The sequence below is a fragment of the Nothobranchius furzeri genome, chromosome 9 (genome assembly GCF_043380555.1).
Source record: "Nothobranchius furzeri strain GRZ-AD chromosome 9, NfurGRZ-RIMD1, whole genome shotgun sequence".
Classification (NCBI taxonomy): Eukaryota; Metazoa; Chordata; class Actinopteri; order Cyprinodontiformes; family Nothobranchiidae; genus Nothobranchius; species Nothobranchius furzeri.
The window spans coordinates 73084931-73145878 of record NC_091749.1 but is presented as its reverse complement, the minus strand read 5'-3'; the positions used below and the strand labels follow the sequence as shown (position 1 = coordinate 73145878).

General features: G+C 44.2%; 2 protein-coding genes across 2 annotated transcripts; both read right to left on the bottom strand.

Annotated features, from left to right (window-relative positions):
• Nucleotides 1–1517: 1517 nt before the first annotated feature.
• On the bottom strand, nucleotides 1518–19105 carry lpcat2 (lysophosphatidylcholine acyltransferase 2). The gene is given in 15 exon segments (XM_015952843.3): nucleotides 1518–2508; nucleotides 2664–2755; nucleotides 2757–2803; nucleotides 5155–5253; nucleotides 6180–6333; nucleotides 6411–6536; nucleotides 11366–11448; nucleotides 11670–11724; nucleotides 11804–11838; nucleotides 12037–12095; nucleotides 14274–14334; nucleotides 14459–14571; nucleotides 15121–15338; nucleotides 18484–18626; nucleotides 18852–19105. Coding segments are annotated over 15 exon segments (1575 nt in total). The 5' UTR covers nucleotides 18963–19105; the 3' UTR covers nucleotides 1518–2329.
• Nucleotides 19106–22727: 3622 nt separating this feature from the next.
• mmp2 (matrix metallopeptidase 2) lies at nucleotides 22728–40370 on the bottom strand. The gene is made up of 13 exons (XM_054731915.2): nucleotides 40040–40370; nucleotides 39672–39898; nucleotides 38745–38893; nucleotides 38129–38257; nucleotides 36702–36875; nucleotides 35472–35645; nucleotides 34019–34192; nucleotides 33702–33857; nucleotides 33482–33608; nucleotides 27019–27155; nucleotides 24936–25095; nucleotides 24528–24637; nucleotides 22728–23136 (listed from the first exon to the last, which is right to left on the bottom strand). Exons 1-13 carry the CDS (start codon nucleotides 40190–40192, stop codon nucleotides 23033–23035), a joined length of 1974 nt encoding a protein of 657 aa, XP_054587890.1. The 5' UTR covers nucleotides 40193–40370; the 3' UTR covers nucleotides 22728–23032.
• Nucleotides 40371–60948: the final 20578 nt, after the last annotated feature.

Here is a 60948-nt window from a genome sequence, read left to right as displayed (position 1 = left end):
TGTAAAACAAATCTGAAGCCCGTGAGGACATTGTACGTGGTTAGCACTGTTGCCTCGCAGCACGAAGGTTGCAGGTTCGAAACTCGGCTGCGGCCTTTCTGCGTGGAGTTGCGTGTTCTCCCCATGCATGCGTGGGTTTCCTCCGGGTACTCCGGTTTCCCCCACAGATCACAACATGCCCTATAGGTTATAAATTGTAAGTCACTTTGGAGAAAAGCGTCTGCCAAATAAAAATGTCCTGCGTGAGACACTCCCGGGTCTGCCATTTTGGTCGGGGTGGCTCTAAACACTGCTGCTGGTAGCATGAGATGGAGTCTACAACCCACACAAGAGGCTCAGGTGGTGCATCTCACCCAGGATGGCGCATCAATGCAAGGTGTGGCAAGGTTTGCTGTGCCTATCAGCGTAGTGTCCAGAGCATGGAGGTGCTACCAGGAGATGTGGAGGATGCAGGAGGGCAACAGCAGCAGCAGGACTGCTACTTTTGCCTTTGTGCCAGGAGAAACAGGAACAGCACTGCCAGGGCCCAGCTAAAGGACCTCCAGCGGGCCACAAAGATGAACGTGTTTTCTCAAACAGACAGAAAACAGACACCACGAGGGCGGTATGAGGGCCCGACATCCACAGGTAGGGGTTGTGCTCACAGCCCAACACCATGCGGGACGTTTGGCCTTTGCCAGAGAACACCAAGATTAGTAAATTCACCTCTGGTGCCCTGTGATCTTCACAGATAAAAGCAGGTTCACACAGAGCACATGTGACAAACGTGACAGTCTGGAGATGCTGTGGAGAACGTTCTGCTGCCTGCAACATCCACCGGCATGACTGGTTTAGCAGTGGGTCAGAAATGGTGCGGGGTGGAATTTCTTTGGGGGGCTGCAGTGCCCTCCGTGCGCTTGCCAGAGGTAGCCTGACTGCCATTTGGTACCGAGATGAGCTCCTCAGACCCCATGTGCTGGTGTGGTTGGCACTGGGTTCCTCCTAATGCAAGACAGTGCTAGACCTCATGTGGCTGGGGTGTGTCAGTAGATCCTGCAGGATGAAGGTACTGATGCTAGGAACTGGCCTGCCCGTCCCTCTACCTGAATCCAGGTGAGCACATCTGGGACGTCATGTCTTGCTCCACCCACCAACGCCACGGGCCACCACAGACTGTCCAAGAGTCGGCAGATCCTCAAGAAGATGCTAAATGAAGAAAGACACGTTCCTGCTTGTCCTGACTGATAATGGTTCAGTAACTGTCTGTCAGGAATGAGAAAAAAACAAAACAAAACGGTTAAGTTTTTAAACGCTGATTTGTGTCAAAAATGACCAGAAATAAAATATTGTAAGTAGCAACAACTCAGCAGCTATGACAAATGCACTCTTCTTCCTTGCTGAATATGAAAAAGTTTACATACTATTAACTGATTCAACTCATTTCAGTCAACTCAAAATATAAAACAGCTTCAGCTAAATGCTGCCACCTGGTGGACCTCAGAGACCCAGCTGCATCCACACACGGACACAGGGAAGCATACTTGTAAACGTGTTTTATTTAAAATGAGCAAACGTTGCAGTACCCACACACCAAAAAGAGGAAAGCCTGCATAATAGTAATCCAGTCTGCTAAATAAATAACGCTGCTTGTTAATCTCCACACATACCCGCTGGAATATGCTGCTGTAAAGAAGCACTGCTTGGCTTTTTGCTCACAAATTGCCCTATTTTTAATGGCTGCTTTGCTTCAGTAAACCTAAAGCTGCACAGACATGCTGCTGTCTCAGCAACAACAACAGTCTTCTGTAGAAATGCAAATAAGTACACATGCAAAGCAAACTTCTGGCTAATTATACAAGGTTTGTGTCCCTGCTGAGCGCAGGGGAGACGTGTAAAGCAAAGAAAGCATCCGTGCTCTCTGTAAACAGCTTTAATACAGGATCTATCTGTGGCTGGAGAGTCTTTCCTAAAGCACCAATTAAACCGCAACATCAGAGCACGAGGACTCTCCGCTTGTGAAGATGTGTTGGTTTGGCAGTTTTTCCTTGTTTGAATATAAAAACTAAAAGTGTTCATCTCAGAGAAAAGAAAGAGTGGTGAATGTTATTCATGAACGTGTTCAAACAAACTACTTACACATCACCGCGTCCCATTAAACATTTGCTTATTTTCGTGAGACAAAAATAAAACATTCAACTTACAAATTTGAAATCTAGAAGGCACTAATAGTCATAAAAAGCGCTCTGAACCAGACGGAAACCGTGACATTTACGACACATACTGCAGCAGCAACGTCACACGTAGCTGCCTTCCTCTTCCTCATATTACTGCAGCCCAACCACCGTTGTGTTCAGTCGTCTTTCTTGTCCGAAACGCTTTCGTCTTCATCTTCGGCCGATTCTGCCTGGGCGTCGAACTCCAGATCCCCGGGAATGGACTCCCTGGTGGCTTGATATCGCTGTAGCTCCAGGTAGGTGGTGAAGAGCTTGGCATACTGCGGGTGGGTGCTGGCAAAAGCTTGAAATTCATCTGAGAAATCACAAGACAAAAGAAAACATCAAGATCCGGCAACTTTCGATAGTTCTGTAACCCAAAATGTTCCATTTCAAAACACCAGACTGGTGGGAGGACAGCAGGAGGGCTGAGTGACCAACAGCCTCTGACAAGAGTCCGGATCCACTTACTGAAGGTGATGAAACCGGAGGAGTCCGCGTCGATCAGCATGAAGAGCTTCGACATGTTTGGATCATGCACACCCAGAGCGGAGCGCAGCAGCAGTAAACTCGTCGTGGGAGATTTTCCCATCATCATCCGTGTCAAAGAGCTGAACAACAGCCACAGAACAGGGAAAGTCTTTAAACGGGACTCTGTTACCTGATATAAACACAAGATCTGTCTGCTCACAAGTCACATCTGGCCTTCCGGGTAGCAGACAGCTCTGATCTTAACGAGACGCCCTTTTGTTCACTTGACATTATCCACGTGTCCCTACGCTGCCTCTGTTCTTCCTACAGTGAAACTCGTACTGACTGCTGAGCATTACCAGGAAATGAGCTTTTAGCATTTTTAAATCATCCATTTAAAACTTGCTGTTTAAGACAGGGGTGCCCAATCGTCGTCCTGGAGGGCCGGTATCCAGCAGGCTTTGTGGTTTTTCTGCTTCAACACACTTGATTAACTGGTTGAATCACCTGTGCAGCAGCTCATCAGGCTCTGCAGAAGCCTGTTGATCACCTGCTCATTGAAATCAGGTGTGTTGAAGCCGAATTACAATTAAAACATGCTGGATACCGGCCCTCGAGGACCAGGATTGGGCACCCCTGGAAAGGATTTAGCATGAATACTAAACTTATCCTTCATGCCAGTTTTTTTATATTTGTGTCAAATGCTGAGGAATATGGACGTTGCTAAGATGGAAACAGGATAATTAAACCACCAGGAGAAATTTAATAAACAAAACTGCTTCCGGGCAGCAAATCAAAATGATCCACGGGTCACAGAACCACAGTATGTTTATGTATTTAGCAGACGCTTTTGTCCAAAGTGACTTACAAGTGATAATCGGCATGTTGCCCTTGAGGCTAACAACAACAACAAAAACAACAACTTGACATCAATCATGGAGAGGAGGGAACAAGGAGTGGACAGTAGAGAGGGGGGACGGGTGCAGGGAGGGTGCTAGTTAAGAAGATGCTCTTTGAAGAGCAGGGTCTTCAGGAGTTTCTTGAAAATTGAAAAGGAAGCCGCTGTTCTGGTCGTGTTAGGAAGGTCATTCCACATTTGTGGAACGATGCATGAGAAGAGTCTGGATTGTCCTGAGCGTGGTGTAGGCACTGCTAGCCGACGATCCTGTGATGACCGGAGCGGCCGGGCCGAGACGTAAGCCTTTGCAAGAGGATTCAGGTAGATGGGAGCCGTACCATCTCGGACTTTGTATGCTAGTGTTAGCGATTTGAATTTGATGTGTGCTGCTAGCGGTAGCCAGTGGAGCTCAATGAACAGAGGGGTGACGTGTGCTCTTTTTGGCTGATTGAAGACCAGACGCACCGCTGCGTTCTGGACCATTTGAAGAGGTCTCACAGTACAGGCTGGAAGACCAGTTAGAAGGGCGTTGCAGTAGTCGAGGCGGGAGATGACAGTAGATTGCACCAGGAGCTGGGTGGCATGTTGTGTTAGGTATGGTCTGATCTTTCGTATGTTATACAGCGCAAAGCGGCATGAACGAGCAACAGAGGCAACATGATCTTTAAAGGTCAGGTGTTCATCAATCACAACACCCAGATTTCGAACCACCTTTGAAGGAGCCAGAGATAGGAAGCCATTTTGGATTGAGATATTGTGCTGTATGGATGGTTTTGCTGGGATGACAAGTAGTTCAGTTTTAGAGAGGTTGAGTTGGAGATGGTGGGATTTCATCCATTTTGATATGTCAGAGCGACAGTTTGATATTCGTGCAGAGACAGTGTGGTCGTCCGGTGGAAATGACAGATAGAGCTGGGTGTCGTCTGCATAGCAGTGGTAGGAGAAGCCATGTGATCGAATGATCTCACCCAGTGAGGTGGTGTATATGACAAAGAGAAGAGGTCCTTGTACAGAGCCCTGGGGGACTCCTGTGGCAAGATAGTGCATGGTAGAGGATTGTCCAAGCCAAGATACGCTGAATGATCATCCTGTGAAGTACTGTGTAAGTATGAAGTAATGCACAATTATCTTGGGGACAAAGACACAAAAAGAGTCTGAAACACTCGATGAACTCAGCTAAACCAGTCGAAAACTGCAAAGGGACTTGAGTCATACGAAATAAATCCGATAAAAAACTGAATCACAAGAGTCGAATTCACAAAAGAAAGGAGAAGTGAACCCAGAAGTCTTTGCCTGTTAGACCGTTTGTTTTTCCGCACATCTGCAGTGGTCTCTGGTATAAATGAACGTCTTTAGTCCATCTCTGTGGGAAAACATGTTTCATGTTCAGCCTGCATGAAAAACGCAGATCAATATAAAAATAAGTAAAAATGACTCTTAGAGCGCTTCAATCCTAGTCAAATCACTATGGAGCCTTTACTGTAGCTGAATAACCAGGATGGATGTAAATACATCACGCTGTTGCTTTCTCTTCGTTCTAATACAGAATAAGCTCCAGGCTCTACTGGAATTCACTGACCGCTCTAATCGTACCTGGAAGGCCATCTGTAAAATATCTTCTGTGTTCGCCGGCCGACACAATATGTTCACACCGATAACGTACTCCCGGAAGTCGATGGTGCCGTCTCCATCCTACAGGGAGAAAAGGACAGATGGGAGCGTTATGCTAGGGTAAAGGACGGCTATGAGCATGCATCCTTAGAATGAACTGTAAAAATATCTTCATTGAACTCAATCAATTTATTTTTTACTAAAATATTCTATTTACATTTCAATATTGGCAAGTTGCTTTAATCACAATCATCCACTCCAACCTGCCTGTGCTTATTAATCCTGTTCTGCCATTTGTGAATAAATAGAATTGTTGCAAATGGTTTAGTTAAGGGTTGATAATTTAAAGCCTGCATTGTTTTTATTCTAATGAAAAATATAGTTTCTAAAACTGAGGTTTTTATTGGCATAACACATTTATTGGTTTTATTTAGTAAATCTATAATAATATGTTGGTAATAAATCAAAACTGGCCCTTGCCTCATTTAAATCCTCCACCAGGGGGCAGTAGACACGTATGGGACTGATCATGGCAGGTTTCTGATGAAGCTACTAATCCTGATGCTCCATTTTTAAAGCCACAGACGTTTGATGTGACGATAGTCTACAGAGGTTAACTGCAGCTGTAGCTCAGCAGGTAGAGCGGGTTGTCCAGTAATCGGGAAGGTTGCAGGTTTGATCCTGGCTCTGGACAGAGAACTGGGCAAGGCGCGTAACCCACTTTGCCTGCTGGTGGCAGCCAGAGGGACCGGTGGTGCCGGTGTACAGCAGCTTCAGCTCTGCGGCTACGTCAAGGCTCATCCTCACCAGTGTGTGAATGTGTGTGTGAACGGATGAATGATACGCTGTAGTGTAAAGTGCTTTGGAGTCCTCTGACTCTGAGAGGTGTTACACATTTATCATCATTGTCATGGCTGTGGAGCAAATATTACCCTAACCCATTCCAGGCACAGAATATTTAGAAAAACACATTTAAGTGAGAGAGTCTGTTCTCGACCGTTCCTCACCCTGTCAAAAAGAGCAAAGAGCTCCTCGAGGACAGGGCTGATGGGTAATTTCAGGAAACTTGCAAACTCCTCGATGGTGATGCGTCCTCCTTTACAAGAGACGGCAATGGCAGCAAACCCCTCCAGCTCCTTCTTTATACTGTCCCACTTTAAACTGGGCGAAACCAGGTTTCAATCATTCAGTGTCCTTCAGGAATTTATCTGTGGCCTACTCTATCAAAACATTCTTACTTGAGTTTACGACTGATTTTGGTGAATTCGACCAGGCCGGCCTCCATGGGAAGAGTCAGCTCTCCAGCTGTGATCATCAGCCGGCAGTCTTCATATGTGTGATCGGTAACCGGAACCCCCAAAGCCCTAACGGTGGAGAGATTAGCCGTCAGGTCACATGGGTTAGAAACCGACTCACCGGGATGTAAAAGCAGGGACACCAGTTGGACAGAAAAGAAGAAGAAGAAGAAAATATCATTTCTATAGCGCCTCTCAAGATAAAAATCACGAGGCGCTTCACAAAAACAAAAAATGTAAAAATATTTAAAAAACATTAGAAAATTGTTAAAAATATATTTAAAATTTACCAAAAAATAGACAATTGTGATTAAAAATGTTAAGAAAGAGAGAGAGTGAATAGGAAAGAGGGAAATCAGTGAGGAAGGAGGAATAGGTGGGGAGAGCAGAATAAAGAGAGAGAGGTGAAGAAGGTCATCCAAAAGCCAGCTTGAACAAGTGAGTCTTCAGCTGCTTTTTAAAGGAGACCACCGAGTCCACTGATCTCAGGCTCAGGGGGAGAGAGGTCCAGAGTCTGGGGGCCACAGCAGCAGATGATCTGTCACCTTTGACCTTTAAGGTTGGTTTATGCTTGACGTGTGCACGAGGTCCGCACGGCTCCGCGCGACGAAATTGCGTCATTTTAGCAACCACGCCCCTCCACCGTGCCTCCGCACGGCCCAAACTTTCTGCACCGCACACCTAGGAAATTTTCTAACCACGCGGACGGTTGGACACAGAAAAACATGGCGGACTGGCAAGAACTAGTATGGCAGAGGTTCGTAAATACAGACATTTGTATGATTCAGCTCTCAGAGATCACCGTGATCAACATGTTGTTAATAATTCTTGGAGAGAAATAGCTCGCACTGTCGGAAAAGACGAGGACGCTGTTAAAAAATGCTGGAATGCCATGTTGTAAACAGTAATTTCTACTTCTACTATGGTGTAGTGCTGGATGCATGCCGTAGAGCTCCATGCTGCCCCCTACAGTTTGGGAGAATATTGGCTCACCACAGAGACGAGCCGCATGAACCATAAACGCTGCGAGTTGTGAAGCGCTTTCCATCCATGAGCCGCATCACCGCGCGGAAAGTTAACGCATCAAGCAAAAACCAAGCGTTAGCCTGGTGCTGCACAACCAGTAGGCTTTGATCACTGGACCTCAGGGACCTGCTGGGGGTGTAGGGACTAAGAAGATCACCAATGTAAGTGTCCATATAAGGCCCTATAGACCAGAACCATGGTTCTCCTCTTATCTTTCTGAGCGCTCCTTTTCTGTGGCCGTCTCCAAGTTTAGGTCCTCCACCACCTCCCTTAATAGTGTCCCACAAGGTTCTGTGTGGACCAGTCGAATGCGGCATATTGGACAGTTACCAAAGCGTGGGAACAGTTGTCATCTTGATGTCTCTACGTGTTTGCCAGCCCCTCCAAAGGTACCCCACACTTCCTGACTCACACAAACTAAACTGTGGAACGTTTGCAAAGGTGTTCTGATGTGTTGTAAAGCGTCTTGGGGAGTTGTAGTACTCAGTGGTTCCTAACCTTTTTTGACTGGTGGACCCCCTGAGCCGTTTACTCGTACCACGAATACCCCCTTAGTCTAACGTGTTGACGATTCCCCAAAAGTAGAATGTGCAACTGATTATTAAATGAAAATGATTTCATCAAATCTCCTAAACGCTGAACCACGTCTCACTTCCTGTCTGGCTTGGGGGAATTCATTAACTTTAACAATCCTCATGCAGGGTCCAGACTCCATGAGGAAGCTTGCATCTGGATCCCCACCACAGCTGGAGTAAATGCTCTGACTGGACTCGATCATTCCTGATCCGTGTGAAACTGGAGCGTATCCATTCTGCTTCAGGCCCTCTCTCAGTAGCAGCTGCAGCCCCGCTCTGGGTTTTCCTTCATGTGCTGTTTCTTAACCCTGGTCCTCAGCGCCCCTCTGTCCTGCTTTAGGTGTTTCGCTGCTGCCACACACCTGATCTAAATGAGCGAGTGATTAACAGGTTTCTGCAGCACTTGATGTCACCATGAGAAGGTAATGCAGATATGTAATCAGCTGGGCTGAAGCAGAGATGTGGAAAACATGCAGGACAGAGGCGCTTGGTTTATTATTCATTTGGGTGGGAATGGGCCATGTGGTCTAAAATCTATTTCACTATATATTCTTTATTTCAGTGTGTGTTTTATTTATGTCAGAATGACTGTTTGTTTACATTTACACATGAATTTCAGAACAAATACTTCTAAAACGTATTGAACATTTAACGTTCAAAAATTATTACAAATACTTTCTAGTAGGGCTGCTCGATTATGGCAAAGATAATAATCACGATTATGGTGACTGAAATTCAGATCTCGATTATTTAGGACGATTTTTCAATTTATGTTGATTTTATTTGTTTTTATTCAGTCAGAAAAACTGCTCAGGGCACAATCAGGACAAAAATAAATAAGAAACAAGATGATCACTAAAATAACTCCTGATTCCCAGTATAAAAAGACCAATATACTTATAGCTCATAGTCTATGACCCAAGGGCTGTAGACCTTGGTTTAACTCAAGTCTAACCAGTACAGACCCAAATACCAGTATCTTGCAAATACTGACAGCAAGAATTATACAGTGGCATTTATAACAAATAAATGCAAATAAATTGATGTTCACAAAATGTTGCATAACATTTATTGAGTCGTGTCAAGGTGCTGTAGGAGCGTGCACTAGCACCGTGTCCTCAGAGAGATTAGTTATTAGTTATCAGCGTGAGGAACTTATTTCTACCTTATTTATAAACTATTTATTTACAAGCCCATCAGTGAATGTAAAAATTGTCCCAACCACAGCTGCACCCCCCACCCCCCAACCCGGTCTCAACAATCGGGGCAAGCTGCACGTGTGTTTAGCACGCCGCACACGCACATTTATCCGTTTTTGGCGGCTCAGGAGCCCGCAGGTGCGGTGTGTGTGTCACTCACTCTGGTTACTCCAACAGGAAGCCGACTCCGAGAGCCGTTTCTGTAGCGACTGACACATCACTGCATCATTCCCAGGGAGGAGCGCTTCATTTGAAACTCGGGGCAGCGCAAGTGGGAGGAGCAAATAATCAGCTTGTTTTGTTTTTATAATCGTTCAAAATTCAGATCGTAATCGTGATTAAAATTCGATTAATTGAGCAGCCCTGCTTTCTAGTATAGTTTATGATATTATGATTTACTCTCCAAACCATGCAACACCAAATCCTCATATGAATGAAGATGATATTTAAGTAAAACACAAGCTAAGTGTGACGGAAACACAATATTCTAAATAGTTGTAAAAACAGGAATAACATTTCTTCCTGATTCATGTGTTAGGAGATCGTTTTGGGCCGCTGCTGTAAAAAGAGTGAGGCGCGAACCGGAAAAGCGTCTGCCGATCACAATTCAGCAACGGATTATGAAAGAACGGATAACGCTCGAGACACGCGGATTCTTCCTGATGTAAGAGGTGAGTCTCCGCTTTGTTTTGGTTGTTTTGGTGTCGACATCATCCTAACGCACATCGTTCTGTCACTCTTAGAATAACAGTAAAAACTGTGAGACACGCTGGCAGCGAATGAGTTAACAAACAATAAATAAACAGCTGCAGATGGAAATTTGTTCAAACTAAATCACGGGAGATGTCCAGCAGTTTGGAAGTGTGTGTGTTTATCATGTGTTTAAAAACAACAACAAACAGCATTTAAGGGATTCGTGTTAACGAGCTACTAACGCAGATATGGGTTTACTGTTTCCAGAGTTATTACCGAGGACGTTTCTGTCATGTCTGCGTCTCCCTCATGTGTCTCCTTGTGTGCTCCATCCCCCTCTAAGTATCCCCTCATGTGTCTCCTTGTGTTCCTCATGTGTCCCCTGGTCTGCAGCCCTCCAGATCATCCCTCCCAGGTCCTGTGTTCCTTCAGTCTCCCCCGGTCACCCCTCTGCCATTTTTTATAGGTTCAGCTTCTCATTTTATTAGTCTCTTCAGTGTTTTTGTAGTTTTCCTTCCCCTTAGAATATTTGTTATTTTTGCTGCTTTTCTTGTCTTTAGGTTTTTACTCTTCGGTCATGTTGGTTTCCTCCCTGATTAGTTAATTGCTTTCACCTGCTTTCTCTCCCCACACACCTGCAGCCTATCTGCCTCTCATCATGCCCCAGTGTATATAACCCTGTCTGCGTCTCTGTCTGGTGTTGGGTCATTGTCACCTTTGTCTTGTTCCCCTCTCTAGATTTGGATCTTCGTTTTTGGATTCTAGGTTTTGTTATTTGGGACTTTGTTTTTTTTGGCTCCCTGCCTTTTTGGACTTATTCTTAATAAAAGGATTTTACGTTATTGCTCCACTAAGTGCCACCTGCATCTTTGGGTCCTAACCTCCTCTTGGCTGCCCATCATGACAGTTTCTATGTTAAACATCAGCTCCTGAAACCTAAACCAGGTCCATGTGACCAACGTTTCCCCGCCTTTGGTACTGCTGAATCCACGTGCTCTGCACTGCGCAGCAGCATCTTTTTTACTCACCAGGGCGAGAGTTGTTATCATCTGGGTGATGAAATATACATTTTTCCATGTACCCCTGTAATGCACTCACAGACCCCTGGTTGGGAATCACTGCTCTAGACGGTTGTATATAACAGTTGCAGCCCGGTGAGATACCGGTTAGAAGTGGCTGATCCAGCTCGTGTGTTTCTCATCAAGTCGTGCCCGATTCTGTGTGGCTACAACTTTATGTTGTAATTGTTCAAATGTAAACTTTCATTTATCTATCAAACTTTGTTTTTTATGCATGGAGCACGCAGCTGGATGTGCAGCTCAAACCATGAAACCACGAAGCACCGGTTATCACCAGAGAGTGATTTTTATAAAACATGACAGAAGCGTGACCACAGGGCACCCACCGGGCCATCGTTTCGCGCACTCTGCAGGCAAACAGAGCCGCGCTTTTCTTCTCCTCCTCCGTCGGGACGTGTGGCGGCAGGAACTGGGAAAAAAGAGCAGAGAAAAACAGGAAGTAGGGTGAAAGGAAGGTCGAACAAAGAGCTAACTTTGTTTACCTCAACATGAAAACACATCTCTGCTACATGATAACAGCAGAGACCACAACCAGGACCATCTGCATAGATTTCCTGTAAACTAGCAGCATCGTGCAGCTTGGGAGTGTTTATGAATGCATGAACGAGGTGAATCCGGAATGGCCTTTACCTCGATCTCTACGGTGGTGTAGAGCTGGCACAGAGTCAAGAGCAGCAGCGTCTTCCTGCACACAGAACAAATAAAGCAGCGTTATTTAGCTTCTGTAGCGTTTACGGTTAGGAGAAACACTGGTCTGTACTCACGAACTGAACCCTTGCCAAGTCCAAGTAACCGTGTCCTAAAGAAAACACAATGACTAGAGGTAAAGAGATCCATAAACAATAAAACCAAAGCTTCATGAAAATATTGCTGAGATGGAGCAAATGGTCATAATCGGCTCGTGCATTTCATCTAAACTCTTATTTTCAGACAAACTGCAGTTCTAATAGTGACAGTGCAGTTATTAATGTTTATTATATTGATTAGATGGGCTCACCATTGTGTTGGGATATCTTATAACAACAGGCTGCACTGGAACTCCTGGAATAAAGGCACCTACAGGTGGGAACAGAAGGTATCAGTGAGGAGAAAATAGATCAAATAATCAACAATGAGCAGCTTCAGGACTTTTAAACACGCTAGAATCACTCGAGACGTTCACGAACAAATCAAATCTTTTGAACATCTTTTTGAGGTAAATGGCTCTCGAATAAACGGCTCCCTTCAAAGAGCCATGAGTCCCATCACTACCTGGAATCCCTGTTTTCCCACCTGACAACCAGCAGGAGACTCACATGTGAAAACACTAGGGAGGCTCAATATATCGACGTCAACATCGGTATCGGCCGGTGTTGGTCATTTTTAACATGTCGGTATTGGCTTGATAAATAAAACTGGGCCGATATTAACAACTGATATTTTCCATTTGTGTACCTGTTTCAGAGGGTGGGGTGGGTGATGATGTGTGTTTAGTCATGTGACAGTGATGGTAACCATCTCAAAGCGTAAGTGTGTGTGTGTGTAAGTGTGTGTGTGTGTGTGCGTGTGTGCGTGCGTGCATGTAGGTATATGTATATATATATATATATATATATATATATATATATATATATATATACATATATATATATATATATATATATACATTGTGATTACTCTCAGGAAGTCCACAGAATGTAGTTAAAAGTCTTCAGCTTGTCCAAAATGCTGCAGCTAGAGTTCTGATGAGAATTAAAAAGAGAGATCATATCTCTCCTGTCTTAGCTTCCCTACATTGGCTACCTGTTAAATTCAGAATAGATTTTAAGATCCTTCTTCTCACATATAAAGCTCTTAATAATCAAGCTCCATCATACATCAGTGATCTGATTGTTCCATATGTTCCTAACCGAGCACTTCGCTCTCAGACTGCAGGTCTACTGGTGGTTCCCAGAATATCTAAAATTAGGATGGGAGGCAGATCTTTTAGTTATCAGGCTCCTCTCCTGTGGAACCAGCTCCCAGCTTTAGTGCGTGAGGCAGACACCTTGTCTACTTTTAAGACTAGGCTTAAAACATTTTTATTTGATAGGGCTTATGGTTAAAATCTGATGTTAGCCCAGATCTGGACAAGTGGGGGAGTAGAGGGAGGTGGAGTGTACAGTCGGTAAAGACGGCTCTCCCTTGCCCTGCCTCCAACATGCCTCCATCTAAATAGGATAGATTATCCAGAGTTATCTCTGTAGTTATGCTGCTATAGGCTTAGACTGCTGGAGGATACACTGACCACTTTCCACACTCTACTGCTTTCTTCTACAGTCTGCTCTTTAACTGTATTATTTCCTGCTATTTCAGCTGTTAACTTTATTTTCTCTCTAAGTGTTTTTCTCCCCAGAAGAAGCTACAATGATGTTCTGCTGAGCTGCGGTGGCCTCATGGAGGGGGCCATCGTCTAGCACACTGCTGCTAACCACTTAAACATTCTCTCTCTCCTGATAATAACTTTTTACTTTCCTTGACGTTGGATGTGCTACTACTAGTTTATCAGTTTAATTATAGATCCACTAGGATAAATACAATAAAGTTTATCTCTCACCAAATAGAATATTTACTAAGACATCACAATGTAACCTGTGTGTGTGTGTGTGTGTGTGTGTGTGTGTGTGTGTGTGTGTGTGTGTGTGTGTGTGTGTGTGTGTGTGTGTGTGTGTGTGTGTGTGTGTGTGTGTGTGTGTGTGTGTGTGTGTGTGTGTGTGTGTGTGTGTGTGTGTGTGTGTGTGTGTGTGTGTGTGGAGGATGGCTGCTTATACTGAGCCAGGATTCTCTGGAGGTTTCTTCCTGTTAAAAGGGAGTTTTCCTCTCCACTGTCGCTGCATGCTTGCTTAGTATGAGGATTGCTGTAAAGACTCTGACACTAGTCAGTGACTTGATGCAACCTGCTGGGTTCCTTATATAGGAAACTTTTTACTGATTGGCTTAATGACCTGGCCTGTATTGGAATGTTTATGTGTGAAGGTCCTTGAGACGACTCTTGTCCTGATTTTGGCGCTTTATAAATAAACTTGAATTGAAATGAATATATATAGGTTATCCACCATATCAGCAAAATTATTATTGGTATCGTCCCAAAATTTCAAATTGGTGCATCCCTAGAAAACACTTGTTGGAGTTTATTAACAATAAATCACACAATAAAATACTATGCAAAGGGATATTTTGTTGTTCCACTATGAAATCAGCAATAAGACAGCATACCTTGTTTAAAAGTGATAAGACAAGAGCGATTTGTGCATGTTCCCTCTGGAAAAATCAGGACCTGCGGCACCAAGCATCACTGTTCAGTTTTCATGCATTTTGCTCCAGTTTTGTTTATTAGATTTGAAAACTGATAATCCTTGAGTCAGAGTTTGAAAGGTTTGTTGAGTTTTGAGTTGACAAACCTGCGGCCAGTGGCCTCTTGACTTGGCTCTACTGTCGATTTCCTGGATGGTGTTCCTCCTGGAGTCTGGGTCCTGTCTAGAAACCAGCACCGGCTGGAGGCAACGCAGAAACCCTGCAGCAATGCAACACATACACGGCATTAACACACACACACACACACACACACACAAACATACACACACACACACACACACACACGGGAGGAAAACTGTTACTGCAATCGTCCTGTTATCTTCCCTGGTTGCTTCACTAACTTGCAGGTTTTGTAAGCATAAGGAGGCGGAGCCTAATCCATTCCCTGTCTGACTCATGCAGCAGCAATATGAAACACGCTGCAGTTTTGTCAATAAAATGGGCAATTCACTGAGCTAATGGAGGAAGTTCAGTTCACAAAGACATCTGTAAATGTTAGTCGGATCAGCGTGTGTGTCTGATGTGTCAAAGTAACGACTTTCTACAGAACACCAAGGAGGTCTCACTGAAAATCACACGTCTTGTGTAATCGACCACAGTGTCTCAGAGGGTAAGAAATGTACCGTCACACACACACACACACACACACACACACACACACACACACACACACACACACACACACACACACACATACACACACACACACAGATCCTGCAGATATGAAATAGCCAAATAATTGTCTTACTGCCAAAGATGGGCGTGGCTAAGTTCTCGACACGCGAGACAGTGGAGGGAAGGCCAGCGACGACGCACACGATCCCATCAAAAAAGGTGGAGTGGGGGGCCACGGCCAGAATGGGGGCCTCGTTGCTGTTGGCCTTCTTACCCTTCACCACAACTCGGAAGCCCATGGAGAAAAAGTAGGCCCTCCCCAAGGCGGCCATCACCCACCGACACATGAACCTGCAGGTGGGAAGAAAAACAGGTTGTTCGTCGTGTCTTAGAAAATCTAGAAAGGTCTTGTTTTCCTTTCCTGTATTAAACTACGAACATCTCATGATGAGTTGTAATTGGTTCTGTTGGTGATGATCAAAACGAATCACTAGTCAGCACGATCGTCCTATCTGCTCAATGGCTTGTGTGAAACTCAGAGTTCTGACTTTCTTTGTCTTTGATTTACATGTGAAAATTTCACAGAATAATAAATTTCAAGTTAATTGAATAATACTGATAATCACAGTTGTTAGAAATGTGTTTCAGTCTGCATCAGCAGCTGAGAGCTGTACGAGAATCAGAAGTCAGTGTCTGTCCTCAGAAGCAGAATCAGAATTTCCTCCTTCTGACCTTTAATAGTAAAAGTGATTATGTAAAGGGACTTTACGGAGTTTTGAATTTTTATGCTCGCGATTGCCCCCTCAGGCCAAAGCGTTAATTAAATAATTAGGTTCTGTACCTTTCTCTTCAGCACAGCCGACAAAGGTTTATGATGGGTCAGTCCTCCTGCATGCTCAGATCATTCCCTTCCCTTGCTTGAAAAATTGTTCCAAGATGAAAGTTGAACCCACATCTTTTTTATCTGTGAATTCAATGCCGTTCGGCGAGTCTCAAATAAAAATTTGGGCATCTTACTGTAAAAAAATATACCATTAATGTAAAAAAGAAACTAAATAAACTATGTTCACATCCAGAATCAAACCCAGGTCAGGACATCTTACAAGGTGAGCTAAAGCAGCAGTGACGTCGTTTGTGTCTGTAACATTTATATCCTTGATGACAGCTGAAACAATGTCAAACCAAAGAACGGTTCGGAGTGAAAATGGCTGTTTTGTTGCTAATTAGCAGGAAATATCTAGAAGAAAGTTCTACAGAAAGTAGCTAAGGGTCCTCAGAAATGTAGCTAGCTTTGTCACTAGGCGTTAGGAACAGCGACAAAGTGGCACTGCCTCTCTCTCTGCTGCTAAAGCTACGGATAGCAAATGCTACGGGCGATGCCTGAGCGTGAACGCGCATGAAGCAGCCTGCTCGACCCGAGCATCTCTCTTTTTCTGTGATTTTACAGAAAAACAGGCAATCACAGTAAAAATGCCAGGGCTCATTCTACAGGACCAGGGCATTGCAGGAGAATGTATGAAGAAGACATTTATTATTTCTATACATGTTTTGGCTGTCATACTTCCTTATAGTCCCTTTAAGTAACAAAAGTCTGTTCTGTGCAACAAGATGTTACAACAACCAGTTGCTTCCCTTAAATCTAAACTAAAAAGGAGGACAACACGAAGCAGAGTAAGGCACTAAGACTAAATAATGAGTGGTTGTTTTCATTCGGGATTACAAGCCATAAATATTTAAAGCTGCATTATTCCTGCTCCACTGGGCAGGAGGCTTAACCCAGAGAACACTGCGTAACTTGGTTGTGACTGAGATGTGGTCTCTTTTATCATGCAGAAGGCACAGATTCAGATCCTGTACACACCTCACACCTGTGCAAAGCTTAGAGCAGCAGGGCGCTGGGCCAGTAACTACGAGCGGCTTCAGGTGCTTTCACAGGTGAGGGGTTGATGCGAGCTGTTCTGAGCAGAAGGCAGACATGATTGAAAAGTGATGTAAAGCTGGATGGGGGGTTCACCAAGAGCACATTTCACACTGTTGTGTTTTCTGAACTGGGGGAAGGCAGGAGACCCCTTGGACAAGTCACCGGCCCATCAGAGAGCCAAAACCAGTAGATACCTAAATCATTGTAAGCAAGCAGTGTTTTTGTGCTCAAGTAAGACCTTACCAACAGATGGCCATTAGGGTCAAAGTCCTGGGGCGTGCAACCTCCATGAAAACAAGAACATCCGATTCCCTTTAACGACTGGCAACGAATAAAGAAGTAAACGTGTAACAGAACGTTTATTAATGCTGAAAGTTTTGTAACCGTTTGTTACAAATCAGTAAATGCATTCTGTCCTCACGGGCTTCCGTAGAAGGAAACATGGCATCCAATATGGCGTCGCCCAGAGACTAAGACCCGCTCCATGCATTTTAGACCAGAGTTTTATGGTTATATGCTAATATATTTCAACAACCGGGTCTCTTTTAATTCATTTACAACACTCCAATGGATATTTCCAGAGCTTAATGGTTCAAAACTACAAATTGTCACTTTAACATAAAACGGGGAGATTCACATCTTCAGATCCTGTTCAACCCTCTGCTCCACCAAAACCCTTATCACCACTTCCTCTCTCAGAGCTGAGCTAAGGCTCGTGGGCCAGATCAAATCTAGCAAGGCATGACTCAGCAAAAGTGAATGAAGATGCATGGTTTTTGAGCCCCGTCGGGAACTATTACTTTGAGAATGTGCAGCCTCACTCTGCCTGTCTTTTTTCATTACATTTGCAAAAAAAAAACACTTCTGCCTTCAAGTCAGTTTCAGAAGCCAAACTCCATATTGTTGTTCTGGGAATCAGTGCATATTTTACTGGTGTACTGGACGAGCTCTGGAAAAGACAGCTTCCTCTTTTCTCATAGAGACACAGTGGTGTCTGCTGGCTGTTTTCCCCTGGAGCATGAATCTATGCAAACACACACACACACACACACACACACACACACACACACACACACACGCACAATAACCGTTTACTAAGACAAAACATTTTAAAAGTTTTTTTTTTAAATACTCCACTTGGGTCACCTATTATTTTGGACTATGTTCTACTGGGACTTGTACATGAGACAAGAGCTAATTTGTGACTTTATTATGACTTGTGTGATATTTGAGGATGCAGCCTTTTCCCAGTGAGACTGGAGTTTGTGCATTTGCACGAGTGTGTCACACACTTTATTCTGGTGAAAATATGCTTACCTAAAGTTATTTCCTTAAATCCCCTCACCTCTAAGAGGTTATCCTGCATGTCTCCTACAGAGGACACAAAGATGCACACCACTGCACTGTGCTAGTGGGGCAACTGGGACAAAATTCAGCTAATGTTAGCAGTAGATGTCAAGCAGGGCGACCAGGAAGCAGGACTTGGTGACGTTGATGACTCCAGATAAGATGTGATGGAGGTCACAGTCTGAGATGAAGGTTCTCCTAAGGTTCAAGTGAGATGGGGTTTGTTACCTCCTCCAGCCTGTCATTGGCTCCACGGCTCCTTTCAGAGGATGCATGAAGGTTATAATGAAAGACACTGGCCAGGTCACCATCAGCACCAACGACATGAGGATGGCTCGAACCGGGACCAGGAAGATCCCCAACAGGACACACTACACGGCGGTGGGGGGTGGGGGGCAGAAACAGAACAGGACTTATAAGAATCACAAATCCAGTTTTCTGAAAATCAGACAATGACGTGCATTGTTTGTGCTGTCAGGTGATCGTTAAACCCTCTGGAGATTGTGTGTGCGTGTGTGTGTGTGTGTGTGTGTGTGTGTGTGTGTGTGTGTGTGTGTGTGTGTGTGTGTGTGTGTGTGTGCGTGTGCAGTACTCACTTTAACGACAGCAGCTGTGGACAGTGTGGTGTCTTGGACGAACGGGTTGATGACCGCCGGCAGCAGCAGCGACTGCTGCCTCGGTAAGGCGAAGACTCGCCGCGGCGGCATGTCGGTCCGGTCCTCGGCTCGGCTCGGCGAAAGCGGGCGGTCCACCGCGCCTTGCGTTACGTTATCATCTCTTCACTTCCTCAAATGCTGCAGGGCTGTTCTCGGTCTTTACACGTGAACCTGCAGCTCTCAGAACCAACAGAGGGGCGCCGGACTCACGTGGAGCTCCACCTACCGAGGCCGAGTCCCTTCTCCCCGGATTAGACAGGTCTCCACAAACCCGCCGTCGTCCTATCGGCTCCTGCATCTCTTCTGGGTCATTTATTACAGCCACATGCTTTTTATTTTCTTTAAATTGAAAAGTAGAATTATTAAACCAACTGTAATTACAAAAAAAAGTAAAAATGTTCAGTTTAATCTGCGAACAAACTGATTAAAAAAAGATTAATGTTGGTCTGGGTTTAAAAGTTCCTACACATGCCCACTAGATGGCGCTGTTTCACAGCATATTTTTCACCTTTATTAGATTAGTTTATATTCCTGGATACTTTAAATGTAATTGTAATGTGATAGTGCGGTTTAAAATTGCCAGCCACTTCCAATTTTAAACCGCACTTAGACACTGATGGCTGAGGGTGTAAGTGGGGTGGTGCGGTGGCATCAGCTGGCATATGCTGGATGATGCCCGCACTGCCCACTCACCACAGCCATGGAATACACCTCATGATCACACAACACTATATTGGAGCAGGCGGAGGGAGACTAGGGGTCTTAGCCACCTCTGTTGTTGCTAGGCTTCCTGGGGCTGGAGGCTAGGAGGGAGATCTGGCCGTCTGGTTGGGGTCTGGGGTGGTGGGTTGCTGTGCTCAGCGTTGGGCGGGGGAGCCTGCTCATCAGCACCCCAGCAGAAAGGGTCAAACTCTGGTAACCGGTGATGGTTGTACCCAATGTGCAGCAGTACCGGGACCAGAGTGAATAGGGTGTGTATGGGGAGCATGAGTGGGTGTCCGGCGTGCATTTTTGTAAGTCTTGGGTTGTATGTGCATGTGTGAGCATGAAGGAGAGAGTGTGTGACTGTGTTTGTGTATGACTGTATATGTCAGGTGGGGCCTTTGGGTCCTCCCCTCTCCTGGAACTTCTCTTGATGATATAGATCTTTGTCCCCCCTCCCCCTGCCACACCTGGTGTGGGGGCTTGTGCCTTGGTCTGCCTGAGTGTTCGTGGCAACCGTGTCTGGGGGTTTAAAGATTTTGGCATCTGCCTGTTAGATCCCGGTGGCTGCCTGGTGGGGTCTGGGTCCCTGGGCTCTGCTGGGTCCCCGGCGGGGGTGGTCGCCCCTGGGTCCCGGGTCGCTGGGTCCCGGGCTCGGCCGACTAGGGGGTGGGAGGCTGCGGGCGGGCCTGTGGGCTTGCCGCTGATATCTCCAGGGAGTCTGCCGGCTGCTGGTTGTGGCCCCCCGGGGCGATCCTCTGTGCCTCTCGAGGGGGGCGGGGGCCTTCCTGGTTGCAGTCTCCTTGGGGTTCCTGCGTTCTGGGGCAGCGCCTGGATCTCTGGGACTTGGAGCTCCCCCCGTCTCCTGCGCATCTTTGGGGGGCGGATCTGTGGTCCCTCACTCTCTCTGTTGGACGCTCCTATAGAGAATCCTTACATAAACAAGCGCGTGTACACACACAGGTGCTCACATGGTGCTCTCAAAGGTATGGGCTTGGGCACGTTCAACACAGGTCTTAAGACTATGGGGGCACTTAATGCGTTGTGATTTATTATCGTGATTCTTCAGTTAAGCAATGTTGATTATATATATATTTTTTTTTTCTTTTCATCAAGTTGACGCAGTGATAGGTAGATCTTGTTGTATTGTTGTTGTGTCCCTTTTTTGTGTCCCTTTGTTTGTTTTTTTGTCTTTTTTCTGCAGGTCTAGAAGCAGACTCTTGTTCATTATTGTTTATTTTTGTGGAACCCCCCCCCCCCCCCCTCTCTCTCTCCCCACCTTTTCTTTTCCTTTCTCTTTCACCTCTGTCTCCGTGTCTGGTCGGAATTACAAAGCATTCAACAACAACAATAACAATAAAGTTTTAAGTATCAGGCGTGACATTAAAAGCAGACGCTTTGATGCTCCACCTGAGAATAAATCTGTAAGGCTTGTCACCAGCATTCAGACATCAATTCTGCTTGCTTCACAGCCAGACAGGACACGGTAAAAAAATAAATTAATTAATTAAAAAAAAGTATTATTGAATTGAATTGTGTACACCAATGAGCTCTAAACACAACTAGCTTATCGTTCAAGTTTTTATTTTTTGATTTTCATTCCATAATCTTAAAAACAGACAATAAATATCCTTGTGTATTTATCTTTCCCTTATGATGAAATGACCAAATCTTAGTTTATTTTCCCCTCCTGTCTTACTTAAATATTCTGCGTAATCAATAACACTGTTATCACTGTCCCTGCGTTTAATATTATTAAGTGCTACTTAGTTCTGTTTTTATTTTATTAATTTTTGTTAGTTTGCTAAATTTATTGTTAGCTTGAAAAGAAATAAAGAAAATATTTTATATAGCGCCTCTCAAGATAAAAATCAAGGTCATGGTGCTTGTCCATGTAAGGCCCTATAGACCAGAACCAGGATCTGGAAATGAACCCTGAAGTTGACTGGCAGCCAGTGAAGCTGGAGGAGAAGCGGGGTGATGTGGGTCTACTTTGATGCATATAACTTCTGTAGAATCCTTTTTGTTTGTTTGTTTGAATAAATGCAAATGATGTTTCTTTTCTGGCTTCATTTTTTTGACAGTGAGCAAGCTGACACCCTGTACTCACCAAGAATACTGTTCACTTTAGTTTTGCGTGAACATGGAGACCTTGTCATTCGGGAAACAATGATACCACTTTTTTCGAAACCGATACCAGTATCGGTATCTGTGCATCCCTACTTGTCATACCTTTATCAATAGTTCAGACTCTTGAAACTGGACCCTTTTACCCTCAGGGAAGAAATTCTTAACTGAAAATGCAAAGACAGCGATCATTTTGACCAGCACTTTATATTATTCTTTGTGTGACTCTTACCATAACAAATGTATTTGTATAGCACATTTAAAAAACAGCATATCAGCTGACCAAAGTGCTGCACAGAGAAAAAAGCATGCAGACATAAAAGCACGAACAGAACAGCCACACCAACAAAAACACACAAGACCAAAGCAGAGAAAACGGCTAGTGAAACAGAGACGCGTCATAAAAAGCACACTCACCAGCCAAAAGCTAAAAGAAAGAAAAGTTTTCATTTGTAAATCATCCACAACAAGCGGAGTTGAATACACTGTCCTTTTATTATTGATAATGGTAACAAAGTGCACAAGCCACAAAAACAACACAAGACACACAAATAGATTGTAAAAATACAAGGAAAAACTTTGTATGAAATAAAAACTAGTATAAAAACATAAGCACACAATACTACTGGAGTATTCTTGTCATGATTCAATCATGGAGCAAACCTCTAGAGGCAACCTGTGCCTTCTCCGCTGAGTTAAGCTGTTTGGGCCGAATGTCACCTGGAGGCGCCGCCACAGAGCCCAGCCTTTCTTATTGTGCAATGATAATATAGAACAATAAAGTTTAGTTTTATACAAAGTGCTAACGTAAGGAAGAAGGTTGGAAGCTACTTTCCGACATCCAGAGATGCTCGGCACTACAATCAGACACAGAATATAAAACTATATGCAAGATCAACTATAAAACTATATGCAAGAAGCAATCTCTAAAAGCACCATATTCGGTCACATTGTGCAAGTTCCTTTTTTCAAAATCATTGCACGACAATCAGAAAATCGTAACATTTAAACAACAAAGGTTTTCTTATCTTAAAATCGTCATTGTAACAAAAAACTACCTAAATCTCTTAGAAATAAAGCAGGTATCCATTTGTACATGTTCAGCCTGTGCAGAAGGTCTCGAGGTGCCAAAGCTGAAGACAAGTTATACAGGCTGGAGGTACGTGTCTCCAGCCGAAGCGCGCTGAGATGTCTGGATTAAACGCCGTGCACTGCGGCAGCCTCAAGTTGTGTGCGATACATCGTTGACGTCCTCACACAGCGAGGCCATCGTCACTTCAGAAACACTTAGTTCAGCAACCCAGCCAGTCCTTTGTGATTTCACCCAATTTAATAATCTTCAAACTGCTGTCTTCAAGTTTGAAGTAGTGGTTTCCTTTAAAGAAATAGCTGTAATCTGTAAAACAAACAAACAAACAAACTATCGTATTTAAAAAAGAACAAGTATTAATTGTTTCTCAGTGAACTTCCTCTTTAAGCTTATTAAAGAGCAAGTCACCCCCAAATCTACTTTTTTTTGCTGATAAACTAAATAAATGTGTGTCTAATCATGCTGCAGACACGTGTCATCAATAATTTGGCACTTCAGTGCATCTTAGTTAAAATTTAAATGTTCTGCCTAAAACTGTCAGTGTTGTGCCGTTGTCAGGTAAAAACTCTGCACTGCATTTGAATTTAAATCTGCCACCGCTACTGGCTAAGAGGTATGCAATGATGTAAACTGGTACATTATGATGTCACAATGCTGTCGTGAGCCTGTGTGTGTGTGTGTATTTGTTAGCGGCTCCGCCCTCTCGGTCTGCCAGGCAACAGCATTTGTTGCATTTTTCAAACATGAAGTGGGAGTGGAGTTAGACTCTGGTAGGGGGTGACTTGCTCTTTAATAAACAAAACAAAATCATCTGTTTCTATCTATTTGTCAAACTGAAATCAGTGTCAGCTGATGCTAAAGTTGGTCCCAAGCCTCTCTGAATTATGCTAATCAGGCAGCATACAGAAGGGCCTCTGTGTAGCCACAGGCTTGCTTTATATAAACGTGTTTTCACCATGAATGAGAGAGGCTATGTGATGCTTGGTTGTACGGTAGGTGAGCAGTAATGGAAAAATCCAAAGCACAAAGCGTGCAAACCTCGTCTAACCTCATGGATGACTGTGATCACCCGAGGGTTGCTGGAGTTGGAACACTAAAAAGTCACCCTCAAGTATTTAATGCATCTTTTCTGCAACGCTGCACCCGTCAGAAGAAACAGAAACCAGCATGCATTCATTCACAACCCATGTAATTATTAACTAAGCTGTGTGAAGCACCTGCTCTCCTCCCGCCTGTCCGGTCCTCGTTTGTTTCCTTCCTTACATCTTTGTGCAGACAGCTCCTTCGTATCTAACTCCTGGCTGGACTGAGCCAGTGCTTTCTTGGTTCTAGCGTTTTAGGAGTTTTACTGTTAAAGGCTCGGATCCAAACTCCCAAACAGAGCTGGAGGGGGGTTTCATGCAGTCTTACCAGAAGGAATGTCAGTTTACAGACACCCAGATGATTAACCGTGTTAAAATTCAAGCGTGACAACCATCAAGCAAAACCTAAAGCCATCAAGGCTCTTGGGATAATGGTGTCATTTAGCTACCCACTAACTGCCAGACTAAACATACTCAGCAAGCATGTTTCCAAAAGAACATGTATGTGCGGTCACCATGAGGACGATAAGCACCACCGTCCCAAACAAAGTCTTAAAAGAGTTATTGGCTAAGCTGTAAATGTTTTATTGTTATTTCATTTAAAAAATAAGTTACCAATGCCATTCAGGCTGAAGGCAGCATCGATGCCGTCTGGGACCCCGTTCCACGATTCAGCGATGGGTTTGGGGAAGCCAGGGTCCATTGTCGCCCGGTCTTCATCGTATCTGTAGACAAGCAATGACATAATTAAATGCATCTTTTAATCCCACTTGGAAACACAGATTAACTGTGTTTGCTTGGAGCTTGGTAATAAAACGGTGAGTCAATGGCCCTAAACAATTCCCAAGCTGGAAAAGTGCTAACAGATGTTTTCTACTTTAGGTCTCACCAGACTCTAAATGGATCCAGATGCAACACAATACTGCTTTAAGAGGCTGTGTATGACATCTACTGCAGGATAGGCTGAAATCATTACCTAACTTAACTCTAAGAAACTCTTGCATGAGCGTTCTCTTTCTTTACCTCCAGAACTGGTCTCCAGAAAACAGGTAAGTCTTCCTGTTCTTCCGGAAGTTGAAGGCGGCATCGATTTGCTGCAAGTCTGACGGAAGGCCGAGGCTGGACAGCCTCTTAGGGTAGCCTCTTTCTAACTCATCAGCTTTGTAAATCCACATCTCATTACCTGGTAAAGAGAAAGCATGGAAACAAAAGGGAGTCATTAAATGCACCACTGTCAATATTACACCATGTGATTATCTCATAAGAAATTAGAGGAAAGACCAACAGGATGTTGTCATGCTGAAAGGGAAGTGCTACAGAAAGCTAGCTCTAAAAACAAATTTTTACTACAAATAAATGTAGAATTATTTGAAAATCACCATCTATGACACTTGTGGCTATGTAAATAATCATTCGAAGTGTTTGCTTGAATTGGAGACATGCAACTGGCTCATAAGTTACAGTGGGATGGAAGCCTTGTGAAACGTCCGGATTTTCCTGTGTTAATCGTTGGGTTTTACAATAAAAATGTCAGTTAGACATATAAAGGAAACACACACGGTCATATTTGAGAAGTAAAACAAAGTTTATAGGATTTACAGAAAGTGTGCAATATATGTTTAAACCAAATTAGACAGGTGCATACATTTGGGCATGAACTGAATATTTAGTAGATCCTACTTTTGCAGAAGTAACAGCCTCTAAACTCTTCGTACAGCTTCCAATGAGAGTCTGGATTCTGGTTGAAGGTATTTTGGACCATTCTTCTGTACAAAACACCTCTAGTTCATTCAGGTTTGATGGCTTTTCAGCAACAACAGCTCGCTTTAACTCACTACAGATGTGCTCTGCTTGTTCCTCTGCATGAATGCCTTAGTTGGTCTTGAGCAGTGTTCAGGGTTGTTGTCTTGCTGAAAGATCCAGCCCAGATTCAACCTTGTCACGGATTCCTGGACATTGGTCTCCAGAATCTGCTGATACTGAGTGGAATCGATGCGTCCGTCAACTTAAACAAGATCCCCAGTCCCTGCACTGGCCCCACAGCCCCACAGCACGATGGAACCACCACCAGGTGTGTTTCTTGGAATGCTGTTCTTCCCTAACCCTAAACCCAATATTCAAAGAGGAGGGAAACATACAGTTGGCCCCTAAATACTCTACCTCATAACTGGATTTATGTGTATCGAGGTCAAGGGTCACTGAGCTTACCAAACCAAATTTGAGTTCCAATAATTAGTCAAAAGGTTTTGGAATCAATAAAATGACTACAGTGCCCAAATGTAAGCACCTGCCTAAATTGTATAAAAATATTTTACTTTCTGTAAATCCTCTAAACTTAGTTTTACTTTTCAAACATCACTGTGTGTGTTTCCTAAACCACGTGTGATGGGACCGACGCTTCCGGTCTGGTCCCATCTCAGTAAAGAGGCCGGTGGCTGGCGTTAGACGGATAAGCGGGGCGAGCCATCCAATAAAAGGCAGCTGTCTGCTCCTCCACCAGGACCGCTCTTGTGTGACACCTCAGGTGCTAGCGTGTGTCGAGACTCTAAACTACAAGCAGCAATTACTGGAGGGGGGGGGGGGGGGGGGGTTGTCCTAGCTCCTTTATCATTAACTTATTTATATCCCCATTCTTTACTTGCCACAGGTGTATTTAACTAAAAATTTTCATCGTAACTGATTATTTATGCAGAAAATTCACCAAGATTAACAAGGCTGCCTGAACGTTGACTTCCCGTAGCATGTCCATTCAGTCTGAACGTTTCTCTAAACTGACCGGTGTTCACTCAAATCCACTTTAAAAGATCTGAACTATCACTCTAACCAAGGGAGCTACGTGGTTCACGTTACCTCAACCGAGATTAAAGTTTATTTCTCATTAGTATTCTGGAAAAACTGTCATCTTATTACAATGCAGAGAATGCAACAGAAGCCACTAATGGCCGTGGTGGAAGATCTCAAATGCACCACAAACAAAAACGGCCCAGCCAACATTCCTGCTGGGCCTTCACTGCAGAAACGGCTGACCAATGGAAATAAATAGTGAGGTTAACTCTTCATGCAGCACCTCATCACTTTTTAACGTTTACTTTGTTTTATTGCAAACCTGCAAAGAAGACCGTTTTTTCGTCCACTGGATTTTCATACGCAGCGTCTATCTTGGCCGGCAGGTCAGGCCAGTAGGTGGCTACTAGCATCGGGCCGTTGGGCTTGCTTCTGAAGTTGACTGACCTGAACAGGAATCTGGAGGACAGAGAACGAGCAGGTGAGTGATTGGGAAGTAAACGAGCCAGGGATGAAATCAGAGAGAGAGAGAGTAACACCGACATGGAGAAGTTTGAAGCAAAAGTAAGGGGGGGTGGGGTGTGTGAGCTGTCGACTTCAGTGCAAGTGCTTCCCTCGGCCAGCCAGCCACAATGGCCTGATTCATGAGCATCTGGTTTTCATCAGGACTGGGGCTGCCGACGCCAGCAGAACAAGACCCATCTTGCACAGATTTCCAATTCACAGCTGCACAACAACAGCAGCTCCTTAAACTCTTTTCCACTGACCTATTTAGCAGAGAAAGGTGTGTGTGTGGACATAAACATCCCCAAACTGCCATTTTTCAGAAATAAAAATGAGAACTACATTTAAATAGATTTAACATTACTCCAGTAAATCACTTTGTTTTTGACACCTTTCTGGCCTAATTTCATGTTCATGTAGTACATTAAATACGACTAAAACTTAGTCCTGCATCAGGGAAACCTGTTGGATTGTGGATTTTTGTGTAGTTTTATGTAATACTTCCAACCTAATTATTTCTTTACTTCCAGCAATGGTTTTTCTAAGAGATGATGAGAATTGAGAGACCACAGGTTTTTACAACAGAGAAAAAATGATAGAAAATCCTTCCTCTTGCTGGGCTGTGACCGTTGGTGACACGAGGTTGGAGGCCGGAGACAACATTGAACGGAAGTCTGCAATTTTACACTCAGTCACGCTAAATTGGTAGGTATGACACTTTGGCCACAAATTGCGTATATGGCAGAGTGAAGTGAGGTATTTGATAAGACTGCAACCAAATTGCAACTTTTAGGCAACTTTTTCCAGAATGCGTCTCAGTTTGGGTGCGTTTTTCCTGGTCACGCACTCACCCCGGCTTTCCACCGGAGCCGTCAGCAGCACGTTACTGCAGCAGCACGTCTTGCTCGCGTAAGCTGCTGCTTGGCCCTTCCCACGAGACACGGAGCAGCAGGGGAGCAGCTGTCACCGACCGAGCACGAAGTCACACGAGTGACTTCGTCAGTAAACACAACAACAAGCAGGAGAAAACTACAACATGGCTCCAAATGGTTTGTGTTTAATGTTCTGTCCATTTTATAATCGCCAATACGGACCTGAAAAACAAAGGAGACCGCTAGCTAGGTGATAACTTCTCACGGGGACACACATTTAGTAACTTCTCTTAAAAGTAAAGCAACCGGAAGGCAGTACGTTCTTTATTCTGAAAATCTCGGGAGCTTCTCTCCATTTCCGTGTCCGATTTCCTGTCTTTCCTTCCCCAAAAATGTCGAACTTGACCCGTTTCAGAGGCGTCGCGCGTAGAAAATAGAACCGGCGCGTAAAGGCCGCGACATGCTGCTCCTGAGACGCGGCCGACTCGCGCTGCTGACGGCTCCAGTGGAAAGCCGGGGTCATAAGGCACATCTAGATTTCCTCACATTTTTGGACTCATGGAAACTAAATTGAGAAGACCTTGAGAATGTTACAAGATGCATGCAAAGACTGTGTTTATCTGAAGGGTAAGCTGTCACGCAAATCTTTTTTATAAACGTTCAAAAATCAGGTGACATAGGAGAAAGGCCCTGTGACAAAGAAACAGAGAACCCCTGCAAACACTTCCAGACATTTGGAGACTAGCTCACGACTGATGTGTGCAATCTGCCCGCTGTAGTCTCAGCTCAGGTGAGATGCTGGCTTTAACCGTTGATTCAGGCATGAGCCTGAAGGATAATACAAGAATATGCAAGTGCAATAACATTCTTATTGATCATTTTGCTTGCAATAAACACATTTCCTTACTCCCCTCCACACGGTGTTCTGCAAAAGCATGTTGCTTAGATCATCGCAGTCTGATTGGCCATCCTGGTCCTTGAGTCATTTATTTTAATCCAAGCAGTTATTTACAACATGGAAAATGCACACGATGACACTGAGATGATGAAACAACTGCAAAGTCCCTCCTCTGCTGTTCACTTCTGCGACCACTGGAGGAACCTAATGAGGGTCGCTGCTATTCATCCTGTTTACGTTGCCTTCAGGTTTTACTTTTAGAAAACCAAATAATCCCTCCCAGAGATCGCCCAGGTCCATCTAGTAATCATCAATAATCTGAACCAGATGAAGCTTCAGTTTCAAGGAAAGCCACTTTGAAAAAAGCAATAGCCTCAACATCGTTGTCAATAATCCCGATGCTGTATGATTTACAAACGGTTTACCTATAAATGTGCTCATTAGCCTGTGTTCCAGCACCAGAGCTTGCGACTGGCTGTGAATCCAATAGGTGGGCAGAGCCAGCTGCCTCTCAGCAGCATAATAGCCTTTACTTTAAGCCTGCAGACAGACAGACACACTTTCTGCTGAGCTCAGAGAGCGCTGAAACATTACTCACTGCACCGTGTTAAGATCTGTCGTCCATCGTGTGTGTGCTGACTCAGCAGAGAGACAGATTCCTCTTTCACAAGGAAGGAGTCGACTAAGCTTCAGCCGCAGAGCCCGGACGGAATTAGTGTTCTTTTGTGAAGCCATAAAACTCGTCTTGTGCAGAATCGTTGCAGCGTATAAAACTGACACGACCTCCATGCAGCTCAAGAGGCCCGGACTGAGTCTTCAGTTGTTGGACACTTCACGTACCGTCCGCCCTTCTTTTCTGTCTGCACTCACCTGCAGGTCTGGAATCGCTTGCTTACATTTTAAACAAAAACTTTTTTGTCATGTCCTGTGTCCTTGTCTCCCCGTCTCCCCAGTCCCTTCCAGTTTGTCTCTCCAATCCCAGTTGTCTTTGTGTGTCCAGTCCCCTTAAAACCATCATTCACCACTAGCTACAGTCCCTTCAGTCTGGCCACTCCTCAGCTTCCGGTGCCTCCTTCTTTTTATCCCTATTATTGCTAGTCCCTCCTTTGGTTTATATCCTTAGCCTTGTGTAACATTTGTTTCCATTGGTCTCAGTTATGTCCATGACTGTTTGATGGTTCTGGTTGTGTCGAACATCCTTTTGTGTCCACTAGCTGTTAGCCTTGTCTCCCCTGTATTCTTTTAGCTGCTTCCTCAGCCTAGCCCGCTGTCCTGGTGCCCCGTATGTTTTCCTGCACCTTGTGCCCAGTTTAGATTATTTCTATTATTAGTGTCCTTAGATTGGATCATTTCAGTCACCCTCCCTCCTTGTATTTTCTCTTCCGGGGTTTAGTTCTGTGCTCCTTGTTTTTATTTTAGTTCAGTCCACTGGTTACCAACCTTCGGTTTTCAGTGTTGTATCTTTAGTTAATCTACAGTTCTGCTTCTCCCAGCGTCTTTGTGCTTTTCTGCCTAAGAGCCTGGTTAATGACTCACACCTGCCCATTGTTATCAGTATCATCACAGCTGTTTCCCTTGTCTTCGCTCCCCTCCTCAGTTCTACTTCAACCCGGCTCGGTCTCCGTTCCTACCTGTTGCACATGGTTCTGACCTTACTTATTTAAAATAAGAAGTCTCCTGGCTGCCACCCTGGCTCTCTACTTCATGTTGCATGTCCTCTAAACCATGCCCTGACATATTTTGTGCACAAGAAAATATCACTTGTTTTCTTATTTGTGCATTAACGCGTTAAACAGCTTGACAAGGCTGTGCATGGAAAAAGAAGCCCAACACAAAAACAAATCTAGATGATAAAGGTAGTAAGTAATCCAGCTGTGACATTTTCCTGATTTTAAATTTACAACAAAAAGTAAAAATGCAAGTTTGCTCAGTTCTTTTAGTTGTAACAATGGATCTTCCACCACACTTGAGTCACCTTTACAACAAGTTAGAAGTCAGGAGTGTGCATCTGCAGAAGGAGCAGCACGGATTCATGTTTGTGCAGCTCCCCCAACAAATGCACTGACATCCTCTCATGGTGGCATGCCCTCTTGCTCCAAGCTCCCGTTGCTGCCTGCAGTGTTCATCTGGTTGGCACCTACATGACAGCCACTGGGCATCTTGGATATTCTGCATGTGCTGGAGTTACCAACACCGACCTTCAACAACTACTAGTCAAAAAACTGGAAGATGTCCCACAACCAAACAGACTGCACAATATATCGTAAATATATCGTTATCGCGAAATCAGCATGCACAATATGGTAAACGGTAAATGGCCTCTATTTGATATAGCGCCTTCTAGAGTCATGGAACCCCCCAAGGCGCTTTACAACACAATCAGTCATTCACACATTCACACACTGATGGTGATGAGCTACGATGTAGCCACAGCTGCCCTGGGGTGCACAGACAGAGGCGAGGCTGCCGAGCACTGGCGCCACCAGTCCCTCCGACCACCACCAGCAGGCAACGTGGGTTAAGTGTCTTGCCCCAGGACACAACAACAGTGACAGACTGAGCGGGGCTCGAACCTGCAACCTTCCGATTATGGGCGAGCACTTAACTCCTGTGCCACCGTCGCCCCCCATAATATCGTAAATATATCGTTATCGCGACATCAGCATGCACAATATGCATATCGCAAAGAACAGATAAATTGCCACACATGATGCATTCTGTCAATCAAACGGAAGCATGATGTTTTTGAACAAATCAAATAGAGCTCTTCACCCATTTGGCCAATTGGTTGGGTTCTCATAGGTTAGAGGCCCGCCCCCGAGGCGGACGGCACTTAATTTAGATGGTTAGCAAACACCTGAGTTAGCTTTGCTCTGTTCTTTTTGCTTTTCCCGGGATCCACAGATCGCCTTTTCTCGTTCTTGTTTCTTGTGAGGAGCTCGGACATTCGGGAGGGACTCAGAGTAGAGCCGCTGCTCCTCCAGATCGAAAGGAGTCAGTTGAGGTGGTTTGGGCATCTGGTCAGGATGCCTCCTGGACGCCTCCCTGGGGAGGTGTTTCGGGCATGTCCTGCCAGCAGGAGGCCCCCGGGTCGACCCAGGACACGTTGGAGAGGTTACATCTCCAATCTGGTCCGGGAACGCCTTGGGGTCCTGCCGGAGGAGCTGGTGGAAGTGGCCGGGGAGAGGACGGTCTAGAGCTCCCTAGTTGGGATGCTGCCCCCGCGACCCGGACCCGGATAAGCGGACGAAGACAACGCCTTTCCCTTTCCTCACATCTTTTGCTTTTCTCATTTTTATGATTTTTTTATTTCTTTGTTTTTGATTATTTTTGTTCCTGGGTGAAGTTTTTATTTTTCGCAAGCAATATCATCATCGCAACATTAATCACTGCCCCAGTTACCAGCCTGGTGACCAGCATGAGTGGGAGGAGCTAAACTGTTGTGGTTGTGTTTGGCTCTTCCACAAGCCACTGACACCATCTACAGTGTAAGCGAATACCCGCAGATTTTGGTATTTTTAGTTGTTGATGTGCTACCCACACATGTGGTTGTGTTGCTCACGCCACAAATGTACAATCCTCACGGATTATTCCTCCTAATGAGCGTTTCAATGATGACATTTACAGCCACGCACCACTGTTGCAACAAAGCAATCTCTTCACTGTTGTGCAAGTTTTAGATGAAACATCTGTTTATTGCGTTTCCGTGTCAACGTCGTCACAAGAAAGTAAGAGAAAAGGCAGACCTTTTCTTTTTATGTGTCTTTCCAAATCCTCAACCCACTGACTCCTTCAAGGGAATTAAATAGCAGCTCAGCTTGATTTCTGACAACTGGGCCAAACCTTCATGGTCTGTGGAGCACTCTGAGCTCCCGAGCTGCTCTGCTGCTCACAGTGAATGTGTGGATAAGCCAGGTGAAAAGCACTTCTGCAGTAAAACAGGATTTGTGAGCAACAGTGTGGTTTGTGTTCCGCAGGTTTCACCTTGAGATAAACAGAACAGGACCCTGTGGTGCTTAGGTCTGCTGACGTATTTGCTCTGGACCTGTTTTTATGGTTTATGGGCACACAGACATGCAAACCTCAAAATGATAAAGAATCAATGTTTACATTTTAGCCTTCCAGCAGAAAAACGCACAAACTACACGGACTGTTGACCAAACCATCAGAGATCTCTTCTAGTGCACAACCCAAAAGCTCTGCATGAACTTGTGAGGCTCTGGGAGGACTGGCGCCAGTGGAGAGCAGGATTGTAGACTGTGTTTATGATTGATGACTATTTTGGTTGCCACTGCATAAGCAGAGGAATGGTTTGCCGATTGTCACATCCATTTAAAGCAACAGACTCTGGTGTGCAAAACAGTAATTAGGTTGTAAAAATCTGATCACTGTTTGTGTGTACAGTATAAAAGTGACCAGCATCCCTCTGAACTACTCAAGCAACCAAGTCACCAACGTGCATTACATTCATTTTTCTTTGAGGCAATTTTTCAGGTAAAACATAAAACTACCTGTCTTTGAAGAAAAAGGTTTCTCCCCTGATCTGTGCAACAGCATCAAAGATAACCGGCTCCCTGCAGATGTCCATTGGAGTGACGGGACCCTGGGTTGGAGATACCGGCTTGTCTGTTGGTACTCCTGTTGGTGAGCGGAGGGAAAAGTCACACATAACCGCCTGCTACTCTTAACTCTGCTCTAAAGACGAAAACACTTTTCTTTTGTTCTTCTCACCGTAGAGCTCTTGGATGCCCTGAACGTCGTCGTGAGAAAGTCTGAAGTCTTTGGTAAACGTGTAAATAGGAGCCATCAGTGCTCCGGGGTCCTGAGAGTGCTCCAAACCCAAAGCATGACCAAACTCATGGGCCGCCACCAGAAACAAACTGTAGCCTTAAGACAGAGCCAGACCAGCGGGAGCATGATTCATCTCGCTCTGCATTCACGGACAAACGAACTACCGCTGCTAGCACGGATTCTAATGGCTTCCTGCTTATTGGAGGTGCTTCTCTGTGTACTTGGTAGCTAATAAAACCCGCCCACACGTCTCGTACCTTGGTCAGGACAGAAGCCCCACTTGCGGTCGTCATCGTAGCTCTTGGTGGTGGCGCACCACATCTTCCCATCGCTGCGTCCAGAGGAGGTGCAGGAATCATAGCTGTCTCCCAGGAAGGTGAAAGGGAAGGCGCAGGGGCTTCCATCTGCATTACCGCCCACCGTTGACATCGCTGAAAGCGGCAGCAGAAGTTTTATGAGCCGTTAACGTCAGCTTCTTATGAACTTGTTGAGGTGCCAAATGGTGCCTCTCCAGTAAAGTTTGCTTTGGACTCTGTTGTGAAACGAGCTGAAGAAATGTTGAAAGTAGCAGCTGGCAGACCCAAACAACACCACTAACTAATCCACACCAGGCACACAACCAAAAGGAAAGAAAGTCCACACCCACATTGATTTTCCTTCAAACACAGATCATTTCCAGTCTGGCATCAGCCGCTGTGGGCTGTCTTTTATTTTTTGACAACAAGCCATGTTATTAAATCAAAAAGAGCTTGAAAGCCCCAATGATCTCCAGAGTCTCCGTCTGCCTACTCCCTCCCTACTAACTGCTCTACCTAAACCCAAAAAGTTTTATGAACTGGTAAAAAAAAAAGGCACGCATTTCCATTCAAGATGTTTCCACTGAGCAGGACTTTCACCGCATGTCTAGGAGGTATGGTGCTCTAGGGTATTATTCTATAAAAACAAATGCTGCAGCACAAGAATAACCTTCGTCGGCTGGCAAAGATCAAACCATTTCTGTCACGTCATGATCTTGAGACAGTGGTCCATGCTTTTATTACGGTGCGATTGGACTACTGCAACTCTGTTCTATTCGGTGAGAGCAAGGGCTCAATAGGCAGGTTGCAAATGGTGCAGAATGCTGCTGCCAGATTTTTAGAGGGCAGGTGCAAGTTTGACCACATTACTCCTGTCCTGGCTGCGCTTCACTGGCTGCCCGTTGATGTTAGGATTCATTTTAAAATACTTTTACTAGTTTTTAAAACGTTAAATGGTTCAGCCCCTCCTTACTTGGTGTCACTACTTCAACCGTACACCCCTTCACGGTCACTCCGCTCGGAGAACTTCATGCTCCTCTCGGTCCCAAGAACGCGCCTAAAGACGCGTGGTGATAGGGCGTTTGCTGTGGCAGGTCCTAAGCTTTGGAACGAGCTTCCTCTCAGCATAAGGGCCTCCACCTCTGTTGTGGTTTTTAAGGCAAGGCTAAAAACATATTTTTATGACCTGTCTTTTAACCTTTCTAACTAGTTTTATTGTTTTACTTATAGCGATTTTACTCTTTGTATTTTTATCTGTATCGTGTGATATAATGTTTTATTTTCTGGACTTAATGTTTTATGTTTTTATTTGATCAGTGTAGCGCCTTGGTGGCATCTCTTTGCCTGTAAGGCGCGATTTATAAATAAAGTTGAGTTGAGTTGAGAATAAAGGATGACACAACATACCACCTACCAGTTTCGGGGCAGAAGCCATAGGACTTGTCGCGATCGTAGTCCTCAGTTGTGGCGCACCAGCGGTAACCGTCGTCCCTGCCCGCAGTGGTGCAGCTGTCGTACTTCTCACCCTGAAAGGTGAAAGGGAATTTGCACGGAGCACCATCTCCGTTTCCGCCCAAGGTGAAAAGCACTGTGAAACAATCAAACAAACAACAAACGGTTAGGTTTTGTAAAAGAGCCCTGAAGATGATTCCATAACCTGCGGTGGTAAAAGCTCATCAGCCTGAGCTTCAGCAGGTGCCACTCATGTCCGTGCCTCCTGAAACAGCTCGGCGCATGAGGACTGTGGCAGCTACTTGTTGCAGAGAGCTGATATTGTTGGTGCCATGAGCAGCAACACAACACAGGTAAACAAAGTGTTTGACAAAGCTTGTGTTCTAAAGTGGGGCAGCAAAAGAAGCATTCCATAATTCCTCTCCAAATACAAAACAACACAGATGAAGATAAACAACCCTTTTCCTGGCAGATGGATCAGCCTACTTTCTTTCTGCCCAAAACTTTATTTTTTCCATTTTTGGAATCATGCATCAAGTCACCAATCGTCTCTGCTTTGGATCAAATACAACACCAGGATTGTTAAAGAGCAAGTCACCCCCAAATCAACTTTTTTTCCTGATAAACTATATAAATGCGTGTCTAATCATGCTGCAGACACGTGTCGTCAATAGTTTTGCACTTTAGTGCATTTTAGTTAAAATTTAAATTTTCTGCCTAAAACTGTCAGTGTTGTGCCGTTGTCAGGTAAAAACTCTGCACTGCATTTGAATTTAAATCCGCCATCGCTATTGGCTAAGAGGTACCCTAGAACGTTAGCTGGTACCATATGATGTCACAATGTCGTTGAGAGCCTGTGTGTGTGTGTGTGTGTGTGTGTGTGTGTGTGTGTGTGTGTGTGTGTGTGTGTGTGTGTGTGTGTGTGTGTGTGTGTGTGTGTGTGTGTGTGTGTGTGTGTGTGTGTGTGTGTGTATTTGTTAGTGGCTCCGCCCTCTCGGTCTGCTAGGCAACAGCATTTGTTGCATTTTTCAAACAGGAAGTGGGAGTGGGGTAAGAATCAGGTAGGGGTTGACTTGCTCTTTAAGGTCAAGAGGTTTCAAAAAGGTCATGCATTTGATGTACAAAGAAACACCGCAGCAGAGCCACGTTCTTCACTGAGGGGTTGGGGTTTGGACCTACTGTACCAACTCACACTCATGAGGACAGAAGCCATATTTGCTATCCTCATCGAAGTTGTAGGTGGTGGAGCACCAGAGGAAGCCGTCGTCTCGGCCCTGAGAGGTGCAGCTGTTGTACTCCGTGCCCATAAACAGGAAGGGGAACTTACAGAACTCTCCATCGGCGTTGCCAAACTTCGCCTTCACCACTGAGATAAAACAGCAGAAGTGTTTAGTTTCAGCCTCATATTTAGTAATTCTGTAGAGTAGAAGAAGCAGGGTGGGGCTCGGCTTATCAGGCCTGTGATTTCACAAAGACAGTGGATCTAAAAGTTGTGCCGAGTCCATCTGAAGATTCAGAACTTTTACATAATTTATGGTCAAGCCAAAGTTAAAAGTTACGTAAAACATTTGTCATGCTGTTTGGATTTTAGTTGAGTTACTGATAATTATTGCTTATCTCTACTTGTGTTTAAGATTGTCTTTTTGTTCTAATGAACTTCCAGAATGCAAGAGTGTCATACGTCATCGCCGTTGGGCTAACACCTTGCATCTCCATTAGAAAAAATAATAATCATCAAGTTTTTGCACCAGTCAACTCTATGGGTCTTTCTTAGTTTTCTTAGGTCTGACCACATGTTTCATCGTAAAAGTGACAGAAAATCTGGACAACTGAAGTTTAAATACCATCAGGTTTAGCAAACAAACCTGATGGCGTTAGCTCAGCGGTGGACTTTCTGGTTTTCACAGACTGTTGAATAACTGCTGACAACAGAGGTAGCTACGTGATTATTTTCTCCTTTTTATAAAATTAGTGGGAGGGATTTTTCCAACCCATCTTTCATGTGATTGGATCATTTCCAGCCCCTCTTTTGACCCAGTACAAAATAATAACAATAATAATAATAATAATAATAGAAATTAATAATAATAACAACAACAACAATGAAAATAATAATAATAATAATGATGATAATAATAATAATAATAATAATAATAATAATAATAATAATATTCTTATTATTATCATTATTAACAGCAACGACAACAATGATAATAATGATAATGATAATAATGATAATGATAATAATGATAATGATAATGACAATAATGGTAATGATAATAATGATGATAATAATAATAATAATAATATTCTTATTATTATCATTATTAACAGCAACGACAACAATGATAATGATAATAATGATAATGATAATGACAATAATGGTAATGATAATAATGATGATAATAATAATAATAATAATAATAATATTCTTATTATTATCGTTATTAATAACAACAACGAATAATAATAAGAAGAATAAAGCTCTTTATGTCCCTCATTGGGGGCATTGTGGCGCACTAGCAGCAAAGTAACAGGTATTATTATTACAGGTACATAATAGAGTTGGTAGGAAAAATAGTAAACATATTTTAGAACCATTTATTTGTTTTTGCAAACCTTGGCCTTCTCCCAAGGTCCACTGCTCATCATCATCAAAGTGAGAGTCTCCTCCAATCCCTGGTCCCGGAGCAAACGCATGAGCCAAAAGTCCATCCTTTCCATCAAAAGGGTAACCATCTCCATGCTCTGTGCAGAACACAAAAGAGATGCTCATCTTCACTAAATCTGTACATGCATGTTAACGTCCGGTTTGTTTTGGTAACAACTTGTTGTTCTCTCTAGTTTGAGAGTATTTTCCTATTTGTATCCCTGTGTAATTACTACATTCTCACTGAGATTGTTCATGTCTAGACAGAGATGTACAACACTGTAAGTAAATATCAAGTGCTTATTTTAGCTGGAATGGCAGGAATGAGCTGCGTTGAGACCATAAAACATAAGAGGGTGGCTTTGAGTCGCTGCTTCTTTGCCGTTAGCTATTAGCCCACTGGACAGGAAACGTATGCTCTGCTGTTTCCTGATTAATAATGTCAATAAACAATTTCTGAGGTGAAAGGTTTGAATTTTGACCATTTTTATCTAAGAAATTAAACAATTTTATCAATAGTATAGAATTAAATTGTATTTTAACATGTTTTTCTAATTTGATACAGATTTAACAAGTATGGCATACCATTGCGGCCAAAATTGACCATGATGTCTGCCTCTCCGTCCATGATGCGGGTAAAAGTGAGTGGTGTGACGTCGCTCCAAACTTTAAAGGCTCTAAAGAACGCGTCGTTTATGACCTCTTCATCCAGATCGAGACTGTATCCCAGAATTCTGCAAATGATCCCAGATTATTAGTATAAATTCAAAAGAAGCATTAAGATGATCTAGACGGTTTCTTTGCAAGGAAGGAGAAATGGGTTTGCAACACTTGGAGATCTGTACTAAAGATCATGGAAGTGAGGTTGGACAAAATGAGTCATCTATGAATGCGCTCAGTGAAGCAGCTTTCAGCTGCAAAACCACAGTTGTGTGTGTGTGTGTGTGTGTGTGTGTGTGTGTGTGTGTGTGTGTGTGTGTGTGTGTGTGTGTGTACACCACATTCTTCTCCTAAAAACAGCCTATAAGAACTAGTTGTTGTTGTTTTTGGCTTGGAGTCTTCTTTAAAAACACCAAAGGCAGGCAAGCTGGAATGATCAAGCCACAGAAAACCCCTGAACATGAATAAACAACATGCAAGATGGCGTAAACTTAAAAACAGAATCAAAACAAAGGACATGACACATACTGTGCAGGAATGCTGGAGTTCACAAGATGCCTGGATGGAGGTGGAGGCAGAGAGGAACTGGGCGGGAGTTTTATGGGTCAGGTGGAGGCAGCAAAGATTTCACTAAATCTGATTTACTTTGATTTAGCTGCAGCTTTTGGGAGGGCCTGAGACTAGCAAACGTCTCACTGCTGTGGTTCATGCCATGTATGGTAGCCTGATGGACCCAATGTCCCGTGAGCCAACTGCTCACAGAATCCATCAAGTCCCTGTTTCAGCATCAATCCAGACCTACTTCTTTTATTTTATACTTCATCAACATCTGGAAACGTGCATTTTACTGACCTGTAGGTGATGTCCTTCTTCTGCCACTTGGGCTTCCTGTGGAAGAAGTTGTAATTGGCAACATCTGGGACACCACAGCGGGGTTTTTTCATGACCTCCACGGTTTTGTCATCAATCTCTCCAGTTTCTTGCAAAGCAAAGAACTTCTGCATTTTCTTCAGGGTGTCTTTGAGCACCATGAGGTTGCATCTGTCTTGTGGGCATCCGTAAAACTTGTTCAGATAGTGCTAAAGAACAAAAATAAAAATGAAATGTTTACTGATTTTAGGATGAACTGAAAATTGTTTGGCTCTTGTGCTTCTCCGTTAACAGCTGACTGACCCAGCTGCACATGTTTACTGTAGAAAAAACCCAAAAAACAAACTTACCAGAGCAACTTCTTTGTCTGTAGTGGGAGAGTCGTCTCCGGGAAACCTGATAATAGGGGACGGACGAGCATTTGCTGTTAGAAAAGCGATTAACTGAAGCAAACACACTTTTAAAACCAACCGACGGCAGTTTACTATCGTCGGAAAGCCCATTTCGTCTGTTTGACGCTGTTTGAGGCGCTAGTTGGTTCGGTCTGTCTGCTCAGCCCGTCTGCTGGTTGCCTCCAGTCCGTCCCTCTGCAGGATTTTTTCCTAACGGGACGTCATCAGCTGGATGAACTTGGGAGTTGTGCTGCTCCTGCACTGCACCCTCCCCAAAGCTTTTTGCGCACATTGCGCGCTGCTCAGCCTCCAAGCCGAGGAGCGGGGGAGTAGAACCGAAAACAAGACAAAGTGCTTAAAGGATTTTCCCTGAGAAACTGCAAAAAACTATGAAAAAGCAAGAAAATGTGGAAACCCATTCCAGCCACTCTGATAAAAAAAATCTCATAATTATGAGTTTTCTCATCAGATAGGTAATAATATGAGATATTAGGCCACCTCAGGTGCGATACTATTTCATTTGTAGTTAAGAGTGGCAGGAATGGGATAACAGATGACATAAAACAAGGTAAAAACATAAGCCAAATTAAAATAATGTATGTATGCTAACTAAGCGTTCTCTTTGGTATTTTAATTTTCGTTTTAGAAGCACAAATAGAAAAACCAAAGTGTAAGGAATTTTCTGATTGTTATACAATAAATAAAGTGAGGAGTAATTTTTTTTATTATGTTTAAAAAAAAGAAGTCACAAATTCAAATTTTGTAGATTTATTTCTGTTTTAAAAATGTAATTGCTCAAAAACAAAACCGACATATTTTTATTGCCTCAAACAGGAAGTATTTCTGCACAACCTTTGATGATGTCACGTGCAAGGGTCAGTCTTCTGCTCCTCATGAGGTTAGGTTACATAACCACTGCTCCCTGCAGGAGAAGCCATGTACAACAAGTACAGTTGTGACAGGTGGTGGCCCCGCCCACTACCAATAACCACCTAGCAGCACATCATTTTACACTTGTATAGCCACGCTTTACTGAACTAAGACGTGGAGAGGGCAGCCTTGTGTTGTACCTCGTTTCTCTCCATCAGGGAACAGCGCTTTCATGAATCGCGTTCCCTTGCAGTCGATTCGCTCGGTACAACAAAGGTACTATGGGACATATCACAATGAGCAGCTATCAAACCTGCACTGACAACGGAATCAATGGCAAATCAGTAGTTTGGTCTTGCTTTTTTCAGTTACGTCGCCTTACTAAACTCAAGCCTATTCATTCCAGAATTCACTTGGAGCGTGTACTCCATGCATTTGAGATCTCTAGGCGTGACTATTGTAACTCCCTCTATGTTGGGTTGGGTCAGACTATTGTGCATTGCCTGCAATTAGTGCAGAACTTGCTGCTAGGTTTTTGACTAGAACTAGGAAAAGGGACCGCATTTCTCCAGTGCTGGTTTCTCTTCACTGGCGTCCAGTCTCCTACCGGGCACAGTTTAAAATTCTGCTTTTTGTGTTTAAGTTTTTCCAAGGCAATGCCCCCACCTACTTAGCAGAGCTCTTAATAAAGCATGTTCCCTCAAGGTCATTATGGTCGGCTGACCAGAAATTGCTCATCGTATTTATGACGCAGTTCTGAGAGATAAGAAGGCCCAAGACAATTAAGACATTTAAAAACCATTAAACAAACCTTAAAATCAATCCTGAAACGTACAGGAAGCCAATGCAGCTTGTTTAAGACAGGTGTAATGTGCTCCTGCCTCCTGGTCTTCATCAGGACACGAGCTGCTGAATTTTGTAGGGGTTGTAAGCCTGAGGTACTCTTTTTGGGAAGACCAGATAGCAGGGCATTACAGTAATCACTTCTACTGGTGATAAAAGTGTGCAGCAGCGTCTCTGTATCGGCCAGAGAGCGAAAGGGGCGGACTCTGGCGATGTTTTTCAGCTGATAAAAACCAATTTTTGTAATATTCCTAATGTGGGGAATAAACGTTAGCTCAGAGTAAAAAAATCACACCCAGGTTCTTCACTTGAGAAGACGAATTAAGAGTTAGTGACTGTAGCTTTGGTAAAAGTTTCTCTCTCTGGGTCTCAGGACCGATGACTAAAACTTTGGTTTTGTCCCGGTCAAGCTGGAGAAAGTTTTTTGCCATCCAGGATTCAATGTCCGAAATGCAATTAAAAAGGCATCCAATGGTCGTGCGTCATCGGGAGATACAGAGATGTACAACTGTGTATCATCTGCATAACTGAAATTGTACTCTGTTGGAAGGATGGCCTTCTCCTAATGCTTTTAGTTTCTGGTTTTTATTTTTTGTTCTTAGCTTTCCTTTAACTAATTAATATTAATTTTCTTTTATCTAAATTTTCTCATTGGCATTTTATTCTCACAAATGTCTATGGTCTTATTTTGTTTTTAATATTTGTATGATTTGCTACTTTTATCTTTATTGCTTTCTTGTACAGTGCTTTAGCCCCCCTTTGAGGGTGGTGGAAAGTGCTACTCAAATAAAACTTGATTGATTGATTGATTGATTGATTGATTGAAATCAGACCCAGAAGAAAGAACCGAATGAGCCACCAAAGGGGTCACAAAGTGTGGGGTGTAGTCCGGCTAGCAGCTGAGTAAATGTCTCCAACTGAAACGCCTCTAAACAGCACCCATGAAGCAGCTAGGCCTCTAAAGTGCGTTATGACCTCCTGGGGTAGCTGCAAGCCATTAACATTTGAGCCTCCAGTTTCTTCCCTGCATCAGTTGGACTTTACACTCCAGAGTCCGGTTCTTTTGGGGAGTTCGGGCTCCAATGAGCCTACGCACTCCTCCTCCTCCTTCGGCTGGAGGCTCTTTGTGATGGAGCAGAAAAATATAAGTCACCGCTCTTTAGTGACAAGATCATCTTCATAGCGACTACAGGTAGCTTCACTTTGTTCCATCTGTAATTTAAAAAAGGGTTTGCTGATTCAGAAATCATGTCCTTGTCAGAACCTTCATGCACCACAAGACTGCTGGTTCACAACAACAAAACCTTTAAATATGGCACAGGGTAACAATCCCACAGCACTAATAGAACCAGCTCTTCCCCTAAAACTGCCCACACTAATGGGCCATTCCCATCTGTACCGGGTCGGCCCGGGCCGGGTAACCCCAGTCGGCCCCAGCCTGGCCCGGTTGATTCCACACATCCTTGTCTTAAGCCCATGTGGGCTGATTCTACCCACCAATCAGAGGCTTGCTCTAATGGAAGGTGTGAATTTGCTGTCAGCAGTGGGTGTGTTGGCCCTGGTCGGCCTGAAGCAGACCCCCTCGAGAAGAGGGCTGAGAATGAGCCTTGGTTGGCCCGGAAAAATACCAGGCCACCCAGATATGTAAACAACCTACGCTACCCGGCCCGGGCCGATCCGGTACAGATGGGAATGGCCCATTAAACATCCCAGTACAGAGCATTTAGCTTTTCCAGCTGGTGTGACCAAGGGGTCATCCCACGAATCCAGATCTGCTCCCAACACGGAAGTGACAAAAATTGCAGTCCCACCCTTGTCCACTAGGGGCGGGCACCAGAAGTGAGCAAATCCTCATGAACTCTTTAGACATTGGAAATATCACCCTTGAAATGCAGCCAATCTGGTTATGAGGGAGAACCGGATAATGTTTGGCCAATCACTGCTGCAGGAAACATCTAGCTAACATGCTAGAGGATGCTAAATTTCTTTTACCCTCAGTCCCTCAAACAACGTAACAGTACAACTTAATCAGTAAATGGAATTATTTAATTTATGAAGTAGAGTGACACAACCAACCAAATATGGTGGTGTGACAGTATATATATGATATTCTTAAGCAACATCGCCACACCACTCACCTGCAAAATTCTGCTTTAAAGGTGCATTATGTAGAAATGAAGTAACAATGAAATCCTGTGGTAAAATATGGTTACTGCAACTACTTTTAACAACTCTGGAGTTTTTTCTGGCCGTCGTCAAATTACAATTATAGGCACTGCAGTATTAGCTGGCGGGAGACATGGCACCCCCACGCTCACTGATGGTAAACAGTAGCGCCCCCTTCCTTTGTTTTGAATGGAGAAAAACTGACAATCCCCACAGCCAGCCAGATATGAAATGTTTCAGTATAACCATGCTTCCAAAATGACTGAAACTAGATTCTTTTGGGATTTTCTCTAGGGATGAGCGAGTACACCACTATCTGTATCTGTATCTGTACTCGGAATGGGCGTGGCATAACCCAGACGTGGGCGTGGTTTAACCAGAAGTGGGTGTGGTTTACATGAATATAATATTTTAAGTCTGAAATTGATATGGATTGATCGGAAGTTGATATGTGTATTGTTTATTTGAAAACTATTTACAGAGCAGCCTCAGAATTGATATTAAATATTTTTGATCACAATAGTAAAGAAACTATTACAGAACAAGTGTTTCAATAAAATCAGAACATTAATATTTAAGTGCATGGATTAATACATCTGAACTCATGCAGTAGGAACTAGGAAATATGAAATGCTAGAACCAGACACAACTTTATATATATTTTTTATTTTAATTTGATTAAACTGATTTTTTTCTTAACGTTCTTGGCATTTTGCCACACAAAGTTAAACAAAACAATGTTGATTAAGGTGTGTGTGTCTGAGAGAGATAGAGAGGGAGAGAGGGAGAGAGATGGAGTTAAAAAAAATAAAAAACCCGACCGGAGCGGAGGTAGTGAGTGACTGATGCAGCACGTCAGCTCTGTCTTGTCAAATGTACCATGTACAGTAAGTTACGAAAAAAGTTACTTTAAATATTCAACCAAAAAAGAGGCGAGCTGAAGAAAACCTAGGGAAAACTAAAGAAACGTGAGCAACAGTGAAGCAATCACAGCGAGATCCGTTACTGTCTGTGTGTGTGTGCGTGGATGAGGCGGACGGGCTGCGCTCCCGGCCGGCTACAGAGTTTTGTGTGTAGGGAGGGGCGGGCGCTCTATGTGACTGGCCAATCACAGAGCGTGAAGACAGTCAGTTACCAAATGAGGATTTTCCTTCAGCATGATTACAGATATTTACGAGGTTTACTCGTTTCATGCTCGTATTCGTCAAAAATGCTTTATCCGTACCGGATACTCGTCTGAAATGAGTATCCGGCTCAACCCTAATTTTCTCATTATATTCTTACATACTGCACCTTTAAGCAGGTGAGTTCTGTAAACACATGTTACAGCTGAAGTCATATCACTGAGCCATACTACTGTTACTCATACTTACTGCTTCAGGTGTGTACTTGTCCTGTACTCTGTAAAACTCTGTCTTCTTACGGAAGGATTAATGTCTTTAAATGCTGTTGAAGGGACAAACACAGCATCTGCACAATTCAACAGCGTGCCAACACAAAGCAATGGAACAAGATGTGCTGAGTGGCTTATTTTACTTTTGTTTACAGTTTGGGGTATTGATGCACAAGCTGCAGACAGAACAGTCACAGTAGCAGGGGTTGTAATATTTTAACATCTGGAGGCACATTATTAAAATAACTGTAAATTCTAAAGAAGAAACATGCATCTTCACTTTGTATTGAAGGGACCTTTAAACATGTATAAAATGCATATATTAATAATTCGACATGTAAAATCTGACTAATTTGTTTTCACAGAAAATTTTGTCTTTTATTATTATTCAAAGTGAACCTGAAATAAAATTCCTGTCAGTACATCAGCAGTTTGATTTGGCACTGTTGACGTTTGCTTCCCTCTAGTGGCTGTTTTATGCATAGCACCCCTGTCCCTTTTTTTTTCCATCCTCTTATTTCTTCATAGATTTGAAATAATCGTTACTGAATTTACATTTTTTACATTCATGCTTTCATATAGGATTACCTATGAGAGCTGACATCTAATGGTTAAACAAAAACACATATTTATTGTTTTTTCCTTACAAAAAAAAAACAGGAACTGGCAGATGGATTGCTCACAAACAAGATTTTGTGATATTTCTGGCAAAGCAATTTTCCTTCCCTTTAGCCAGAGTACAGTTAATTTTTCATGGCCGGGACGGCTGCTGCTGGTTGCTGAGTGAATCTAACATCTACGTTTTTCTAACAATATCCAGGGTCTGTCACTTTGGAGCTGAAGCTGTATTTCATGCTGCCGTCTCCTCTAACTGACACAGTGATCTCTAACAGAAACAAGCATGGCTCTGCCTTTCCAAATAGAAATCGCTGAGAAGTGAGGAGCTGAGCCACGGCTGCAGTAATTGAATGCCTTCGTGCATCTGAATGCGGTTTCGGAGGCAAAACTGGTATCAAAAGATTTATATGATAAGATTTGATTTGCATGTAAATTGTTTTTTCTTTTTCTTTTTTTTAATTCATGCTGAGTGCTTAAGCTCTTTGGTTTAAGCCCTCCAGAATGTGTGTGTTGATAAAACAGCGTCGGGTCTCTTGGTGCTGTTTGGGAGTTTGTGGTGATTTTAAATACCTTTTGGTGCTGTGGAAACTCTCCTCCAGCTGATTCTTTACACCATCAAAATAATTTAAACATGTTTCCTTTATTGATGCTGATTTCTTTTGTAGGAAAAAATTTTCTACTTTTCTTACATCAACGATTTAACGTCAAGCTTCAGTGTGTGGGCTCTGGTCCTTCACAGTTTCATGTCACAGTTATGAGGACGAGCCGGGGCTTGCCAGTGAGGCCCCGTCCTGCAGGGATGGGACACACTGGACAGTAATCCCAGTCTTGTCATGACTTTCCAGATGGCTCTGGAACTCCAAGCCAAGTGACTGACCTCTGTCCAGCTGAACAGACTGAAGATCTGGATGTCACTCTCTGGCTCCATCAAGGACCCCGACAGATTCTCTGATGGATCATCAAACCAAACTCCGGCGATGGCCGAGAAGAGCTAAAGTCATGAAAGACAAACATCAGAGTCGCCCTGCTGTCATCTCCCTCCAACCCAGACACGGTCCATGTGAATGAGAGGAAAGCGCGTGATGCTGCGTGCTGTTTGGACCAGGCTGGAACATCTAGTTAGCCTGGATGTGTAGTTAAAACTGAGGCCGAGTGGCTCAGAATCAGTGCGTTGGCGTCGTTTGTTTTATTGCTTTGCAGGAGTGATTAACCAATGGTTGCTGAGTAAATGAATGCAGCAACAGTCCCATCAATAAATCTGTTTCAAGATAACTTCATTTGGCTAAGCGCTGTGTTACAGAACACTGTGACACATATTATTTCACTCAGATTGAAACATTCTGATGATGAATTATTGAACATAAATCCATTATCTGGAACATATTTTATTTATGATTGCACCAAGACACTGGAGGACTTAAACACTGCGGGGTAATTATTGTTCCACATTGTGTCACCGCTCCACTCGCAGATGCAACTGTCAGAGCAAACCGCAATAAATCAAAGAATCACAAGTTCTGATTGGCATTTTGTGTGTGCACAAGGCCCTAAGCGACATTAGCCGGATTGCTTTATTTAATGCTTTCTCCCTCATTCTGTTTCTCTTTCAGCGCGCCTTGTAAACACTGAAGCAATAATGCATTCCATTATACGGAGGAGAGCAGATGAGCGTCTCGTGTGGCTCCTCTCCATCTCAATAATAGGTCAACAGCTGTATTTAAAAAATTAATCACATTCTTGGCAGTTGCAAAGGTTAGCCACGACGCTCTGAGATGCAATATTGGAAGCTCAGATCAGCAGCGAGTCTCTGCGGAGGCGAGGAAGACTTGCCTTTGATGAGTACAGCATGTAAATGATTTGTGTGTGTTTATGGGACACGGGGCTGGCCCTGCCTCACTCCAAGACAGCAGCGTCGGCACCACTCTGTGGCAGAGGCTGGCAACAGCAGATGGAAACAAGCACGGGGGTGGGGGATGAGCTTTTTTTTCTCCAAAGCTTTCTCTGTTTAAATTCAGTCCATGTTTAGATCTAGTTTTGTTTCCTTTGTTGTACTTATCTCGATTCTGTATCTTGTATTTTAGTCTCTTGTGTTGTTTCTTGCGTGCCAACGTGCCCACACACTGCAGAGTCACTGAAGGTCTTTGTGATGCCAAACGGGACAAGACCTAATCAGGAAAACCTGCTCAAATGTAATATCTGCAATAACTTCTAACTCAAGGCTCCGCTGAGCAGCGTGTGTAGTAATCTGCTGTTGGTTAATGGAGACGGTATCAGCCTGTTTGTTGGATCTTTTAGGAAATTAAAATTTTAATGCCTCCCTTACGTTAAAGACAAATTACTCTCAAGGATATCTTGAGGTGCAAGGACAAGAGAATGAAATATAAATACCTACCTCAGATTGCTTTTAGTAAATCTGAAATATTTACAGCTACATTTCAGAGTGCAGTGGCTCTGGCTTGTTGCATGCAGGGTGACACTCAGAGGTGAATTTTTCATTAGGAATCTGGTTCGGCCGTCACATCGAATGCATGGTCTTGATGAGTCGGGAATGTCGCTACATGGACTAATAAGTGAAAATGAATTAGTGCCTAATGCAGATGAGCTGAGGGATTGTAATGCTGCAATTTGCATGGAACCCTGAGAGCTGCATCAGCTGTTATACCGTTTCCCTATGTCAGCTTCGGAGGCTTGCGCCTCATCTCTGTTGGCTCGTGAAGGAATACAGCTACAGGCAAAGGTCTGTGACATAGTTGCATCCAGAAACAGAACACTTGATGAATGTTTTTGCTCATGTTCTGACCATCCTACCTGATCAGCCATCCGTCCAGCTTGCATCTGTGATTACATTTTTCCACACACGATCCACATCTCTTCAGCAAAGCTAAGGATCCAACATAAAGCATCGTTGCCTTTTGGCTTCCTCTGCACCACAACAGACTGTGTCACCATTTCTGCTGGCGAAGCCTCAACCTTCTGGTCCATCTTGGTTTCAGCCCTCCATCATTTGCCAACACGTCTCTGTGATACTTGACCTCCACTTGAGGCAGACTTACTCCCAACCTGATGCCAGTTAAGTAATAATCCATTAAAGCTGCTTTAGCGAAGCTTCAGATTAAGCTAAGTTTTCAACACAAACTGGGACAGAAGCTCAGGCGGTAGAGCGGGTTGTTCATTTTGAAGGTTAGATCCCGGCTCTGACCAGAGAGTTCTGCTGTTGTGTCCTTGGGCAAGACACTTAACCCGCCTTGCCTGCTGCTGGTGGTCGGAGGGACCGGTGGCGCCAGTGCTACGCAGCCTCCTCGTCGGTAAGAAGGTGGCGCCTGTGCTTGGCTTAGCCGCAGTCACCGGCCACTTTTTCTAACTTTTCTCCACTAACCTCCTCTTTTCCACCTTGCTCCCGTCTGCGATCCTCTTCAGTAGTTTCCCTGCTACCATCTCCTATGATCGCCAGACTCTTTTGTCCTTCCGTTTGTTCACGATCACCCAAGACGCACTGAGGACGTACCATCCTGTTTGTTTACCTGAGTGGCGCACTGGCCCGGAGACAAACGACGGTACCAACCAGGGCGTCTCCAGCAATGTTTATCCGGTCCCGGGAAAACGTCGGAGGAAAAGAGGTAAACGAGCAGGAATCCAGGTGAGAATAAGTAATAGGTCGGTTTATCCTCATTCCTCAGTGGTTTCTCCTCCTGTTCCCTCCATAAGTGGTTTTTATAAACACCGCAAATTAGGGGTTGTATAAACTAGTCGACTAGTCGGCCTCACCAATCTGTAGTGACTTTTTATGCCTGTCATCAACTAGTCGCTGTCACGTGGCCGTCTCCAAGTTTAGGTCCTCCACCACCTCTCTTACCCATGGTGTCCCACAAGGTTCTGTGCTGGGGCCTCGGCTCTTCCTCCTCTATCTGCTCCCTCTTCAGCACATCCCGAGCTCCTTCAAAGGAATCTCCTACCATCTTTATGCAGATGACATCCAACTGTACATCTCCTTTAAGCCCCTGTCCCTGGGACGAGTGCTAGATAGTGCTCCATCAGGGGACTCCATTGTCCTGCTGGGGGACTTCAATGCTCACGTGGGCAATGACAGCATGACCTGGAGGGGTGTGATTGGGAGGAACGGCCCGCCTGATCTGAACTCAAGTGGTGTTTCGTTATTGGACTTCTGTGCAAGCCACAGTTTGGCCATAACGAACACCATGTTCGAACATAAGGATGCCCATCGGTACACTTGGTACCAGGGCAGCCTAGGTCGCAGGTCGATGATAGACTTTGTAGTCGTATCATCTGACCTGCGGCCGTATGTTTTGGACACCCGAGTGAAGAGAGGAGCGGAGCTGTCAACTGATCACCATCTGGTGGTGAGTTGGATCAGATGGCAGGGGAAGATGCCGCGTAGACCTGGCAGACCCAAATGCATAGTGAGGGTCTGCTGGAAACGCCTGGCAGAAGAACCTGTTAAGACGGTCTTTAACTCCCACCTCCGGCAGAGCTTTGACCGCGTCCCGAGAGCAGTGGGGGGCATTGACTCCGAGTGGGCCTTGTTCCACTCTGCGATTGTTGAGGCGGCTGTTGCTAGCTGTGGTCGCAAGGTGGCCGGTGCCAGTCGTGGTGGCAACCCCCATACCCGCTGGTGGACACCAGAGGTTCGGGGATCCATCAGGCTGAAGAAGGAGGCCTACAGGGCATGGCTGGTGTGTGGGACTCCGGAGGCAGCAGACAGGTACCGGATAGCCAAGCGGGGTGCAGCAGTGGCAGTTGCTGAGGCAAAATCTCGGGCATGGGAGGAGTTTGGTGAGGCCATGGAGAAAGACTATCGATCGGCTCCAAAGAGGTTCTGGCAAACTGTCCGGCGCCTCAGGAGAGGAAGGCAGCAACTCGCTCACACTGTTTATAGTGGAGATGGGAAGCTGCTGACGTCAACTGGGGCTGTAGTCGGACAGTGGAAGGAATACTTTGAGGAGCTCCTCAATCCCACCTACGCGCATTCCGAGGAGGAACCAGAGCCGGTAGGCCTGGGGATGGACTGTCCAATCTTGGGGACAGAAAGAAAGAGATCACGGATACAAGCGGCTGAAATGAGTTTCCTCCGTAGGGTGGCCGGGCTCAGCCTTAGAGATATGCTGAAGAGCTCGGACATTTGGGAGGGACTCGGAGTAGAACCGCTGCTCCTCCGGATCGAAAGGAGCCAGTTGAGGTGGTTTGGGCATCTGGTCAGGATGCCTCCTGGACGCCTCCCTGGGGAGGTGTTTCGGGTATGCCCTGCCGGCAGGAGGCCCCCGGGTCGACCCAGGACACGTTGGAGAGGTTACATCTCCAATCTGGTCCGGGAACGCCTTGGGGTCCTGCCAGAGGAGCTGGTGGAGGTGGCCGGGGAGAGGACGGTCTGGAGCTCCCTAGTTGGGATGCTGCCCCCGCGACCCGAACCAGGATGAGCGGAGGAAGACGACGACGATGTTTCAAATCTAGACTTTTCATGTAAGAACTCATTGTTAGGATTTTGTTTAGGTATTGCCTGTCAGACTTCACAGGAAAGCTGTGTAATGCACCCAGGTAAACACTCTAAATATGATTAGAGCACAAACTCAGCAGCCGAAGACTGAGTTGGATTTGATGGCATGCCTGGATTTGATTTATCTCTTAGCTCGTTCCCTTGTGTTCAGACATCAGTCACTTTTCTAGTGGATCAAACAAATCCCCACTGTCACCTTAGCAACCCTGCTTCCTGGAAGATAAAAGTCACAATTTTAAAGCTCAATAGGTCACTGATTATTATGGTTTGGACCCACAAATTCCAGACAAAAGTGAATTTCCTATTTCTTGCCCATAACGAGCACTATGTCACCTCTGAACACGAGAGAGCATGATTCAATTAGATTTTCCGTCCCTCTTTTTTTGGCCTGACCCCTCATGACCTTGTTAGTAATGGGGAGTTGGATTACAGTTTTTCTGGTAATGCCTTGTGGGCCTCCTAGTTACACACAGCAAACTGACAAACCTACTTTTCTTCTACTTGAATAAGAAACAGAGCAAAACGGAGAAACAAGAGTTTTTAAGTTTCTAGAGATTGCCTGAAAAACATTTTTCCTGTGTGACGTGACAGCAGAGTTATGCCAAAAGGAGCCGGTGTTTTCTGCCCTCGGAAACGGCGCCTCCTCCTGTCGCTGCTACCTGTGATCTGAGTCTTGTTGTCGGGCTGCATCTGCAGCTAACAGGCCCCCTGTGTGTTAAGCACCGGAAAGCCCGCACGCCACCGCTGTCCGTGTTTGCAGGATATTGAAAAAGACCTTTGGTAGGAAGTTGAGGCCCTGCGGCCGTTAGGGATTTGGGCGTGTGCGCTGTTCCAGATGACCGTATCACCTTTCTGTCTACATCCTAATAAACAGCCACGTCAATAGTTTAATATGTGTGAGACTGAATGGGGTCTTTTCTTAAGAAAATCAAAAAATAAATAAATAAAAATACATTAAAAGAGCAAAAAATAAAAAGTAAAACATTTTCATGTTGCAAAAAATGAACTGATCTAGTTTCTACTTGGCATCTTAATGATGCAAATAAATAGTAATAAAAATAGTAATAGATTTCCATGGAGCAATGTGTTGACTGAGGTGAAATGCAGCTAGAAATGAATCAATGCACAAGCTTGTCCAATTGCCATTATGCAAACCAGATAGCAGGCTTACATTTAATTTATACAACACTCCCAGAAGAACGATTTTTATTACAAAGGGATCTCAGTGGTTATATTTGGCCTATAAAGAAATTAACTTTGTCTCTTTCCTAAGTACACCAATGCATCAAGCCATTATCTGTGTGATAGATGAATTATATTTGATATTACACAAGACAAATGCATTCATATTGCATATTTTTCTAATTTTTCCTGTCTGACCATCTGTGTGTGTTACGCCTTACCAAGATTAATCCTCTCATCCTACAGGGATGGAGGGCAGGTGATTTCTTCCCCCCTTGCACACAATAATAAGTAAAAGCTGATATCAGAGCATGATCCACTATATTATATTTGAGATCTTTGTAAAGTATCAGGGATGGGGATTTTCATTCTGACTTATCCTGTGTGTGTGTGTGTGTGTGTGTGTGTGTGTGTGTGTTGAATCAGGGCATATGGGGGCAGACTGAGGCCAGAAGAGTCATATGTAGAGGTTTAGAAAGGTGAGTTGCATATGAAGCAGCACAGATTGTCCTCGGATCAGAAAACAAAATCTGTTAAGCAAAGTGACTCCTGATGGGATTGGAGGCAGATGAGCGGGAAAAGTGGGAATTCTGAAACTTAACTGAGAGGTCAAAGTTCTTAATTTCATTTATCCGCACCTACAATGAGCTTATTTTGTCCCCTGGAAATTGGAACAAAGGATTAAAAAGAAACTGGTTTTCCGTGTCTGAGTTAGTTATCGCCGGCTGCTGAAAGCTGAAAAATGGGTCATATTGTTTTTTCCTGAGTCTGTGTGAAAACGTTTATTAGCAAATGGTTTTATGGAACTGTAAACAGCTTTAAATAAAACCGTCCAGTATCTGAACCTGCTTGTCCGTGCAGGGTCGCGGGAGGGCTGGTGCCTACCTCCAGCAGTCGACAGGCAAACAGGCGAGGTACACCTGGGACAGGTTGCCAGTCCATCGCAGGGCAGCACAGAGACACAAAGGAGACACAACCAAGCACACACACACTCACACCCAAAGACAATTTTGACAGACCAATTAACCTAACAGTCATGTTTTTGGACTGTGGGAGGAAGCCGGAGAACCCGGAGAGAGCCCACGCATGCACAGGTAGAACATACAGACTCCTTGCAGAAAGACCAGGCCGGGACACGAACCCAGGACCTTCTTGCTGCAAAGCAACAGCTCTAACCACTGCCCCACTGTGCAGCCCTGAAATAAAACTTTCAAATTGTTAGATGGTCATCATAGCCAAAGAACACGGCAAGAGCTTTAACGGCAGGTCTTAGAGGTACTGAATGAAACACTTTGATTACCAACAGATGCATTTTCAAGATTTGACCAAAAATACCAAACTTTGTAACGTTTCAACACAAACTGATCTTCATTCAAGTCTAAAGTTCGGATTGAAACAACAAAAACATACCAGTGGCCACCATTCCTGGTCCTTGAGGTCATCTATCCTGCATGTTCATGATCTGAACTGACATGTGACTAACAGGCTTCTGCTGAAAATGCAGCTTGGACAACAAATCTGACATGTTGGGGCAAGGAAACAACTAAAACATACAGGTCAGCAGCCCTGGAAGACCAGGATTGGACACCACTGACTTACACAAACCAAACTCCCTCAGCACTTTGTTAGGCCCCGATTTCGCCGCCGTACATGTACTAACTCACGTTCATTTGTGTAGAACACTTGTCTTTCCCAAGATGTCAGACAGGACGAATCGCACAAGCAGATTTCAAACTAGAGTTAATGATCGGTCTGTCGGGCTGAATCTGTATTACTTAATCTCCTGGTCGGGCCGTACACGATCAAAGGATCGCAAATGCAGCGCCGTATAGATTTCTCCAACATTCCTGCCCTCACACTTTGTGTCTCTCAGTGTCTATCCACCGTTTTAATCCCTGACCTATCGTCTTTGAAACAATCCGAAGACTAAAGATCGTCCTTCAGTTTCCTTCTTTGAACAAAATGTGGATCATAATGCAGCGAGCTTAAAGACTCGGTGATAAAGTCTCACACAGCTGGATATCTTTTAATAATCTCATCATCTGATTGCTGATGGAAATATGTCGAATGCAGATCAACGGACGAACCGGGACACTGCGCTGTAACAGATGTTTTTTAATTTTTTTTTATGCTGTGCCCCATATGCTAATCCCTGAAAAAACCATCTACACATCACATTCATTGTCAAAAGGAAACAGAGACTCTTAGTCACTGATGCAGATTTGATCACAAAGGCTGCTTGCACTGATTAAAAGTCTCGTTACTACTCATCAAAGTCACAACCGGACAGCAGTGAAATCAATTTAGACTCTCATTCTGGATGTGCCAGCAGCCAGAGCGGGCTCTTTGTCGGGTGCAGACACGGTGATTAGGACAGCCACTGGGAAATGAAAACGAATTTCTGTGGCTCTGGAGGAAGGAGTGTTTTGTAGAATTGTCACAGGTCACCCCCAAGGTGCCTGATGAAAGGCATTCATCCACCGCGTTATCTCAATAGTGATGCTTTTCAAGAAACACGAGTGGAAATGCTTCCTCACACAAGATGTTAAATTATTCTTAAGATAAAGGCCAATAGATCATGTGGCTATTTTTTCACATATCATTTCCAGCATGCTGTTGTTGAGCTCTTGACATCCGCTGTATGTAAGTCTATCTGCAGCAGGGAGACACAGCAGTCCTTTGCTGGAAACGATAATCAACAGTAAAAAGATGAACGTTTTTTTCAGATTAAATTTGGTTGATTTTGTTTTTCCTTCTTCTTCTGAAAAGATGTATGTGCTCTAAATGAGATGCGGCGCGTAACCTTGGTTTGATTTTTCCTGCTTGGCCACTCAGGGGCAGCAGACACAAAGTTACCCACAGCTGTCAGAACTGTGAGTGATATGAGAGGAGAAACCTGGTGCAGACCACCACTCGGACAGGCTGCTGGAGGTCGTTGGTCTTTTATTTAACCTGATCTAAGGGGCCCGTGTGGTCGGAGAAACAAGGATTGAACCAGTAACACCTGATCACCTGCTCTTTCCCTTATTTTGGGTGAAGGTCAGGCACAAAGACCAAACCACTTAATCAGATTTTGGGAGACGGAGCAAGCTTCACATTTCTTCATACATGCAGGACATCACCTGTCCCCTGGACAGACTGTCAGCGGGATCTGGGACGTAAAATGACTTTCCTGAGCTTGGGGAGAGAGACGACTAGAAACTCACACTTACACCCAAAAGCTTCACCGAGATTTCCTGGGACCCTCTTTACAGCCCAGACGGCCCACTGAGAACTGACGCAGGGTAAAAGGGGTGTTGGCAAGACTTTGACAAAGGTTCAGCCGTTGCTTTATTCAGGCACTCCGATCCCTGAGACCAAGGCAATTAAAACAATAAAGACTGAGCCCGTGGTTCTGGTCAACAGCATCAAATTTTAATGTTTTTAGTGAACGGATGACCTCAGAACTTCCATGGCTGGGGAACTAAGATTTACAGGAGGTATAGTTAAAATTAAAAAAGCAGAAAGATCAAATGAAAATAAACAGATTCTTTATATTTAACGGTGTCTTGATCAAATGTTATGCCAGTGAGGTTGATAAAACCTTACGGACAAACCAAAGCACACAGCATCAAAGATTGTCCATTTTTGATTCGTTGTAACAGTAAACCTTAAAGATTTATAGGAGCTGCCTAACTAACACCCAGTGGACGATAGGTTATAGTAGCGTGTAGATAGCAAGATGGCGCCCTTCAGTTTTCTAATTGATGACCACTGGGCACAGTCTGATGGAATCACTGCTGGCAAACACATGGGAGGAAACCGCTGCCAAGACAGATTTTCTACCAGATTGCTCTTTGAACTTCAAGCTTATGAGCTGCTGACAAACTTAGACTCTGCATGGCAGCTTACCACAGTGCCCCTCACCTTCCTTCCTCTGCCTAATCCCAGAGAGCTTGTGAAATATACAAAGTCAACACTGGAGTCTAAGGAAAGGAAAGGAAATATCCTGCTGTTCCCCCTCTCAATGTGCACAATCTCTGGTAATCTTTGATTCCGCCGCCAACACTTTAAATGGAAACAGTGTTGTTCCTTTTCTCCAACGCCAACACCTAGCAGCAAAACAGCATGTCAGACCACATTCCCCCAGACAAATTCAGGTTTGAAAGGCCTACTTTAGCCTCCTCTTTTGTCTGCACGACATTTGCCTTCACAAGACCAGCTTATTGGTTGCACATGGCCAAAATGGACCGACTGTTGTCCTCTTGTAAAGTTGCTGAGGAAATTGCTGTATCTACTGTCAGAAAACCAGTCCTGAAGGCAAGTTGATCCTTGGCGCGCTTTGCACGCGTGGCCTGGCGTCCACCTGATGGGAAGGGAAATGATTTAGCTCGGAGCGAGCAGGACATGACGCCCGGTAGGTTGTCATACTTCACTGAAAACTGATATCTACAGTGAGCCGGACGCAGAACCCTGAGGGATATTTCTTTTGGCTAGATTAGTTTTTAATCTTTTGCCTTTACTACTGTTCACATGCATTAGAACAAACTACAGCCTTTTTGCTGCTGTTATGAATATGCAGTTGTTGATGGTAGTGGGAACATATTATTTCAGCTTGTTTTTCCAACATAGTTGAATAGTTTAAAAATAAACTATTTTGTGAAAATATGAGATGATATTGAAGAATTACATCAGTGAAAATAAGCATCAAGATTCTGATTTTGTACTCCTTATCAATGATTCACGCTTTTTGATAGAACACTGTGCTTTAATGCTAAAAGGTACATAATCTATTGGTTTTAATTGTATTAGCAGTGTTCCTGGACAGAAGTTTCATAAATCTGTTCATTTGCACGTGTTTTTTGGGTGTTTCTGTATTTTCAGTTTCCCCGCGCATCACAGTGATGGGAAGAAACGTGTTGTCGTAATTATGAGCATAAAATAGTACACTGTTTAGAAAACACAAACAGATTTCTATCATTAAATATTCATGCATTTTCTTGTGTTTGTACACTTGTGCTCTGAGTGGAGATGAAAAAAAAAAAAGTTTTTTTGGCCTTCTAACCCCACTTCCCTCGCCGGTAATCACCCCAAAGCTCTGTAATCCCTGGAGCATGCAGAAGCCACCGGGGGAATATTACTGTTCATAATATTAATCGGCTCTCAAATTCCTTTCTGTTACCAAGATGAGGGACCTTGTGCACCATGTTCCTAAGGGTATTAAGTGTGCTACATGAGATTCATTGAGAGGGAGACTTTGACTCGTGAGGGATCAGGACTAGCCTGAGGTTGTCGCATTGCTTTAAGGAACACCCACGAGCAAGAAAAAAACCCATCTCCATATTCCCGTAAACACACTAACATGAAAGATGTGCTAGAGCGGGGACTCAGTTTCACTGCCAGCCCAGATGAATGGTGTCAGCCAGAGGAGTGCTAAAGCCTCTTTAAGGTTCTCTGTCCCCGGCTGTGATACCTGACTTAGCAGCAGGTAAACCCTTGTGCCACGGGGATGGAAGGAGCAGCATTGTCTCTATTAGCTGATCAAAGGCTCGGCAGCTCATCACTACTGCATACGTCTAAATCCACAGGAAGACAAATGGATTTGAATGCATTTTCCACTCACAGCAGCGGCTCTTCCTCTCTACCTGGAATTAGACGCTGTAACATTTGTTGCACCGAGATTTGCACCGCAGTGGATTTGTGGCTTTTTTAAATTGCCTGAGTACAACAATGTAATCACAGTAAGCCTCCGGGATTTTTTTTTATTAAAAATGCAAGGCTAATGATGACAATTACATAAATCACACAGTAGTTGTCTTTGTGGTGTAGAGACACAGAATATTTAGCTAATATGAGCTGTTAGGCGCTCTGATGACCGTTTTCCCAAATGATTAATTTTCCAGCTTTTCTCATCTTCATGTTGATGATGTCCATCATTACGTGGGTACGCATCTTTTGCAGACATGTTAGGGAGCCAGTCTCACATATGAGGACATCACAGCTTCCTCACCCCGTGCTTTATGTTGCGTCGTCAACCCCTCCCAGCTGCTTGGGATGCCTGAGCAGGTGTGGAATTGGATGCAGCCCACTGTGTCACGAAGAATAATTACACAATCAGGAAGTGAGTTGGTAGAGGTGCAATGGCGCAAGTGGCATGTGAAATTTGCCTGTGGGGTTGACGTGTGGGTGACAGAAACCTGTAAATGCCTCGGAGAAGAAAGCCCACATCACAGGGGGATTCTGTCCTCTGCTCAGGGGCGCCTCCAGAAAATTTTGATGGGGTGGCCAGATGGGGCCAAAGACATTTTTGGGGTGGCACACCAAATTGGTCCTTGTGGTAACTCGGGGAGAATTTAGCCTGTGGCGATGTACTGCACTGCACCTTTATTTGTTTTTATTAAAATAACAGTACATATAAATTTTACAAACACAAACATTTGAGAAATATACATTTCAGTTATTTAAAATGTTATTAATAATTAAATTTAAAAATGTATTTTTTTGGGTTAACTCACTTGTTGCTTTGTTAAAAAAACTATGGAGATAATAACTTTTTTTAAATGGTGAGCAGCAGAAACATATGCATTTTTTATTCTGATTATTTCTTTACTCATTATTTGTAATATTTTTATTTTGTTTTAAAATCATGTCTTGAATAAACAAGATCAATATATGGTTTGACTGAACATTAATATGATTTGTTAACACTGGCTTTTCCTGGGGGGGTGGGGGGTGGGGGTGGTGGTGGTGGGGGGTGGGGGTGGGGGGTAGGGTTAGGGGGGGGGGGGCAATTTTCTAGGGGTGGCCATGGCCACCCCTGGCCACCCCTTGGGGGCGCCCTTGCCTCTGTTCTCTTTCCCGTGACGGAAGTTGAGATGAAGATTACAGAAAAACAAAGATCACCGCAACACTCGAGTCCTTCTTCTGATGCCAGTCAAATACACATTCGATTATGAAGGCAGCGTTGCATGTAAAGCTGTTTTATTTTCAGTCCCTGAACAAAACTACCAAACTGAGAACTTGCAATAGGAAGTCATTTTCCTGAAGCACTGGGGCTTTACACGCCAGGTGTTTATGCACTGCCTTCACTTGAGTATGGATTGAAATCTACATTATTCTCACATTAGGTGTCTTGGTGTTTGATCTTGTGCAGCGAAACAAAGAAAGATGGAGGAATTTGTGATGCGGAATATTGATCAGTGTTGGCTGCCGCTTCAGTGTCATTCCCCAGCAGTGGCTTGTTGTGAACCTTTGCCACCCTCTCCTGGGGTATTAGTCACCATTAGCCAGTTTGAGGTCACCTTGCAACGAGCCAGGTGTCCCCGTGGAGGTGACACTGTCACAGTTTTACTCTGCTTATGTAGACTTGTATCTTAACCTTGACGAGAGAAAATGTATTTTGCAGTAGTTAAAGATTTCCAATGGGGTTGGACACTTGAGGCCTCTGGAGATTTGGCTGTCCAGCCCCCTCTGCTTGTCCTACCTCCTGCCCTGTTAGCTATCAGTGCGAATGCAGACCACCAGTCAGGCATTAAGAGCATAATTATTCCATTTCCAAGATAAATCTGGTGTACAGTGTCATATCCATCATGGCTGTCACTTCCTACATGCAGAGTAGGGCACTAAATGAAAGCCTTTTTGCTCATATGCACTTCTATATAGTCATCAATTTTGAGCGGTCTATTCATTGTTTAGTTGACAGACATGAGCTTATAATGAATGATCAAGCAATGTCCCTCAAACAAGAGCAGCCAGCTGATGCATTCACAGGCGGGGTGGTGGTGGTGGTGGTGGTGGTGGTGGGGGGGGGGGGGGGGGGGGGGGGGGGGGGGTCATTCCACAACACACAGACAGCAAGACTGGCTTCGGCATTAGCTCTTATGTTGTGCAGGGTTGCTGTCCTGCCAATGAGGACAATGTCAGAAAATGTGTTGCGATCAATATTGGTGAGTATGCCTGGTGAAAAGAGTGACCGGCGAACAAGTGTTACCAAAAGGCCAGACCACGTCGAGGCGGGTTTACAGCGTGTATACACTGGAACATGATGTGAAAACAGTGGTTCGGTCCTCAGACGGCGCTCAAAGAGACGTTCTGATCCTTGTCCCCGCCTTGTTTCACAATAAATAACATTGCTTGTCCACTCAGGATGACACGGAAAGAGGTTTAAGCATTTTCCAGGGGATGATGTTTATTTTCCCCTTTTTATTATGTGTTATTCCATAGAACATGGGATTAGGCATGTTGGTGCAGATCTTAAGCTGAAGCGGGTTTCTGGGCTGATTGGAAGTAAAGAAGGTTATGTGACGT

Coding starts and splice junctions, on each gene's coding strand:
- mmp2 (XM_054731915.2), bottom strand. CDS start 40,192: ATGGGCTTTCCGACGATAGTAAACTGCCGTCGGTTGGTTTTAAAAGTG. Junction 25,096..27,018: donor AAAAACGGTCTTCTTTGCAG/GTTTGCAATAAA, acceptor TCTCTTTACCAG/GTAATGAGATGTGGATTTAC. Junction 24,638..24,935: donor TCTGGAGACCAGTTCTGGAG/GTAAAGAAAGAG, acceptor GCTTGTCTACAG/ATACGATGAAGACCGGGCGA.